Here is a 72,089-nt window from a genome sequence, read left to right on the forward strand (position 1 = left end):
CCCTGCGAGTTGTAAGAATTGACACATCCAAAGCCAATATATAAAACCACAAATATTCATCGATTCAATCAAGTCTATAGATCTTCGACTACCAAATACATAAACAAGATATACTTGTAATATTAAAAATAAAAAAAAAGGAAAGGCTAACCTGATGATTTTTAATAAGAATGTTTAATATATTTGAATAATATAAATAGAAAGGAAAAGTTAACCCAAAAATAAAATAAAGGATAATGAGATTAAATGATAGAAGAACTAACCTGGTTACTTCCAAATCAAGTGCTTAATTAAAATATATGTACAACATATAAATTTAAATAAATTGAATCAATAAGGAGAAAAACAAGAACTTTATAACTTTAATCAATTCCTTCTCCTTCTCTAGATAATAAGCATCTTCGTCATGATTGTTGTTGTTGTTTATTTTCATATCTTGATTAAGGGTGTTAAATGAGCGAATTGGGTTGAAATTCAGAATATTAAAATGAATTAAAATAGAAGTTGGGTTGGTCTTGACCAGCCCAAATTCACTTTGGGCTCATATGGGTTAAAAAATTGTTGAATCTTTGACCCGCCCAATTTGACCCGATTAATCTCAATAATTTAAAATATTGCACTTTTATAATCACAATTTGGATTTTAGCTCAATTTTTTTTTAAAAAAACAAAGTAACAAATGGATAGATAAATCCTAAAAGATGTTAAATAAATAATAATTCATACCTTATATATAGGAACAAATCTTAATAAAAAGTTTTAAAATGGGTTGAAGATTCAATTGGGCTCAATTGAAAATTCTCTTGAAATGAATTGTACTTGAATCAGTTGAGTTTGAACCCAATTTAAATTATCTTGAGCCCAATTCTTAAAATTCTGGATGGGTTGAACGGGTTACCTATGTTTGGGTTCATTTTTAACACCCATAGTCTTGACTCTAATGGAAGGAATGTGTTATTTGTCTATGTTAAAAATCCACCTTCCCATGCTTAGTTTTGAACACACTATGTGATGATAGAGTTGGTTTGTAACTCTCCAGAGTGTCTCCATTAATGTGAAATTGTTATAAAATAATATATTGTGGATGTCCACTACATAAAATGGTTATTACATTACTTCCCTCTATTATGAAGATAATCCTCTACACCAAGAAGTTACTACATTACTTCCCTCTATTAAGAAGATAATCTCCATCTTTATGATAATTATTCTTGTAACCTTTCACCTCCATAACCTCCTTCTTTATATTCATATTTAATGTCATATTTATGATTAACCTTTTGTATGCCTCTATGTTACACTATAAATAGAGGCATAATGGTTCATATTGTATACACTTGAATATTGGATGAATACATTGAAGAATAAGAAATGCTCACATCTTTTATCTCCCTATTTTTATTGCTTTATATTTTATATTCCTTGTCTTATTTTACTTTATTTTTACAACACGTTATCAGCACGAATGTTCTACCACTGAAAGATTGAAGCAAATTAAACAAAAGAAGGTAAAACAATTGTCTTTATTTTCTCTCCGGAACAAGGTAAGTTATTGTGAATTCTATTTCATATTTTACTTGTTAACAAGGTGAATGATCCATATTATTGTTAATGTGCATTATTTTTTCACCTATGACTCTATATACTTTCTTTTGTATGTGAAACTTGTTTTATATTTTATTTATGATTATACTCACTGTTTTGGATATTACATAAGCTTTTAAATTATTTTATTTTGCGTGTGAAATATTGAATTCACATGGAAATTGGAAAACAAATGGTGGTAGTGAGCAGTTTTAATTTAGTGTAATTGGAATTATTATTTTCTTAGTATGTAATTGATTTTTTGATTTATAATGGTAATTCACTACCTTAATATTTATGCACCATAATATAATATAATGCTATATGTAACTCTCTGTTTTGACAAGTTTAAGATATTGATACATACTTTGTTGAGAATATTTTTATTGTGTTTCTTTTGTTCTATATTTATTTGTGTATGTTAACCACAAGTGACAATATCTTTTTTAAGGTTCAATTGTAAATCCTATTATATTTGGCTTATCATGTCATTGATTGAGGGTAAGACAAAGGATTCAAATTCTATCGCACCAAGAGGGTAATACATTGGGTGAGAGTCCCGGACTCCCGGTGCATCATGATAATAAAATTTTGGATTGGGTCCAACAAATAATGACGTAAAATGCCTTCTTATGAGTAAGACGTTAGGTTCAAGTCTCAAAATTATATAAAGACGATGTAACAATGATTGAACAAATTGATATGCTCTTGATAAAAGTCATGAAATTTGTCCAATTGTTTGCTCCATTCTTTTATGTGAATGTGGTAGCAGGACATAATATTTTTAAATTGACAAGTAGTTAAATGTATGAATATGAGTGTGATAAAATGTTAATGATCAATTATGGTAATTAAAAGGAAGAACATTTTGGGTTCTTAAGATGGTCCTTCAAGTGTGAAGGTAAATTTTTGTTATTTAAGTGGTATGAAAAGTTATTGGGCATATTTAGTTGGTACAATCCTATTTGAAAGTTTTTTAAATCCTCCATCAAAGTGAAAGAATACAAAGTGATAGTACATTTGGTACATTTGATCTCTTAAAGTGATATTGAGGTGAGCCACATAAATTTGATAAATGTGAAAACATGGCAATGAGTTACTAATAAAACTTATGGAACATGTATAAATGGTTATGGTCCATTTCTTGAAGAAAATGTGACTTGTGTTTGTATGGATAAGAACGTGTTCATGTAGTGTTAGATGAATGTTACATCTCACCTCTATGGGAGGTTTGAGAGATTGAAAGAAAATATTTTGACATAAATGGTCATTTTGGTCATATATATACTTTGAGTACTACACAAATATTGTGGTATGTTTCATATAATGAACTATTAAAGGACAAAAGAAAGAAAAAAATCTTTTCTCTAAAGGTTGTGGATAAATATTGTTGTGCGGCAATATAAATTTGTCATTGGTTATAATAATTTTAACCATGACAATAATAATAATTTTCTCCTTGAAGGAGATGGTCACCATAAGGATGGAGTTGTGAAGATTGTGATAGTATACAAAATTAACTGATAGTTTCGAAAGGGCTAATTTATTACTATCTTGAGGATGAAATTATTTATAATATTGTGGTTGTAGTAAGTCTGAAAGAAACTTTTGAAGTTTCGGAAGAACTGAAAAAAAATATTATATTGAGACTAAATTATGGAAAGATTTAATATCTTCAAATTACTACAATCAAAGTGGGTGATAAATATTTACGCATAAGATTATTCATTTTTTCTGTTGTTTGTGGTATACAAATATGGACATGGTGATGAAATCACATGCAAAAGTAAACTAGATGTTTACTTGAATAAATATTAGTTGACATAATCGGTTGACCATTCCGATTCAAATGTGATGTAAAAGAAATTGAGAATTCACATGATTATATGTTGAAGAAATTATGGCAAAAGTTTTCATTACCCCGCTGAACTTGAAGCTTTTTATTTAGTGCACACCTAAACATTATTACGTTTTAATTACCCCACTGAACTTGCTTATTCATCCAACACATACATCTTTTTTGTCCACCTGGCATAGAAACTGAAATCAAACTCTACAAGGCGCATGAGAGAGCGATTTTTTGCCACATCATAAAGTTACAACGGTAATATCGTAAAGTTTATTTTTTCTTTAATATTTGGCTTATTTTAAGGATTTTTCTCTCTCTATTCTCTAGCTATTTATTTTTATTTATCCCTTCTCCCTTTCAAATTTCAAATTTTCTCACTTTTTTTGTTTTAATTGTTATTGCTAAATTTATGAACTATGATAGGAGACTTGTTTGTTTATATGAGGCTCCTCCAATACTGAAAATTTCATAGACAAATGACAATTTCGGACGTAGATTTCTCGGTTGTAGACACTATGGGGTATGTATTGTTACTCCTTTTTTGTTTTTTATTTGACAAGTTGTATTATGCAATTTTCATTTTTTTAACTTTGATTTTATGAAATGCAGTCCTCATGTCAAAATTCTTCTAAGTTTTTTGATTGGTATAATCCTGAATTTTCGACCCAGACAAATATTGTAATTTTGGGTTTGTTGAAGAAAATCAACATACAAGAAGAACAGCTCAAGTGTAAATGGATATTAAAACTAATTTTGGGTATTAGTTTGATATGTAATGTGATATTGTTCTTTTATTTAGTGTGTCGTTGAATTTTTTTTAATGCAATTGCTATTTAGGCAAAATCATTTGGTTTTAGGGTACTCATTTTGTGTATTAGTTTGATTTGGTGTTCTAGTAATATATGTTATTGCTGATTAAAGCTATATATATATATATATATATATATATATATATATATATATAGAAGGCAATTGACTTATCCTTTTACATCAAACTACAATTACATGTAATAGGTTACATGATACCACGAAATAACAACATGAAGGCAACAAACATAACATAACTAGTGCTTTCTTGATCATAAAAAAGAAGCATCATAGTGTTTCATTGTTTCAACCAACAACCACAATAACTTAACCAGCAAAACATAAAACAACCACTACTTTAATGTTGGTTGAACAACTACACAAGAACCAAAACAATAAACAGTAACTACTTTAAGTTTGGTTGAACAACCATAGAACCATCAAAATATAAAACACTATTTCAAGTTTGGTTGGACAACCACATAAACACAAAAATAAAAACAGTCAGTAACTTAAGTTTAGTTGTTACACCCACACAACCACACAACTAAGAAGTTTTCTTTGAGGGTGATTTTCCTTTGTCTTGTGACCTTGTTTGAATACCATCAACTTTTGATTTGGTTTGAATACAACGCATAACACTTTCGACTTGAAGTTCTCTTTGAGTCATGAACTTTTTGCCTTTCCACTTCAGTCCCTTGGTAGGTTTAAAACCAATATCACTTGTCACATGCGCAGAACTCACCACACTAGTATTAACCCTCCTTCTGCTAGACAATCCTTGCTGCAATATCAACTACATAGTTATTTTGGGACTCACATTTAGAAGACATATATAATTTTGACAGTTTCATAAGACACTTACATTAATACACGTATATCTAGTATCAGCAACAAATACATCTTGTCCAACAGCTTTAGGCCTCTTATTGTAACCACTTCTTGCACCTTTTCTTATACCAGTCTTATTGGTGCTTGCTCTTTCGTAGTGACCTCTACTTTTATTTTTTTTAGTGGTGGACTACTATGAGGAAAAAGTAACAACAAGAGATTAAATTAATAAATAATCTAACATAATTTGTAAAAGTAAATCAATATGAATGTACCTCTTGAGTGGGTGTTGGTGTAGACTTAGGTTTAGAATTTTTTTGGACAATTTCTCTTTTTATGATTTGATCCTTTGCAAATTGAACATGTCATTACTGTCCCCATTCTTGGTAACTTTTCAGCTTTTCTCACTTCACTAATTTCTCTTCTTCTATTCTTTGGTGGCCTACCAGGCATTTGTCTTGCCTCAGGTGGTTCAATCATTGGGTTTTAGCTTTCAGGCCATATTTCCATGTTTGGGACTGGGTGAATGAAATGAGAATATGTCTTCATATATGTGTCTTTTCTATACCAGCTAGATATTGCTTGTGATGCATCCATGTTCAAGTGGTTCATTGCTGCTATACCATGTGCACATCGGATACCTTTTAATTCCCATGATCTGCAACTACATTTTTGTTGACCCAAGTTCACAATATGCTTGTATACCCCTTCTTACACTTTAAATCCAATATCACCATTCCATTCAATGTTGCACTGCATTGATCTTGTTATATTTGTATTGAATACCATCATTGCCATTGGAGATATTCCATCTGTCTATGTTTCAGCAAATGCTCTTGACTTACTCACCCTACTCATCACCTTAACTCTAATTTTTTTCCCACATAGTTACAATGATATTGTTCCTAGGTCCCAAGATCCAAGAATTGAAACCCTCTGCCATGTTGTTATCTATACTATCACACTTTGAAAATGTTTGGATAAAAACTTTGTACCATGTCTCCTTGTTGTATTTGATAAGGGATTCAACAATACCTATTCCCAGCTTGGATAGGGCATTTATATTGTACTTAAATTGTGCCTCAAATGTTGATCCATCACAAGCCCAAAATTTCTTCCTTCTCTCTAAGCCTCTGAAGTTTTATGACCAATTTGATAATATGCGTTTAGCACACATTCTGTGCTCACATCCTTGAAATAGTTCATCCACAACAGTTATTAGTCCCTGTAGTTGCAAAGCAAAATAAGATAGTTAAATTTTAATCAAATTAAATTGACAATTAAATTAAACATAAACAAAAGAAAGATATTCAATTACTTTTTGCATATCACTAATGATAGTTAACTGAGACCAGTTCCTAGATTAAAATCATCTTTCAGAATGGTCATGAACCATTTCCATGTCAACATGCTTTCAGTATAAATTACCGCCCATGCTATTGGATACACTTGGTTGTTTGCATCTTTAACAACAGCTACCAAAAGTTGACCCCTACAAATTCCCATTAGAAAACACCCATCCAACCCTATACATCTTCTGCATCCTTGTTGGAAACCCTTTTCATAGCATCAAAACAAATATAAAAAGAGTGAAACTGTTTCATCCCATTTTCTGGTTCTGAATCCTTGAGCTTCACAACACAAATGCTACCAGGATTTGTTTGGAGTAACATATCCCTGTAGTCTAGGATTCTGTTAAATTCTGCCAAATGATCCCCCGTAATTTTTTTAAAAATAATTTTTCTTGTTTTTAAACAAACTGCCTTGCCTACATGAACATTTAACTCTTTCTTCACCAATTCTTGTATCTCCACCCTTTTATACTAGGTTGAGAAATAATTCTATCTTTCAGATGCTTGCATAAGAACTATGAATTACACACAATATTATTGGTGGTCCTGGTACATTTGTGCCTTGGGTTGTATGTCTTGATAGTAAAGTTCTCACTCCTTCCTTCCTTTCTTGCATACAACAACCATGGACAACCACTTTTACACTTCACTCCCACTCTAGACCTCTCATTCGCATACTTATCTAGCTCAACTCCTTTTTTTGTAGCATGTTTTGTAGCTGCCTCTCTAAATTGCTTTACACTTCCAAATACCAAACCACACTGCCATATTACAATATAATAAGAAAAATCATATACCACCCTATTACTCTTCTTTCTCCCCCTTAAACTCCTTCTTTCAAGTTCATCATCAGAAACATGTTCTTTTTCATCATTTTGAAAACTATCACAGTTAGAACTGTCATAGTATGACTCATCCTCTGTTAGCTTACCCTTGAAATTCCTTTTCCCTTTTTTCAATATCCTCATACCCTTCATCAAATCCAACTTCACGTAAAAAAAACCTTTTGGTTTTTCCTTTTACTTTCTCCTCCTACTTTCTCTAAATTTTCTCACATCTTCCTTTACAATTCTCAACTTCTCATGCACATCACTTATATAGTCAATAGACTGATTAGAACAAACAGAATCACTGTCTATGTTTTCCTCTATATTTTCTTGGGCACTTGGCTCAACTTCTTTTTTAATAGAAGGTTCAGTTCCTTGTTGGACAGTTGGTTCAACTTTTTCTTCAGTATCAGTCCAATCCATTGAAGAAAAATCATCATCACTTTCTTGTTTGACCCTTGCAACCTCATCATTTTCAAGTCTTTCAGTTGCTGGGAAGGAAGAAGAGGAACCTAACCCTAGATCTAATTTTTTTGGTTGTGCCGTTAAAGATTCCCCATGTGCATTAAAAGACTCAACCACTTGACTTAAATATTCTCTAATTTAACCTTCACTCGGACCCACATCATCCAAAATAGTGTTATCACACACATACATATCTATTTTATCCCCATCATGCATAAATAATGTCATGCTACAAGTCCATGTCATTTTTCAATTCCACCAAATCACCCCTTAGAGATGGAGATGCATATGTTTTTCATCCCAAAAGACTTAGCATAATCTGCAAGTACAGGAATTGATAAATGATCTTCATCCACATTCTCTACATATTCAGTCCTACCCCCAACATATACTGAACCTACCTCACTCACCAAGATACCCCCAATTTGAACCTTAAATTAAGGTACTTATTAGCCATAGTGTCAACCTATAACCATAATAACAATCAATATATTGTACAATGCAAGCAACAAAATCGAAGCATAGACAATAACACCAAAATAGAAGCAATAGTTGGTACTTTGTATAGTGGACATATTACTCATCAACATACAATAGGTATCCCACACAATATACTTAAACAAATTATAAAATACCCCACCATTTAACAATATCAGAAACCCTAATAAGAACCTAAATTTTATCAAAAAGCCTTAATTTTTTAAACTGATTATTAGAAACCTTAATGCTCATGCATGAATAAGGTAAAGCTTCATAATTATACATTCATTAAGTGAAAATTCTAATTGAAAACTATTAGACCCCTAATCGTAAACTCAATCGGAAACTGGCGAAATCTTAAACGAGAAATAGGGCAAAATATGAATGAAAAAGTAAAGTAAACAGACAACAATATATCAAGCGTTCACGAAATCGAGTGGATAATCACTTACTTGTTTACAATTTTAGACAAGATCCAATCAAGGTGTCTGAAGCATATAAAAGTTTGAAAGAGACTTTTTCAATAAAGTTTCAAGAATTTTAAATAAATTGAAATAATCAAGGATGAAAAGGGTAAAAAAAAGTTCCTAATTATCTTTTCATTTTTATGAAAAGGTTAGAATCTAAATTTGTTATAATAATTGTATTTGTTGATGACTTGAACATCATTAGCACTCTTAAAGATATTTCAAAAGTTGTTGAGTGTTTGAAAACGTTTTGATAAGACAAAATTTTGTCTTCATCAACAGATTGATAATTTGAGAAATGAAACATTTGTCCATCAGTCAATATACACAGAAAAATTTTGATGCAATTTTACATGGATAAATCACATTCATTGAGTACACCGATAATTATGAGATCTCGTGACATAAATGATGATTCATTATGATCTCAACAGAATAATGAAGAAATTTTTGGTGATGAAACTTCATATCTTAGTGCAATCAGGGAACTAATGCATCTTTCTAACAATACTCGACTAGATATCTTTTTGTAGCAAGTTTACGTGCAAGATTCAGTTCTTCCTCAACAAAAGTTCATTGAAACGGTGTTAAGCACCTACTTGAATATCTTCGAAAGATCATAGACATGTGTTTATTTTATTCCGGAGAATTCAAGCCAGAACTGATTGGTTATGCAGATGCAAAATATTTATCATATCCTCGTAAAACTCAATATTAAAATGCTATTTGTTTTCATATGGAGACACAATAATATCTTGGCGATTAATGAAGAAAAAGTTGGTAATCACTTCTTCAAATCATGTAGAAATAAAAGTCCTCTATGAAGCAAATCGAGAATGCGTCTGGTTAAGATCAACGACACACCATATTAGAAACTATATGATTTTTCTTTAAATTTTTTTTATCAACCACAATGTACAAAGATAATTAACTGCAAATGAAAGTGCCCACAAGATGATTGTTGTAATGAACAAGTTGAATGAACAATTTACTTGCAGTTTTGAGGTCGCGAATAGAGTGATTGTCAAAGAATGTATTTGACTAAGCTCAAAGCCTCATTATATCCATGAAATCAAAAAATGATATATCAGATTTGAGTTAAATCATGCAACATCTTTGTGAATGTATTTGATTATAAAGACACTTTAATATCTGAGGAGTTGGTATATAAGATAGGATGACATCATCATAAGAAATTAAGTGATGTTTTGATCAGGGAAGTATGATATGCGTTGCACTCTTTTTTTCTTAGTCGAAGTTTTGTCTCACTAAATTTTCCTACCAAGGTTTTAAATGAATTTACAAATAATGTGTATCAAAAGATATGTGTATTCTTTTTTCTTCACTATAATTTTTTTTCACATAGTTCTTCTGATAAGGTTTTAACGAGGCAAATTATCATGAACATTCAAGGGAGAATGTTATAAATCCATTGAATAAGTGGATTATCCATTTAGTTTATTCATGAACCAACATTCATGTATGTTTGTTCCCAAGGTGATATGAATTTTTTTAAGATAATAATGTATCTGTTATGACATTCATCAAATTGACTTTTGAAGTGATTTCTTTATTTATAGATAGAGATATATTCTTTCTTGCATCTTTCTTTTCTTGTTTTCTTATCTCTATATTATATAAATGAACTTGATTTTATAATATATTATTATTATTAATGATATGTTTTTTTTTTGGGGGGGGGGGGGGGTTGAAGTGAAAATTTGTAAGCATAGTTTGCGGGATTGACAGTTTAACAGACACCACTTTTCCTTACATGGAGATAAACCAGTGTGGCCTTTAATTTATAGTTATGAAATATAATCATATTCATAATAATAATAATTATAATACTATATAATATAATTAAAAAAAAATCTTCTTAAAATGGCAAGATATGATTTGGCTTTAGGCCTAATCAAGGGAAATGACCCTTCAACCGACAAAACAATTCTTCCCGCAAATTTGTTATCTTTGTTATTATTATTTTTCTTAAATATAAAGCAAAACCCACTTAAATAAAGCTCTCAGATTGACATTTTTCCACAAGTATTTCAAAAAAAAAAAAAAAAGAGAGAAAAAAAATGGGTGTTTTTTCTGGTCATTGGCCTTCTGAATCAGAGGTAAAGTTCTCATTTTTATAGTTCAATTGTTGTTATTTTTATTGCATTATGGATCTTATCTTGATGGGTGTTGTTGATTTGATCTATAATCTTGATTTCAAATGATGTTTAAATTATTATTGATGCCAAATACACAATTTAAGTCCTCAAGATATATGGGCAATGGGGGTAGTACCACATTGTGTTTGTTTTTCCAAAGCTAGGGGTTATGTAATGTAGAATAATAGTGTGATGTATTGCTATAAGTGTGTTTGATTTTGTCCCAACTCCTTATGTCAATGATTTTATGCTTATACTCGAGCGGTGCAGCTAGGATTTTCATGTAAGGGTTTTCAAAATAAGAAGAAGTAAACATACGGAGGGTTATTCATAAAAAGTAATTTTAACAATGTATAGATAGTGTAATTTTTTTTATCGAACGAGGTTTGGATGAACCCCAAGGCCTATATTAGCAACGCCCCTATACTGACTACTCTAGTGATTTGTAACAACCCTTTTTGCCATGTGTCTGACTTCTGATTGAGCAGTTTTGCTCTTTTGGGCTGCTGCATTTTAGAAAGCAAGAAGCTTCTGTACAAGAAGAGTCAGTAGTAAAATGTTATGTATGGTTTAAGGAATGTAAATTATAGGAATATTCTTTTGAGTATAGTATCTTCATGATGCTATATATCTCATAGTAATTAAGTTTGATGTGGCTGTATTTGAGAGAGATCAAAAAGTGGGAAAAGTAAGATCTTAGCTAGTTGACTCAGCTGAAGTTCTGTAGTATTCACCAGAGTTACTCAATTTCCAGATATTCTTTTGCAACGGATTTATTGAACATTTGTAATTTCAGAACCAGTTGATTTAACTTGTTGCACTGTATCTCCTTGTACCAGTCACAGTTGCTAAGCTCGAATAGATAAGCTAAAACTTTCACTGATTTTGTAACTTGTGCAGTTGGATAAAATACGAAATAAAGTTGCTGAATTGTCTGGTAGAGATGCTCAGGAGGTTATGGTGGTTGTATCACCTTACAGGATTTGCCCACTGGGTGCTCACATTGATCATCAGGCAAGTTTATTAGTTATTAGTTAATTATGTGTGCTTACTTAGTTCTTGAAGGATAAAATTTCTACTTGCTGTATTTTACATCTAATGTAAATAAATTATTAGCATATGAATATCACGGTCTGCCTTAATTCAAGCAATAAACTATGCCTCATTTTTGAACTTGTAGACAGTTATTTGAAGCCTCGGCACCTAAGTGTAGTTATTTGCAGTTTTACCTTTACTCAAGATCTATATGGAATTATGTTATCTTCGACATGTCTCAGGGTGGAACTGTTTCAGCTATGACAATCAATAAGGGTATACTACTTGGTTTTGTTCCTTCTGATGACACCCAGGTATGATTGTTTTCATGTCGTATACCCAAATGGTGTAGTGTTTTAAGAATATATGCATGTTATATTGTCGATATGTTGTGAAAGATAAGTTAAATGTTCGTAGTTTTAGCTAAATTTGGTTCTGAATCTACAAGGCTGGATACTGGCTCACACACAATCCTTGTCAAATCCTCTTAGTCTACCAATTTCTATGTTTATGTTGGGATTCTACGTATCTTATTTTTTTTATCAACATAGTTCTACAAACTCCAAGATGTGCTTTTATGAGTACATACAAGTTAATTGATAGGTGTTTGTTCTAGTCCCTGTTATAGATCTGGTTATGGGATGCTGCAATCCAAAATCAGAGTCAATGAGGAGTTTGGGAAGAGTTTTTTTCTGAAGAGAACCTCCAATTTTTCGTGTTACAGTACTAAAAAAGGAATAATTTTCTGCATACTTTTTTTTTTGAATTCAAGTAACTTTAAATACAGCACTTGTGGATTTAACCATCCACCTAAAAAACAAGGAAATAACTTCCTACTATTACTCAAATGAGAAAATACAGAAACAATGTCCCTACTGCAAACAACTGCTACAAAGAAATCGGAAACATAACTAACAGATAAACTGAAGTCAGCTATTTTTCTGACTTTTTTAAATATTCAGTAAACCATTGGTAACCTTAAGGGGGTGCTAACATTATTCATGTCCTTCAAATCACGCTTGTCCTCAAGTGGGAAGTGTGGAAAGCATTGTTGCATAGGATGAACAGTTTCTCAAGATGCCTCAGCTGGAAAAGTATGTTGCCAATGTATTAAGGCTTCAGGTATGTTTACAAAACACCTGAAATTCAAGCACGGCGAAAGGTTTGGGTGAGGAAGCTTCTGGCAAACTTGTAGGAAGAGTTCAGCTGCTGGTGTGTCTAGGTCATGGAAAAGCTTCAAATTAGAGACATGAAAAACCAGATGAAGATTTGTACTCGATACGAACTCCAATTTATAAGCCATGGTCCTAATCTGCTGCTCAACCCTGGAAAGGTCATTATATTCGACAACAATTTCTGATTACGAGAAGTAGCCAGAGAAATCTGTCTATATGGTTGTAACTTCAATAAAACTCTTATCCCCAACCTGAGATTCAACATGTCGATGTTTGGAATCAAAATTAGCCTCATTTTATGTTGAGCATGCAACAAATTTGTTGCAAGGGTTGAAGAATCTGATCCGGAGATTGTGAAGCTGTAGTAAAGATATATCCACTGCATCCAATCTGGAAATGCCAGGATAATAAGACATAAGATGTGGTGGAGGACACTACTTCAAAGGGTTAAGCTTTCAAAGAAGTACGATAACTGATGTTATACGATATTCAGCCCCACCATCAATTTGGTAGGATGTCACTAGTAAAACATCTCAGATACATCTCCATACTGTCAGGCTGATAGGTACTGTTTGGCCATCAGATTGCAGGTGATACACTGAAATAAAACACAAGTTGGTACCACTGAGGCGGAAGAGTTCTCTCCAAAAGGCACTTGTGAAAGTTACATCATGAGCACTAGTAATGGTTACTGGTAAGCCTTGTAATTTGAAATATTGTCAAAGAAGAGCCATGAGCTTACAACAGAGTAGGGATGAGCAATTTGCAACAAATGACAATATTTAGAGAAATGATCCACCACCAAGATTACATTTTTCCCATGTGAGGTAGGCAAGCCTTGTACAAAATCCAAAGGTATGTTTGACCACATTTGCTCCACTGCTTCTCATTTTTAAACAATGGTGGAGACAGGATTTTTCTCAAGGGAATTCAAGCATATTTAAAAACAAACGCTCGACGAGCTAAAAAATTAGAAATTTGGGCTAGTGGGAATTGGATCTATGTTGTCTAAGAGAATTTGAAGCCCCTTTACCGCAGAGGCTATCCTTTGGTTTGTGTCAAGGGGATTCAATGTCAAATATATATACACAATAAAAATTTAACCTTATATGCATAGAGTTTTTTTCCCCTGTTTTCCAACTTTGGTCCACCTAGATCCGCCCATGTTTGTAAAGAATGACATCCACCTGTCTCTGAAGTCCCATAAATGGGGCACAAAGTCTTAATCCAATCGACAACTAGAACACATCAAAGCCACTTCAGTTGAGAACATATATATTAATAAGAAAAGCATGATTAGCAAACCATATTCGAACATTGTCCCAGATTTCTGACCTGTTCTCCATTTCTCACCACTATCCTTAATCCATCTCACCTGTTGACTTGAAAATTGCGACTCAAGTTTAGAGTCCACAAAGCTATGGTTACTTCTAGAATCAACCAATGATACCCCTGAATTCCCTTTCAATTGCCTTGAAACTGCATATTTTGTGGGGCCTGTGATACATATGATGGATTGCAAAGAAATTTGAGGGTGTCTGTACTAGGATTTGACTCTTATTTGACAGATTTTCCCTCTTCATCTATGAGTCCATTAAGACTAATTTCTTGCACTGATGGCCTTGAGTGAATGGTTCGTCACAATTGAAACAGAGTCCCTTGAGTCATCTTTCCTCCATCTCAGTTCTGGTTAATTTCACAAATCTGGTGCATTATTGAGGTGAGAGATCTTTTTTATTATTATTTATGGGAATCTGACAATTGCAAATGAAGGGGTTGTCCCTTGCTTACATAAATCTGAGATATACTCATAACAATATCTAAATATGGAGGATCATGCAACTCTACCTCAATGGTCTAATAGTCAGCAAGACCACTTATATAAAGTTCAATTTCTGCGACGGTGTGATGGTACTGGCCTGTGAACCAGTTGCTCAAATTTTCCATGATAATCTGCTGCTCCACAAATCTTATGCTCGAATAATCCACAATTATTTGGTACATTTAGAGCAACAAATCTTTGGGGAATACTTAGAAGATAAACAGACCCCCCTTTCTTATCGATCAGGTAGACAAATCAAGTCATGCCTCTATAATCTCAAAATCAAGAAAAATATTCGTGATAATCTGCATTAGACCCGATGTGGCATAACCTAGCCAATTCTCCAACTTCTGACTCATGATTGGTGATCCAAAATGGAAGTTACATTAACATCTGAATTCATCCCAGGAGGATTGAGGCATATTTTCTTAAGTTGAAGGAACCAGAGTTGTATTCCCTTCCACATGAAAAGAAATAAGTCCAACCTTTCTTCTTCTGGAGTTTGTTGGTGTCTAAAGCTTTGCTTGTACCTGTTCAACCATCCCAAAGTGCCCTCCTGGCCAGTAATCATGGAAAATTCAACTTCAATATCAAGCATATGAAGGAGTTTTCCCCGGTTTCCGATCCCGACCCTCATGCCACTCAGTTTATCCTTCCAACTTCAATTTTGACAGATATTTTTTGTTATGTCAGATTCGAGCCTTTGAATTAGCTAAATTCTTTGTGATTACATCCAAGTGAGCCTTTATGGCTTCCTATCTGGCTAAACTGGTTGCACAGGAAGAACAAGTTCACCAACTGTGCCAATTGTTGCTGGACTTGGACTCTCATAACTCCAAGCTCTCATACCAATTTGTTATGGTCCCTTATTATGGATTTGGTTATGGGGTATTGCAAAACAAAATCAGAGTCAATGTGGAATAAATGAAGGAGTCTGGGAAGAGGATCTCTTTATGCGACCTACGGTGTTGGTTCGTGAAGAGAGAACCAACAATCACTTGAGTTGAATACTCACAATCTGGAGCAGTTTCCTGCATGCATTTCATCAAATTCAAATAACTTTAGATACAACATTGGTAGATTAACCACCCACCTAAGAACAAGAAAGCAACTTAATAATATTACTGGAACGAGAAAGTGGAGAGATAACCACCCTACTGTAAACAACTGCTACAAAGAAATAAGAAACATAACTGACAGATATGCTGAAGTCATCTATTTCTCATTTTAAAAATTTCCATGTGTAACGGTAAACCGCTGGCAGATTAAGGGGGTGCTAACAGGGTTGCTATGAATTGAATCTTTTATCTGGAATGCTGCAACTGAGACACAAGTTAGTAGATGTAGTTATAGGATAGAAGTCATTACTCATGTCCACATTGATGTTCATATCTTTCTTTTACAACACTTGAATTATGTTGACTGTTTTTGGTTTTACTTTGTAAACCTGGAGAAATCTGGCTTAACACTGGAAGTTGAAGCAGCACTGTTCTTCTCTGGTCCACTATGTCCACTTCTCTGTTCCACTATGTTCACTTCTCTGCTTAATAGCTTGATTTTATGGAATATGTACTAAATTCTATAGTTATTTTCTTTTTATTCTACTTCCTACTCATTTTCTACTAAAACTTCAAATTTGTAGGTTACATTGCAATCTGGGCAATTTGAAGGAGAAGTTCGGCTCAGGTAAATAATGCTGCTTTTAGGCATGTTCATACTAGTGTATAACTACTTAAATATCTATAATGGCATTAAAAAAACTCTATTTGGATCCATGTAAATAAGGTTTTGCTGCTGCTGGATCATGAATCTATGATCTCATGTTCATTGATTTGCAGCAGTCTTTTACAATGTGGAGAATTCCATCACTGTTTTACGCACTTAACCTTTTGATGCTCTACTTTTACCTGTATGAATTAGTTTTTTGCCCTTTCAAAAACAATAGGTGATGATAGTTTCATGGAATCAACAGTATAAATCCTGCAAAAAGCATTGAACTCCTTCCTACTGTTATCAATTCCAAATTTTATCAAACTCAAAATTTGATTCAGATATGAATTTATGCCTCACATTTTCTAATTTCACAGAATAGACGAAGTTCAGCTTCCTAAGCATATGTATGGGACAAATGGTTTAACTGAACAAATGGACTCATCCCCACCTCAGGAAGAATGGAAATGGGGTAACTATGCTAGAGGAGCAATCTATGCCCTGCAGAGCAAAGGAAATCATCTGAAAACGGTTAGTAAGATTTCTTAGGCTGCTGGTTGATAGACATGCGTGATATGCTTAGTTTTCCAAACCAGTTGATTCCATTTATGTTATCGAGATTTACAAAAAGGTTCTTTCACATTAAAGAGAAGAATGAGTGGAAGCTTGTTTACAATTGCTATTTAAGCAATGCACCTAATCTGAGTATTTTCCATTTATTACTTATTAAAGTGAGTCAATTATATTCAATCAACTTGCAGATCCTTTTTCTGTGAATTGCAGCTGCCTGGTTCTAGATGTTGAACTCTAAAATCTTACATTCCGTTATTCATTCCATAGGTGGACTTCTAGCTCGTTAATATAGATTTAGTCCTTCTATGCACCATCCAACTTTCACTTCTTATATCTCGTATGTACTGAAATGATTGTTTCTACAATTTTGTTCTGGTGGAATGATCTATTATGACCACTTACAAATTGAATAGAAGAAAATGACCTTTCCTGATCTCTTATGTGTAAAAAGGAAGTTCTCTTGTAAAAAAGACTTAAAACTAAAAACAAGTTTGTATATTCTTGCTTTGTTCTGCTTAATGCTGTCCGACAGGGAACCCATTCATTATTATTTGAAAATATATATTAGTCACCATGCATCTGCAAATTGTTTGAGTACTGGTTACTGGAAGATGATGCTTCTGCTTGTTCCCATTTGGTTTTCACAAAGATAAGCTAAAGATTTTCAGTAAGAAAATGATAAAGCTATGAGATGTGCTACATATGAAGTTTCGATGATAAGAAAACATAAGAAACGTGATCAATGAACTAGACACTAAACATGTCTCAGATAGGGACTAGTAGTGTTTATGACATGACTACTGCAAGAGCTGATTACAGGAGCACACTACAAGAATCGAACGAATCAGGTCCTTCACAGTATACTGGAGAAGAGTGTTGATCAGCCGCAAAGCAAATTCCAAGTACATGAAGGATTCTTTGAGGAATTTGGATTACGGCTAATCACATGGATCAAGGAACAAGAAATCAAAATGGAAATATTACCATATTTGCACGCACTGAAAGAGTTTTGGAAATAGGAGAAAACAAGTGGAAGTCGAAGTGTAAATGGAAACGAAGTTTGAAAGAAGGATGCACATCCAGCAAAAAAAATATGATAATAACAAGGACATAAAACAGTCACATAGCTTCTAAGTGGTTAAGAAGAGGACCCCACCTATTTTGGAAAGGACTTTTAAGACTTAAACATGGACAATTCTCAACTTATGAGCTAACTTTTTTAGGCTGAGTTAGGACCAAAAATTTATTGTGACCAATTCTTTATTCTTAGTGTACCTAATGTTAGGCCCATCCCTTTGTGATGTTGTTCACATTTGAGATGTCTAGTCCTTAGTGTGGCACGGGATAGGGTGTTAAGTATCCCATATTGATTGAGTGAATGGGTTGTTTTCTCATTTGATCTTGGAAAATCCTCACTTCCTGAGTAAGTTTTGCAATTGAGTTAGGCCTAAGTAAGTTTTCTTTACCTTGTACTAGAGATAAAACTAGCCCTATTCTTGGTTTAATGTTGGGCCCATTTTATGTTCTCCACACTCCGGATGTTTAGTCCAGTGTTATGTCTGTCACATTGGTTGAGGGAATTGGTTATTGTCTCCTTATTTGGGCTTGTGCAATCCTCACCTCATGAGCTAAGTTTTTAAGATTGAGTTGGACCCAAAGATTCATTTTCTTAACATGGATGACTTCTTTCATCCTTCTTTTCTTGGGCCAAATCCAGTAGTGTTTATTGTTATTTTCCACTGAATACAAAATGTGTGGTTTCTAAGTTCAATTTTGTGGTTCTAATCTCGGATACATTCTTCTGTCAAAAGTACTGTTTCATTATATGCACTATTTTATTAGCAGTCACCTTGATCTGTATTATTTAGCACAGTACTTCTATTTAACAATTTTAACCTTTGTGTGCATCATATCTTTCATTTATACAATTCTTGCTGGAAACTTTTTCTCGCAGGGTATCACTGGGTTTATCTGTGGTTCTGAGGGTCTTGACAGTTCAGGTCTCAGCTCTTCTGCCGCGGTAAGTTGTTTTTTCCATCACTGCCTTTGAATTTGCATTAGTTAGACTATCAAGAAATGTAGTTCCTATTTTTTAATTTTAGAGAAGTTCGTGTGATCTGGTGAAGTTAGTTTTCCCAACCCTGTAAGGCCTTATAGTGGACTTTTTTCTATTTGCTGTTGCATCCTTGAGAAAATAAATATATCGCTGTTCACTTTTTCCTTTTAGGAGATTTGGTTTGCATCTTTGTTCTTCTCTTATAGAAGTATCTGTTCCTTACAGTGACTGAGATATCCTATTCAGTATAACTTTTCTTTTGTCTTCTGGACTTTCATTTAACAATGTCATGTTTAACAGGTTGGTGTTGCATATTTGTTGGCTTTTGAGAGTGCAAATGGTCTTGTAGTGAGCCCAACAGAAAATATTGAATATGATAGGTATGCTACTTGTACAGTGGTCTCGTCTTTGTTGCTAGCAAACTCATTTAAGATACCTAGTGCCTCCTTTGCTATTTAATTTGTGACATTATTTTGGTATGAATCTCTTGTTACTTTTGTTGCATGCAGGCTGATTGAGAATGAATATTTAGGTCTGAAAAATGGGATACTGGATCAGTCTGCAATACTGTTATCCAGCTATGGCTGTTTGACCTTCATGAACTGCAAGGTGATGCGTTTTAATCCACACAATAAATGGTTGACTTAGCAAATAATCTTTTATGTTAATTGAGTTTTGAGAAGTTGTGAGAAAGCTCTTCCTGCCCTTGAATTTTTTTTGTTCTCCCTTAGCATCAGCTAAAAAAGTGATACCGTCTCTTCTCATTTAACTAGCGATGCTCTTGAGATGTATGAAGAGAGTTTAGATGTCAATCCTGAAATAATTGAACATAGGAACTTTAAGCAAGCATGACTATGTGCAAGAAAGGAAGGAGTAAAATAGAAGTAGAAATAATTTTTAGTATTCAAAACTGCATGATGAGTTGGTTTGCCTTTTCATTTATGTCATTTGCTCCAACTTTTCTCTTGTTACAGTTTCAGTTTTAAATTATGGCATCTTTTGTTGTTTTCTTCTGATACAGATTTTGTGTTCTCTGGAAAACTCTGACAATTATAGACCACATGTGCAGACCATAAAACACAAACTGATACACCCGCCAACAGTGGAAAATAATCATGAAGGAGAGTTCGGTAATGCATACAAGATATTGCTGGCCTTTTCAGGTCTTAAGCAGGCATTGACAACAAATCCCGGATATAATCGGCGAGTTGCGGAGTGTCAAGAGGCTGCGAAGATTCTGTTGCAGTAAGATATTTTCCTACTCTATTGAAGCTTGCATCCTGGAATGACAATCATTTCTTCTTTTTTCAAGTTATGGTCATGAAATGCATGGCCGTTTATTGATTGAATACTAAGACTTGGAACAGTAAATCCTAGATGTAGGCCACTACTCTCCATTAAGACAAATACATTATATTTTAATCCTGAAGGAAATGTACCAAAAGAATGAACATTCTTTAATGATTGAATTTCAAGAATTCTTCTGGCCTTTTCTGAAAGTGTGAAGCATTCTATAGACTAATAAAATCTTGTTGATTTTTTTGGAATGCAATATAAGTATGATGAAGTTTTGATGAGATCTAATTGATTTATATTACAGCTCTCATTTCCGGGACTTACGGGTATTTTTTTTCTTCTTCTGACTCTAACTTTGACCTTCTAGAGCTTCGGGGGATGAAGAGATGGAACCTATTCTATCAAATGGTAGGGTTCTCGGCCTGCGTTTGTCATTGAAATAGTGATGCAGCTTTAATGATGATGTTGATAACAAATCTATTGTTTATGCAGTTAAACCAGAAGTTTTTGAAGCCCACAAGGTAAAAATCCACAAGTATATATTGGATGTTTAATTACTCAACCATCATTATACAAAGGTCGTTTGCGACATCTATATGTGAAAATCTTCTTCGCATTTATATGTATTGATTGTATTTATACCATATTTCTGGAATTTTCTTTTCAGAGCATATTAGAACCCAACCTAGCTAAACGAGCAGAGCATTATTTCTCCGAAAATGAGAGAGTTATGAAAGGTATCATTCTTTACAGACCTTTACTCCTTTTAATTTTTATGATTAGCTTTAGGGACAGTCCATTCATAACTCATGTGTGGTCTGTTTTAGGAATTGAGGCTTGGGCTTCAGGAAACCTTAGAGAATTCGGAGAGCTTATTACAGCATCTGGTCTAAGTTCTATTCAAAACTATGAGTGTGGTAAGTGTTAATTTTCTTGCTTGATATCTTAATTTCATTGTTTTCGATACACAACCTTCTCGATAATGTATGTCTGTCTGAGACACAAAGAATAACCAAATCTTGAACTGAACTTCAATTATTTTAGGTTGTGAACCACTTATACAGCTATATCAGGTTCTTCTGAAGGCTCCTGGTGTACTTGGGACACGGTTCAGTGGTGCAGGATTTCGAGGCTGCTGTATTGCATTTGTAGAAGCAGATAAAGCAGAAGAAGCTGCAACTTTTGTCGTGGACGAGTACAGTAAGCTCCAGCCCGAGTTGGCTAGTCATCTTAACCAAGGACCGGCTGTATTAATATGTGATGCAAGTGACTCTGCACGCGTGATAAGCAACACTTTCAGTTAGCTAAACTAGTAAACGTTCATAGTTATAGCTCCATAATATCTTTTTCTTTTTTTTTTTCATTTATTCTTTTCAGATTATTTGCATTTCTGTACCCTTTGAGCGTTTCCTATTATTTCATTTTCCACATTTACTTTGTGTATATTAAATTGGACGCTGGAGTGGCATTACATCAATAAATTGTATTGATTAAGGATTATAAGAACTTTCTTTAGTGATTGTCACGATAATTGTTCTTTCTTTTTGAGATGTTGTACTTTTCTCTTTTATCTAATGAAGGATATAGTCGTTAGGCTGAAACTTAAAGGAATTGACAGAAGGGCACCACTAGGATGGAGGCTGCGTCTTAATTAGACTCAACACGGGCATAGTAAGGATTGAGAGCTCTTTCTTGATTCTATAGGTCGTGGTGCATGACTGTTAATTCCACTTAATTCCGTTAACAAACGAGACCCCTAAGTACATAGCAAGTACAATCCTAATATATTATAAAAATTATTAATTTATGAAAAATTTATTTGGTGAAGGACAGTTACTTTTTTGTGCAACCTGCTGTAATTACAACAAAAGACTGGCATATTGGGAAATGACTTAAAAGAATTTCCTCACAAATGGTCATTTTGAGCAGTAGCTAATAAAATTCCACTTGCATGATTTTCTTTTATCTTTACATGCACAAATGTTGTATATCCAAAAGATCTTAACAATGTCATCTTGCAGGAATCAAAATCTTAATGTAAAATTTTCACTTAATCAAGCATATAGATTCGCGATGCAACGTCTTGTACCAGCCAATCAAATCCCTCAAGTAGCCCGTCTCCTGTGTATGCACTACATCCCACGATTCGCCAGTGCCTGCTGTTGTCCATAGCCTCCAGATTAAGCACCTTAATCAGAAGAAAAAAGTTAATGTCCCCTCTCTCTGTGAATGTCAAGTTTTTATGAATAATTGACCATACATAAAAGAAGCAGATCTATGTAGAAATAGGGTACTAGTCAATTGAAGTAACTTGGAAACTACTACATAATACTTTGGCATAATACATGAGCATGTCCATTAACTTGCCCTTACTTGACAACTATGCCCTCCAACTTTGGATGTGCACAAGTAGATATTTCAACTTGTATAAAGTTGAACAAATAGACAATGCATCCTACAACATGACAATTGTGTCCTACGTGGTATCCTAACGTATATTATGTGATTTAAGACGCGTGTGTCGATTTGTTCAATTGTATACAAATTTAAGTGTTTACTTGTGCATACCCAAAGTTGGAGGGCGTACATGCCAGCTAAAGCTAAGTTAAAGGGCGAATTGATGTATTATGCCTAGTACTTTCTCAACCACCACTAGAAAGAAGCTTCTCTCCTGATCTCTCAGTTTTTTGGTTTACATAATTGGATCTTCAGATTTTTGAACTAAACAACAGTTCATGCTAAACCTTCGACATAATTGTTAAGGGTATCATAGATTGCAACCTTACTAGTTCCAAGTGTAAGAACCTCACTTCAATATTCATTCGACACAGTTTAAGGTATAACAAGAAGCATCCTTACTTTGGCTATTTCATCCGGAGAAAGAGCACCTTGTATGTCCTGCTTATTTGCAAAAATCAATAATGATGCTCCTGATAGCCTCTGCACGGAACATATAGCACTAAGTGAAAATCATTTTCAATGATTGACATTGTAGATTCCCTCTTTGTTGCTCTACATTGTTACCGGTCATACCAAGCCTCACCAGAAATGAACTGTTACCTTTATGAAGAATAATCAGAGAGAATATTTTCTGCAATAATCAAGTTGCAGAGTACTCCTGGTATTGAATGAATAAAAATGAAAAAAAAGAGAGTACTCCTGGCATCACTTACTGAAGTGCTTGAAGAGATTGAATAACATGTAAAGAACAAAAAGAAAACGGAAATAATGTGATAAACTAACTAAAATGACAACAACAATGGATTCATTCAATAACGAAATTCGACATTTGTGCCTGCTAATTAAAGAAAGGAGGAGGTCAATCAAAAAGAGATGTTATTAATGAGAGGGCCCTGATGCACATGTGGAAGTTCTTTCATGACTAAGCCAACCAACACTTACTTATAATGGAGTATGAGCTTACTAATGTATAGGATATGTTACTCTCTACCTTGAGTGCAGTGAAGGAGTCACGCCTCACCCGCCGATTTTACTTATGGCATCATACACTTTCTTTTCAATCAAATGGATTTTATAACAATAAAGAAAGACCTCTATTTTGGGATGAGTCATGTCCCTAGATGATATAGACAATCCATAGGACATTCAAAGAAGCTATGCACCTTCAATAAATTTTAATGACAGAAAGATCTGTCATCCTATTCTCATCTAATGAAAAGGGATTTGCACGTTCTTTTTTGGGACACGTAGGCTGTTACAGATACACAAAAGAAGACTTTTTGAAGTGCCTAATGAACACATTCAGCAAATCCAACAAAGATCAACAGCAAGGTTATGCCTCTATTGTGCACTTATTAACATGATGATGTAAGGATGGACGGTTAGGCAACTATCTTGTAAAATTCTTTTGGCACAACATTATGAAACATGTAACAAGATGGAATAGAGCTAGTAAATGTGCATAGGCAGTTCTGTTAGAAAATCACTGAATAGGTTCTGTGAACAATTTATTATTTTCATAGCCACACAAATAAGTTTCCAGAAAAAAATCCTTAATTGAGATTATCAATAGTATGATGATTTTGGCTGAGAGTGGAAGGAAGCTATAACATGTGGTGCAACTTGCATCAAACAAAATTATAGCATTCGTTACTTAAAGCCTCCACTGTAGAGGAAAATGCAGCAAAGAAGCAAAAGAAATGTCGCCAGAAAATGACATGTAAATGATTGCAAACACTAATTAACTTAAACATAACAAAATATTCAAACAAGTGTCATAATAAGCAGAAGCTGGCAGCATTTCCACGACGAAGTCTGAGATTGGATGCGCTTTGACATGTGAATTTACTGAAAACTCATCCCCTTGCTTCTGACTCACTATTTTGCATTTAGATCACTGGAAATACTCCCTCCGTTCCAATTTACATGGCAATATTTCCTTGAAAACTTTCTCAATTTGGAAACAATTCAACTTAAACTTCCCAACCCTTAATGACAAGCTTTTATAGCCACACATGTTTCAAAAGTCTTATAAACACAGAAATGCCATGACAGGATTAGACCATATGTTTCAAAAGTTTTTCTCTCTTTTTTGACCTCCTTGACCAGTCAAACTATGCCACACAAACTAAAATGGAGGGAGAAGCATAGGTATACAGTAGAAAAAGTATGCACGCATCTGTGCCATAACTGAAACTTATTCCCTAGTTTCTTGACCGTTATCTTGCACTTAAAATAGTATAGAGCAGGTAACACCAAACCAAAGCATGCAAGGTGTAGATTGTACACGGCTCAATTGTCGGTTGTTAGAGTCAGTGATGCATTTGGGAGAGACCTTTTAAGACAATGCTAAATAGGAACAAGTAGTTCCAACAACTCCATCCCCTATGTATTACAGTATCAGATATGAAATAAATTCAACATCTTGTTTTAGGGAACACATGCTCTGGCTTCTTCATGTATTAGGGGATGTAGTTGTTTTTTTAATAAGGTGGGGACACACGTCTTCCTGAATGATACTTATCACGTCAGCATCGCCCTTATAAAAAAGAACTCCATCCACTAATACATAAAGAAGCAAGAGCATCTGTCTCCTAAAACAAGATGCAATGTAAAACAAATCGGGAATCAAAATATCTCACTAGGTTAAAAAACCAACGGAGAAGTGCAAATTCAATAGTTTGCTGCCTATAAACATCGTAAGAACCAAAATCATAAATCTACATGTCTTAAAAATGAAAATGCAACTATATAGAAGCAAGAAAAGTTCAAACAAGTTGTACCCTTAACTTGGCACAACTTATGAAGGACTCCAACCACTGGATACACTCGTACGACAGTAGTTAGTAGAAGAGAAAAAGGGGGAGTTGGATCAGTATACCACCCTAAAAATCCATATGTTTTTGGAGTTTTTGCACAAGGGAATAGATGAGGTTCAACAACAGAAAAGAGAACCAATATGACTTATACCTCCTCCTTCAGAAGATTATGTAGCTCATATCTGCAGTCATCTAGCCTTCTCAGATCAGAACTATCCACAACCCACACCAAGCCATCAGTTTGCTCAAAGTAGTTTCTCCAATAAGACCGTATTGTTTTCTGCCCCCCAACATCCCATATATTGAGGGTATACCTGCAGCATGTCAGGTTAACTTGAAATCAGCTATTTTGAAATTTCAGCAAAAGAATCTCATTTCTAACAAGAATCAGTTAGAAGGAATTAAAACTACTAAAATGATTTAAACACACCAGATAGTAATTTCAAAAGACATAAAAAAAAATTATGACAAGGGAAACCCGTGGCCGCTACCCTTTGGGTGCGCACAGGGTAAAAACTCCGCTCCTATGCAATAGCTTGCAAACCACATAGGAGAGGTAACCCGCACCAGGCAAGCCTGGTGCGACCAGCTCGTTTGTCCCTTGCTTTCGCTGGCAAGGGTTTCGAACTTGAGACCTCCAACATGGAAGTCCCAAGCCCAAACAACTGGGCCACCCCGAAGGGTATTCCAAAGACATACATATTGACATAACTTTGTTTCTGTTGTGTTTTAAAAGGATGGAGCAGCAAAAAAAATATTAGAACTGATTGAAATTGTCTCTGAAGTTTTATTAAGTATAGAGAGTTAAGTAGTCGATTAGAAAACAGAAAATGTGCAAAATTCTGCAGACACAGTTGCATTGTCTTATATAAATTATAATGGCTCTTCTTTGCTTTTGTGCTTGAAGAACACTTATTAATTCTTTAACAAAATCAGTAGTTCAACAGAGAGAATAGATTGATTTTTAGACTCTTCTAGATGGGAGATTTAAATTCGAATATCTCTGAAACTATCACCAGAAATTTTTCAACTATTCTGTCATCTTTGAAATCCTTGCCAAGCAACCTGATTCTATTAACGATTAAGAAAAAAATCTTGTTATTACACTAAGTAATAGTCTCATTCTCTTTCTCTTTCATCCTAAGAGATTCAAAATCTCTTTTCAAATTATAAATCTGTATTTGTCTTACTCAATCACTTTCCCTTAGTAGTCTTTTTTAAGCTTTTCCCAAGTTCTTTTGTTGTCTCACATGCAATGATTTTAGAGAAATGAATTTTGAATTACAGTTTTGGCGTTGTATCTTTTGATTCTCTGCAGAATGAGCTTTAAATTGGACTCTGGACTTAAATGAAGTCCCAAAAAGTTTATGTCTCTGGCAGCATAAAACCGAACTCTACCTGCTATGCAAAATATAGTCATGTCCGAGCTTGAATAAAAAGAGAGGGTGTGGTAGGTTGATGTAATGTAAACAAAATAGGCTATCAATGAGTACACAGAGGATTCATATAGCTGATCCCAACTGTTTCAGGATAAAAATATAGTTGATTAATTAACAGCAAACCAAGGCCCTCAAAAAAAATTCAAAAGGTAAGAATCAAGAGTATGTTTAAACGAAACAATTCTAGTTTTAGGGAATAAAATAATCTAAATGATTCAACTAATCACATAAATATTGCCTGACAAAGTACATCTTGGACATGTAGGTTACAGTTAAATGAGTAACAACTATAAATAGGAATCAAAACATTATTGAAGCAGGATAACTGAATGCAGATCAGAGGAAAAAAAAACAGAAAGAAAGCAGAGAAGCCATACTTCTGATACGTAATGGTTTTGATGTTGAAGCCAAGAGTTGGACTGATGACGCTTGTGTCTTCACCATTTATTTTTAACACTATTGTTGTCTTACCAGAGTTGTCAAGACCCCTATATAATAAACAGAATTAAATAACTACTAAATAAATACACTATGTATTAAAAAAACTCCCCCATGCCACATGTTACAGGTTAGCTTGTAGACTTACACCATAAGGATGCGCATCTCCTTTTCTTTTCGCTTGATCTTCCGGATAATGCTGAGAAGTCCCATCGTGATCACTCCTAGTTTCCTGGATATATTTCAACATTCATTAATAGAAGTTGACATGCAGCATGCAAAACCTGATACCAAGCAATCTGTCACAGAGTGATGTCCAACAGTATGTTCTGGCTAATGATGAAATATTTAATGAAAACAAATGACTATGCAAAACTAAAGTCTCTCCTCTTTTTGTTCCTTTCTTTTCCATTCTTTCAGACATATTAAATGTGGTAGATTTGTTTCCTTCTCAGAATCAATCCAAATGTACAATACTTACTATCAATGACCCGAAGTATCAACTAGGTGATCATCCAGCTTGCCGTTGGAATTATTGTTATCAAAACTACAACAAACAACATACCCAGTGTAATCCCACAAGTGAGTTTAGGAGAGGGTAGAGAACGCAGACTTAACCCCTACCTCGTAGAGGTAGAGAAGTTGTTTTTGATAGATCCCCAACTCAAGTAAAACACCTCAATGCAGTTTGAGAAAGAGAAAATGAAAATGAAAGAAGTAGTAACAACAAAAAAATGGATCGCTACGGAAAGAAATGCATAGCATACAGAACAGAAGAGCATTAACAACAACAAACTAGTGCGATAAGCAAAGCATAGGAAACACAGATGGTAACTACAATCGACAAACAAGAAACTACGTGAATAGTGTTAATACAATTGGTAAGAGAGTATGTAATACAACAACCTATTCTGCTCTGCAGGAAAGTGAGAGAACGCTCAACTACCAACTAACCTTCTACTCTAATTGGTGACCTTTGAATCCTTATGTTTTAGTTCATGTCCTCACTAAGCTAAAAATGCCGTGTGTCTTGTCTAATCACCCTCCCTTGGTACTTCTTTGGCCTACCTCTCTTTACGCCCACCATTGACAACTTCTCACACCTCCTTATAGAAACACCTATGTTTCTCCTCTTTACATGTTCAACACGAGATGGACACAAATTGATCTTGCAAGAAAATCAATTTTGTCATCAATAGGATCAACTAGTGTTGGAGACTTATGTTTAACATACACGTTATTTCGAAATTAAAGCTTAATATCAACACTAGATGAGCACAAATTGATCTTGCAAGAAAATCAATTTTGTCATCAATAGGATCAACTATCAACTAATGTTGGTACTTATGCTTAACAAACACATTATTAAGAAATTAAAGCTTAGTATCAATACTAGATGGACACAAATCGATCTTGCAAGAAAACCAATTTTGTCATCAATAGGATCAACTAGTGTTGGCACTTATGCTTAACAAATATATTATTTCTAAATTTAAAGCTTAGAATCAGCACTAAATGGACACAAATTGATCTTGCAAGAAAATCAATTTTGTCATCAATAGGATCAACAAGTGTTGGTACTTATGTTAAACAAATACATTATCACCTAATTTAACGCTAAGCCAACCCTCGATGAACACAAACAAATAAGTACAAAATTAAAGCTAAGTATCAATACTAGATGGACACAAACACATTATAGAAAATAATTGTACTTGAACTTTAGAAATTTAAACACATTATAGATAACTAACACTGTCTTATTGATCAAAGGTCTCCTTTTCATGGGAGCATGCTGAAATTAGTTACTGAAATGTTGTGTGCTTGAGCAGGTCAGAAGTTGAGGCCTTATCTATGTGCGCATGTTAGCGGTTTCCATACTTCAAAGGTAAAAAGGTTTGACTTGATGTTACTACTTCATGCAGCCTTTCTATTTTCACATGTGCATACATAACATTGGCAGGAGTGACTGAATGTTTTTGCTTCTTCCTTGTTGACTTGAATGGTCTCCAATAGGACATGGCTATTTATACCTAAGCTCCACTTGTTAATTCTGAGGCTTCTTGTTTGTTTTATCCAGTGTTGTGTTTGTATAACTGATGAATGTCGCAAATTACTTGGGAATCAGTATGTCTTCTTGTTTCCATACAAAGATTGTTGGAATGAACTCTATTGTTTCAGAGTGTCCGTTTCATATTGAGATAAAGGCTAAAGTGAGTCAAGAGTTAATTTTTCTCTAGAGAGTCTAGACTCCTAATAAATCTAAATTCAGGGACATTGTTTCTCCTTCCATCCCAAGTTTGATTATCTAGTTTTGTCAGTCTCATATAACTAGAGCTTAAATAAATTTGAATAGTTTTAGAATTCCAATATTAGAATACAATTTATCTTTATTATAAGTACTGTTATGTATGTATGTATGATGATTAATCAAATACCTGAATTACTAGAACTTCGCCGAAGAGGAGAGGAATGGAGATGCGAGGATCTCTCTGTTGTTGTTGTCGGCTTCAATGAGGTTCGCCGGTGATTACCTTTCCTTCGCCGGAGTTGTCTGCTTGCCGCTCGCTGCTCGCTGGTCAGAGCAGCTGGAGCTGCTGTTTGTTGTTGTCGTCCTCACTGGAGCGGAGGAGAAGAGAGAAAGAGGCTCGCCTGTCAGATCTGGTCCTCGCCCGTTTTCCGGCTGGTTTTCGCGGCTGCTCGCTGGCCTGCGCCGTTCGCTGCCAGGAGAATAGAGGAGAGGGAGAGGTAGGGGAGGAGGAGATGAGAGGAAGATGAAGATTTGATCTCAGCCGTTGGTTTGAATGATATAGACGATCAAGATTTGATCTTGTAGATTTGGATGAACCAATGACTGAGATTAAAGGATGGAGCTTTTAAAATTGAATTGAATCAGATAGGCTATAAATGAAAATTATTGAAAGGCTATAATTAAAATAAGCAATGGCTATAATTGACATGAAATTGAGTATGAAAGGCTAAAGTTGAAATAGAACGGAATAGGAAATAGAATTAATTAAACAAATTGAGATAAAGGAAATATTCAATTAATAAAATACTATATATATTAAAGTATTTTCATATAAATTAAATAAACCTAAATTTAAAAATATAAATAAAATAGTTATTTCGAGTTTAACTATTGATAAAATACAATAATTTAATAATAATAATAATAGATAATTTTAAATTAACGATACTATAATATATAATTTTAGATAAAATCGATTAAGATTTTCAAACACATATTATATTTTATAAATACATATTCAATCGAATACGTCAATCAAAATTAGGAGGTAATAATATATATATATATATATATATATATATATATATATATATTATATACACACACACCTCCTAATTATATAAATTTAATTTTAGTGATATATAGAAGTTTATTAATACCAAATTCAATATATAAATCTACTCAAATTGATTAACGGTATTTCTTTAATTGATAATATATTTCATATCTCAAACATGAATATATAAGACTTGATTTGTTAAACTACTATATATTTCATTCTCCAATGATTATTTTTACATGTCAGTGCCTACGGTATGATTACTACACTTGACATTCACTCAAGATCGAATGTAAAAATCTTGATAGAACTTGTTTTGTAAAGTACTTTACGATGTTCTATTGACTGTTTCATAAAACGAGATAAGATATTGAAGGTTATATGCACAAATAACCAAACAACTAATTATAAATATAAAATTTAATTAATTGTTATCATGACATGATTTCTATCATCTCGCATTTCACACTCGGATGGTTATCTGTTAGTTTTCACCTCTACAGCATTACATGAGATATTAAGTTCTTTGACGACGGACTAATGAAGTACATTACACTAGAAATATAAGTATAATTATCGTCTAATTCATATCACGTAGTTTCATACTCTAAATATAAATTATTGATGTTCTTTTTTTGTTTTATTCCATGAACTCTAACTTTTTATTTATAAAAGTATACAAAATTATTGTGCTTTTTAAAACAATTAATTGTAGGTGTAAAATGAAAATTTAGTATTATGCACAATAGCAAAATTATGATTAATAGTAATATATTAAATAAATTGACCTCCGGATGTCCTCATGAGGTCGGTATCACATTAGATTTTAAGATAAATAAAAAATTAATCATGTTAATTATATGATACTGACATCGGAAAGACGATATTTTATATTAATTTATTTTTAAACTTATATAAAGCCTTCATCCGAAGGAGATTTATTAAAAGTTAATTGAAAATATTTTATTTATTAATTTTCTGGAAGTCACTATATAAATATTTTAATTACATACTATTTAATGTTACTGATTTTATAGTTTTTTTATTTTACATAAAATTGTCATCCGGAAGACGATTTAAATGAAGTTGATTCAAAATATTTCTCAATTTTGTTTTTTTTTTCTAATTTAATTGAGAAAAAATAAATATTGTTACTTGTTGATTTATTTAATATCGGCATCAAGAGGCCAGTTTTTGTTGTAATTTATTTTTACGGGTAGAAATTTGACCTCCACGGGTCGGTATTTGGTTTTCCGCTTTATTTTGCATAAAACCCACTCCTTGTAGTTGGTTTTCTATTTCTTTTTTTTTTTAAAAAAAATATTCTCTTAACAATATCGACCTCCGGAGGTCAGAAATTACCGACTTCTCTTTAGATCGATATTCACTTTTTTATTAGTGTATGACATGCTTCGAGTTTATATAAATACGATAATTTTATTTATCATATCTTTGTCATTTTTACACCTTAATCTCAACTTCTACTCTCGAATTTCTGAAAAAATCTCTATTTTTTTCTTAATGATCTTTGTGACAACTTTTTCTAATGGAGTATTAATGGCCAAAGCCTGAAGATGGTATGACTAGTAGGTAATTTTTGAAAAGTTTTATAAATTTATTATTTGTTTATCTTTTCGAAATCGATCCCGAGTCTTTTATGTTTGAGTTTGAAAAATTACTTTTAAACTTTGAGTTAAAAGTTGAGAATTTAGTAAGTTTTGAGTTTGGAAGGCTATGTTATTAAGAAAGTGATTTTTGGTGCCTTTTGGAATTTTTCGGAATGTAAAATTTTGCCCTTTAAAGTTGTTTGTTTCAGATTCTGAGTCTTTTTTTAAGGATTTGAGGTCCTAAATTGTTAAATGGTGAAAATTTAGCCTTTGAATTGACTTTAGTCACTATTCAGGGTTCGAATACTCAGATCGAAATTATGAGAATTCCATTAGATTCGGGGGATAATTTTAGGCCTTGATTGATTTTTTAGAAGTCTCGAGCTTGTTTTAGCCTTTTAGGCGTGAGCTAGTTTCTTATGATTTTCACATATGTCCGACCAAGGAGACCTTAGATTTTCATTTTGACGTTTCTATTGAGTTCGGAACGTTGAGCATAATTGATCTGTGTATGGGGTTCCGAATGAATTTTGAAGGTGCTCTCGAGTTTTAGAGTATTAGCTGATCTTTTGATGTCTCTGTTCTGGTTCACTCCGCTTTAGCTAGAGATGGCTCGCTCTCTTTAGCGAGGTTTGAACCGCTTTTGTGAAGAGTCAACCCCTGTAGACCTTTGATTTTGCGAAGAACCTCTGTTTAAGCTACCTCTGCATTAATGAAGGTCAAATTGATTAAGTGAGATCTGAGCTTTTAGCTAAGCGAACCCCTGGTCACTTAAGCGACATCTGGGAGGATGTTTGTTTGCCATTTTTTAGGTTTATGCCCCATTTTTCATTTATGAGCTTGGGGAATTCTTGGAGGTCTTGTGCTAAATCGTCTGAGTAGGCTTTTATAATCATAAAACTGTATAATCTAACATCATAATTTGGGATTTGAAAAATGACAAGGTTTGTAAGAACTTGAGTTTTGATTTAAAATAGTGATTGTGAAGTGGTTTTGATCTCCTTTTCGAAATGATTTTCACTAATGAGTTCCTATACCCTTAAAAACATTATTTTCAAGTACTGTTTTCTGAATTTTAACCTCCATTTTGAAATTGAGTTTTGAGTTGATTGACCCATTTCCTTATATAATTGGTGTGTGAATTGGTTGTCTTTGATGAGTGATTGTGAATACTTGATTGTTATTGATTGTGTGACTTTGGAATTGATTCGAAAGCAAAAAACTCAAGTCTTGGGTTGATATTTGGTTGATTTGAGGCAAATGATGTTAAGTTTTGTAATCTAGTAGAATGATCTATTTCTCTTCATTGTATGTGTGTTAGGGAGTAATCTGGGTTCAAGTGAAGGTTCTTATTGCTCAGCTTGATTAATGTTAATAAATAATGAAGGGATAAATGAAAAAGCTTCCTGATGATAACAACAATATGTAATTGCTAATTGTTATGATCCTGTTTGATTGATGTGATAAAATGTCTTGATGGCTTGAATGTGGATGACTTGTTGTTTCTTCGGATAGTATGATATAGCTTGAATGCGTTAATTGTTGAACATTGTGATGAAACATGAGATTGTTATGATGTCGAGGTCTTTACCGACGATTTATATTAAGTCAACGGAAAATTATTATGACTAGTGATTACTATAAAATCAATGAGAAATAGTTCCAGCTAGTGATTTGATATTAATCCAATGGAAAATGATTTCGGCTAGTGATTTGATATAAAGTCGATGGGAACTAGTTTTGGATAGTGATAGTATGCGGATGGGAAATAATTTTGGCACGAGATTGATTCTTGTGATTTGATGCATTTATATGTTTGTGTGTGACTTACTTGTTACTTGTGATTGATGTACTAGTTTCCTGTGATCGACCTACTTCACATTGAGCTTGATTTACGTGATACATGTTGGCTGTTGACTTGTGACTTTGGATTATGTATATTGAGCCGGTTTTTTATAGAACTGTTAGGTTGGGCTATTTTCTGTGCAGATAGTAGTTTGAGGAGATTTAGTTAAGATATATGGAGTAGTCGAATTGTACCTAGGTTTCCTTGTTTATTAGGTTGCTTACTAGATATCGTGTTTTTGGTACTAAAACCTAACTTCTACCACTTGTGTAGATACTGAGCCCAATATAGCGTGATCACTTTTTTTGGACTTGTTAAAAGACTTGAGAGGTAGCTGCTTGTCCTTCTCGGGGCCCTTTTTTATTTTTCTTTTAAGTTTTTTCTCTAATCAAGAAACAAAAATTGAGACTTTTACTTACTTTTTAATTTCGTACTTTATGTATTTAATGTCTTATACACGTGACCATCCAATTTTTGGGGTATTGTTTAGAATGAATAAGTTTTTCACCTTTGTCTTGTTCATGCTCTATTATTTTTCGCATTCTTTTCGTTTATCGTTGTGTTTGAGGCTGACTTATCTTGGTGGAAACATACAAGTGTCACCACGCCCATTTTGGGTTGTGAAAGAATAAATTCTTTCAACTAATGCCACTCAAGATCTTCGATGTCGCCATCTTATACTTCACCCTAAACCAACTAGTTTCCTCATCAAATTTTAGTAATTTTTCATTGTAATACCTGTCTAATATAACTTGTGAACTTTTTTACTTCGAACCATCGACCAAAATCAATATTTTTATGTGATTGTGCTTTGGTAACTATGAGACAGGGCAAAAAGATGTCAGCATTTGAAAACATGGTTAACAACTCATTAATAACTATAGTTGGCTCTCCAGGTATCTCTAACACTCCACGTTTTAAAGACTTGTCCACATTTAATTCTTTACATGAAAAATTCATTTCCACTAGACCTTCTAATCAACCCTATTAATAGATGACCAAATTTTTGTTATATAATGGAGCCCTGTTGGAGACTAGCGTAAAAAAAAGCAGAATCATGTTGGCATTAGGAGTATACATTACATTAGGAGTGTAAGTGTTGTTATGTATTACTAGTAAGAGTAGTAGAATTCAAGTATAACTCCCATATATTGTAACTTGCCAACAACATATATAAGGAGGTATTGTGCAGTAATTTTATATACAAAATATATCAATAATATTTAGCTCTTCTTTTCCTTTATGTACTGTGCTTTCTACATGGTATTAGGGCAGTAAAAAAAAACCACAAAAATCTTGTAACAATAGCCTCAAACACAACTTTCATGTCCTTGTCAACTTCGTCTACGCATCCATCTTATTGTTGCTTGTCCAGTCAAGATTAAGCCTACTAAGTACTTGATTTGGAGAATTCAGCTTATGCAGGTCATGAAAGTAACCAACTTGATAAAAGGAGATAGACGATCAAGTACCACAAGAAGGGAAAAATTATTGAACGCAAGGAGAAGAAGATTTGAAGACTCTTTGGGAAGAGAAAAATATGTTGTTGAGGAAATATGACTGAGCAGAGCATGTATCTCACTGTCGATTGTGTTAGGACCGAAATTAAGCAGGTGTAAACGCGGAAAGATAGTAAAGCAAACCTCGAAAGACAACGACAACGAGAAATATACCAAAAGACACAAAGATTTAACGTGGTTCGGTCAATCGACCTACGTCCACAAAGGAGATGAGCAATCCACTATAAATATGAGAGTACAAAATATAGAGGGAAACAACCTCAACCAATTCACTCGGAATACATGGGAGGTTCGCACAAGCGATAACGTATCAAGCTTGTGACCCATAAATTCTCCCCCTAACCAAAACTCTCAAAGCCCTTAAGATTACATTGTGAATGTTAATTAAGTTAGAAGGAACATGCCTCTATTTATAGAGTCCTAAACCTATTCCTACAAGAAAAGGATTAGTCAATCCAAAACCTTTTCCTACAAGGAAAACCTATTTATGATAAGAAATTTAGGGCAAATAAAACCCAACAGATTGTTCGATAGATCAAGAGATGCGGGAATGCCTAGAAGAAATATATCTTCAAGCAAATATAAACAAGGATTCAACTCAAACAACAACTCCAAAACATCAAGTTGGGAGCCAAAAACTTGATGAGTATTTAAAAGAGTTCAAAGGAATATGCGATGTCCTTGTAGCCATTCAGAAACCTGTCGATAAGGGTAGCAAAATAATCAACTTTGCTCGAGGTCTAGGCCTAAAATATAGGACCTTCAGGATAGTTAAGCTTGGAAAGGCACCATATCCCACACTCAACTAGTTTGTCAATGCTCTTGGAGACTTTGACATGAGAGAAGATGATGAGAAAGTGCCATAGGAGAATCATAACATGACTCTCTCTACACAAGAGGTAAGAGGTAGATAGCTATAATTACAATCAGAATAGAGCCTTAGCAATAGTCAATTTTCAAGATACACATGTTGAGGACAATGCTATTTATGTTGACTATGGAGCAACCAACCACCTGACTAAAAACAAAGGTAACTTATCTGATCTTAAGACTTACAATCAAGCTGATAAGATAATTGTTGATAATAGATGTCGTTTAAACATTACACGTGTTGGGAATACAATTAGGTCAGGTCTGAAGATTAACGAGATACTAGTAGAACCTGATATTAATTAAAAAAATTATATCTGTTATCAAGCTAGCAAAAGATAATTGTTGCACCCTTGAGTTTGATGAATTTGATTGAGAAGGAACCATTATTAAAAATTCATTGTGATCTTTGGGTTACAACCTCTATTGAATCTTCTTAACACATGAAGTACTATGTATTGTTTATCGATGGACGATGATAACACTAGATACACCTGGTTGTATCCAATAAAAAAGTCTGAGATTTTTGATATTTTTGTATAAGTTTCAGAAAATACTTTTGAAGATAATTTAAAACCTTTCAATGTAATGGAGGTGGTGAGTTCATCAACAATGAATTCATTAAGCACTTGGAAAACTATGGAATTACAAGACAATTGTCATGTCCAAAACTCCAAATACTCCAGAAAATAATGGAATTTATGAAAGAAAACATAGACATATAGTAGAAAATAATGGAATCTCTGAAAGAAAACTATAGATTTTTGATATTTTCTGTAAGTCCGAAATTTTTAATATTTTCTGTAAGTAAATTTTTATTCAATGAATGCGATTGCATACTTTATTACCTCAATTATCATGAGCGGCTAAATCCCACAATCAAGGGTTGTGAAATCTGTGACGACTTAACCTAAATATAAAGTGTTTACATAATAAAACTTGTATTATGATTGTATACTTTATTAATTCATTTGTATTAATCAAATCTAATAGTTGCAAATATTATAACTTGTCCTAGGAAAAGAGATAATAACGAGAATACATGATTTAAATTCGTCTAATGATTGATGTCGTAACATGATTAACCAACTCCAAGTAAATATCATCTCTTCTACGTTGAAATGAGACGATAAAAAAAGGGAAAATGCACAAGTAGCCCCTCAATCTATGTCCGAAATCCCAAAAACACACAAGATAGTGCCACGTAGGCTAAAAAGGGGTAAAAAATTATTAATAAAATAAATTCAGGGGTAACAGGACCTTAATATAGTATAACTGTGTCTCTGAGATTTCGGGCATAGGTTGAGGGATACTTGGGCATTATCTCATAAAAACATGTAAAATTATATGCATTGATGATTAAAATACTTTTTGTATGTATAACTTAATTACTTGGAATAAATTTACTACTTTGGAAGAAAATTTATGAGTCAAAATTTTTCTTTAATATTAGAAGATTTAACATGATTATAGATAAAATTCATGTGATATATGATCAATAATGCAATTTCTTTTTCGATAAATTCATTAAACCCATTATATTAAGAATTAGAGTCAAGAAATATTTCTTTGACTCTACTGAGTGGAACCCTAATGAATCTATCGCATCTGGTTTTATTTTTGGAAATGAATTTTATGTTTGTTTTAGATTAAAACAAGTCATCAAAAAGGTGTAGAATTATATGTATTCATGATGTACTTTTGAAAGTTACATAACTTATTTTTATATGTATAAATTCATAAAGGTGTAGAACTATATGTATTCATAAATCCAACTTGAAGTTGTATTTTAATTTTAAAAAATAACTAATAATCTATTTTTCAACCCATTAATCACTTTTAAAGTTGTATTTAATTACATTCTAATGTTACAAATGTTTTTTTTTTGAAAGAAAGTAATACCAAACACAACTCTATCTTTAATTCCAACGATAATTTTTTTTAGAAAATGAAAAGAATTTATGGCCAAGTAAATATTAAGAGTTCATATGGATAACTTATTTTTTATTCTTACCAGAAAAAAAAAAGTCTTTTAAGGTTAAAAAGTTATTTCAAATACTTATTTCAAGCTATAATAACAACAAAAAAGAGAAGCTAAAACTGAAAAAGTTAAGATTTTCAACTTAATAATATATGCTTAAAAGCAACTTAAAAGTAAGTCTATACAAGCAATTATTTTTACACAACTAATTAGAATAAGAACTTTATATTAAACTGATAGGTAAAACAATATTCTTATATGATTCTGCATCGGTAATTATTGGGCATGAAAAATATATTATTTATACATGGTTAAAATAAAGTTTATATGTATGTGTAGTAGTGTCGAACCCCCTTTGGTTATCTATTTCTACACATTTTGAACCCCCTTATTGAAAACCCTGACTCCTCCTCTGGACCTTGCGAGTTAATTAATTGATTAGAAAAGAATTTCTTGTGTGTTGTTTTTATATAAAAACTAAGATTATGCATAGATTTGGAATCTGTTACATATTTGTGTGAAAAATATAAAAAATAAAACTAATGATAGTAGTTTCTTCTTAATCAAGAAAAAGAAAAGAGATTAAAGCTGAAAATACATTTCTAATTCTATTCTCTTTATCATTTTTATTTACTTGCAAATTTGAGAGAACTCTGAAATACCAAAGCCACATAGTAAATGAAAAGAAAATTCATAATTTTACCTCATCACATTGTATCATTACCAAAAGAAGAGAAAATTTATGGAGAAACAATACTATTATAGTCACAAGATAAATAACACTGCAGTTATTCACATGCAAGAAAGCAAAATTCATTGACAATTATCAATATTATAAATTTTTACTAACAAGTTCACTTTGTACTAGGTTGGATATGAATAGTGTAGGTGTAAGCATACTTTGCCCTAACCCATGGAGGTAGGGTTGCGTATCGGTCGGTTTGATTCGGTTTGGTTTTAAAGTTTATCGGGTTGTTTTATTGGTTATCGATTTGTGGAGATGCTAAACCGTTATAGAATCATTAAGATATTGACTTATCGGTTATTGGTTTATCGATTTTTCATCGTTATCGGTTTAACCGTTAAGATTTGACACAAAAGAAAAAACATTGAAAATCACTTAGAAACAAGGTGACAAACCAAATAATAGACAACCAAAAATAAAGGTAGGAAATCAAACTCTAAGTCGAGGACTTTCTATACAAAATGGTATAAATATAATTATTTAATTTAGTATCGGGTTATCGGTTAACCCGTTAAGAAAAAACTTCAAACCGTTAAGAAAAAACTTCAAACCGTTAAGAACCGATAACCCGATAACAAAAAAAATCAAAACCGTTATTTAAATCACTAAACTAATAACCCAATACTATAAACCAATAACTTTTTTATCTGTTCGACTTATCGGTTTCGATTCGGTTTTGAACAGCCCTACATGGAGGTAGAGCGGTTGTTTCTAAAAGATCATTGGCTCTCGTAACTCATAACAAAAACAACATAAAGATGCAAGGAAATCATAACAGATGATAACGAAATCATCAATCAACATTTTTAAACAAGAAATAGTTGCAACTTTCAAATAATGTGATAACAAAAGCAAAACAAACAAACAAACAATGTATCATCAGAAAATAAACTAGGAGATTAGTGCTTTTTCTTGATGAACTTTTTCACTACTTTTTCCAATGGAATATTAATGTCCAAAGGCTGAAGAATTTCTTCCAGCTCACGCCATTCAAGATCTTCGTTGTCACCATCTTCATACTTCACACTAAACCAACCAGTTTCCTCATCAAACTTAATTACTTTCCCATTGTAATAATTATCTCCAAATAACTTGCGAACTTTTCTTCCCTCAAACAATTTGCCAAAAACAGCATTCTTATGTGATTCTGTATCAGTAACTACTGGGCATGGTAAAAATGTGTCATCAACATTTGGAGGCAATCCGTTAATAACAACAGCTGGCTCTCCAGGTATCTCAAACACTCCGGCTGGTAAACACTCTTCCACGTCGTTTTCTTTGCCTGAAAATTCCATTACAGCAGTTCTTCTAATCAACCCTATGAATAGATGACCATAAATTTTTGTTATTTCAATTGAGCTTCGCGCTAACAAACAATCAAAATATTAATTACTTTGAAAATAACAGTCTCAACACTGGATAATTGTTGTAATTCAGATGCTTTTCAAATTATAGGGAAAAAAAAAAGAACTAGTCTCAACATTTTAAAGCACTATCATCAATATGCTAGTTACTGAGCAACAAGTGAACAAGTGACCTCATTACATATAATTATTACACTCTCCAATGACCTTGCAGATTAAATCAGTTGATATTTGTGAAAAATATCAAAAAATAAAAAATTAATGATAATGATTTCTTCTTAATCAAGAAAAAAATTGATTTAAAGGTAAAAATACATTTATATTCATAACTTAACCTCATTTTACACGTTGTATCATTACCAAAACAAGAAAATATATGGAGAACAATACTATAATAGTCGCAAGATACATAAACATTGTAGATATTGACGAGAAAGCTAAACTCATTGACAAAATTATAGTATTAAATATTATATTTTTTTTACTATAAGCATAGTGGAGGTTGTTTCTAAAAAGATCATTGGCTCAAACACTTCAAGAAAACTGTGAATTACGTGGAAATTTTTCTAGAAATGGATATGAAAATTCGTAAGAAACTTATTTTCCTGCAAATTTCCTTACTAATTTCCAGAAAAATCTCATGTAATTTACAGTTTTCTGATAGTGAAATAACCCATAACAAAGACATGATAAAAAAAAATGGCATAAAGATGCAAAGCAATCATAACAAAATCATCATAAAGGAGAAGACAAGAAATAGAAAAACATACCCAAAAAAGTTGAGATCCAATAGTGATAGCTTATAATATGAATTTATGTGGAAATTGAGGAATTTATGTAACCCAACGCCAACAATCAAAGATTGATTTTAAGGAAATCCATTAATGGAGTTCATAGGTTCCTTTAGGGTTGTTTAGATTGGAGGAAATAGAATTATGTAGTATGAAATGAAGAGAAAATTGGGATTTACAACACGTATAGACTTCTTAGTCTAGGATTTATGTAGGCCGTTGGATGAGATTGATTGACGGTCATGATTTCATCCATAAAGTAAATGATGAAAGATAATATATACATATATATATCAAATACTTTTCTTTTTAGGTTAATTAAAAAATGATTATATTTATGCAAAAAATTTATTTATGTAAATTATAACAAAACAAAATTTGCCAAATATATAAATAGATTCAACAACAAAGAAATAAATTGTCATTAATAAAGGTGAGAAATACTATAGAAAATTATCACTATAATTAAAGTTGTTATATTATAATGTCACGGTCTAAAAATGGATGTGAGCATATTCGTCTAATCTCGTCAAGACAATTCAGCCTCATACCTAACAATATGAATAAATGTCAAAAATAAATCAAGAATAGCACAAGTGCGGAAAATTTAGCCAATTTCAAATGCCACTAAAATTTTATTGTCGCATGTACAAACCTCAATGAATAAAATAATAAATTGAAAGATAAATACAAATCTCATGTCTTTGTTCCACATATAGAACAAAACATAAAATAAGAAACAAAAGGACCAGCCGAAATGACAAGTAGTTACCTCTCAAAATCCTACAAAAGCCTCATATAAAGGTGAAGGAGAAAGATCACACAAGTCACTTGATACTTCAAAAACTAAATTCATAAAAAACCCTCAATTTATCATTTCTAAACCTTGATTAAACATTTATAACCATAAACAATAATGAGTAAATGAATATTTAAGATTAGAAATCGTTACCCAAATATTTCTTTTGAAAAACCTTTGTTTAAATCGCCACACGAAAGCTCCTAAAACTCAATAATAGAGAAATGGTGCTGAAACCCTAAAATTTGGAAAACATTCTTTCCAGGGGTCCTTCACAAATGCGGACTTTAATGAGGCCCCGACCCTCCATGAATGTGGGAGCCTCTCCGTAAATGCGGGGACCCACTCACAGGTCCCTATGCGTATGACGTCAAGCTTCACGAACACGGGGAACACAAGATACAACAACAAAAAACCAACCAAACTCACATTCTCTGAAAGGACTAACAGGATTCGCCTACATATATAACTCAAACAAGATGATAAATTTAACCCTTAGAAATTGTTTTCCTAGCCTTTAGGTGAAGTATAAACTGACCATTAAAAACATACTTTTGCCCCTTTCAGTGACATGATAGGTTCGTGAGAAACCTTGAAAGTGACCAATCAGATTCTATAATATTTGGAAGCATAACATGCATGAAGTCAATTATCTCCAGAATAACATCAAAATCTAATATATCAAGCTTTACAAGATCTCCATGAGAAACGGAAATAGAATTTTTTTTGTAGACTCTCTTAGCCACAATAGCATCACTAACAAGAGTAGCGACATGAAAATGGATTATAAAGGTTTTTCAGATCAACATCAAGTCTCATAATTTATAAGAAGTAACAAACGATAAGATAATATCGGGATCAAGTAAAGAATAAACATAAAAATGAAAAAGTTTCATTATACCGGTCAGCATATTCGGAGAACCTTCACGATCTTGTTGAGTCTGAAGGGCATAAAATCTATTTTGCTTTGGAGCATTCGAACTGGGACCACTAGGTTGAATTGGCCTACCATTCCTTCCCTTAGTAACGAGCAATGAGAAATCTCTTATCTTGTGACCACTCTTTCCATACTAAATAAACCATCCATACATGTCATATACTTGTTATAGTGTTTCTTACCACATCTAGTGCAAAACAATTTGAGATAATTCTATTAGGAGAGATACGTTTATCATGATCTTTTCCTTCCTTGACCAAGGAAATTTCCACATAAAAATGATTGTGTTGATTTACTTTTTCACACTTTTCCTTCTATCATAGATGGTTGTGAACAACCTAAATCCATATTTGTAGTTGTTTATCTTAACATGAAAAAATTTTCACAAAATAATTGCGTTTAAGGTAGAAGGTTAGTGTATAATTGAGTGTTGTCTCATTTTTAGCGGGATAGGCATGATACTAGTCTAGAGTACAGTGTCTATGGTAGTATTATCGCTATTCATGTAGTTTTATTGGCTATCATAGCTAATTAGCTATTGTCTTTTGATATGTGTTATCCTCTATTGTTTAATTTATTTAATTATCGAATTATTTTGTGATTGTTATTGTTCTTTTTCTGAATGTTATGTAATGTTTTCCTTAAAAATTATTAACTGTTATGTTTCTTCACTTTTGTATTTTCTCTTTTATAGCTATTTTGGTTTACTACACTTGGACCGAGAGTTCTCGAAAATAGCTTTCTCTCCTTCCATGAGATAGGGACATGGGCGGCTCAAGAAAGTTCATGGTCTAAAGCCAAAAATTAATTTGACTCCTTAAAATAAAATTCAATATATTGTTTATTTTTATTTTTTTAAAACTTTTTGTGTGACTATTCATTTTTCAATTGATAATATAATCAATCATGGATATATAAATTCTAACAAAAAAGTACACCTATAAAATAAAAATATTTAAAATAACAATTTTGTGATAAAAAAATATGATAATTTTAGATTTAAAGAAGTTGAAAATCTAATATCAAAATATAATATTTCGCCATTTCAATATAATTGTAGTTATACTTAAAAAATGATTTTTTTTTTTAAAGAATAGCCATTTCTTAATTTATTCACATTCAACTCTTATATCTTACATTTTTATTTTAAATCTTAATTTAATCACATTCTTTTGCTCTTACATTTTACTAATGAATAAATATTTACCTTCAGCTTTTTTCCAATTTATAGTTCAAACTGACACATCAATCAATATCAAGAAAATGATCTTACTATTTTATGAGAAAAACTAGTACACTATTTCTTTTATTTTAAAAATAAAAAATAAACTAACTACACTGTTAAGTCTATTACCTAAAATTGAGGCACCAAATTTTTGGGCCTAAAGGTGTTGCTGAGTCTTGACCTGCTTTATTGTCGGGTCGGTCCGAATAATCTTATATTTGTTTTTAATCATATCTATGAAATTAAATTAAATATTTTCTACGTTTGATATTGTTTGTCATAATTTTTTATTTTTAGAGTCAAACTATAAAAACTTTGACTAACATTTTAAGATGAATTTTTTCATCATATTAATATGCAAAAAATTATAATTTATAGTACTTTTCATATAGCTTTAGAATATTTAATTTTTTTTGTTTAAAATATCGACTTAATGTGATCTAATTTACCCTTGAAAATAAGTCAAATTGACTTTTAATAACACAACATGATGAACAATTTCGAACGAAGGAAGCATTATTTAAAAGTTTATTCTTTGTGAGGTTTGATTTCTAGAATATCAAAGAATCATTTTAAAATTGAAAAAAAATAGTTATAACACTAAATCATTTTCCACAAGGCCAAGTCCTCATTTTTTTCAAATAAAATATATATTTTTTTTGACTTGGTCCATAACTTTGCTTGGATAAGGACATAGTTAAGAGGAGGACCAATATACACATAGTTGTGGGAAAAAATTGAGAAGGGAACATAAGAAAGAGAGAAAACGTTTTAAATATTATATAATTTCAAAGTAAATGGTGTTTACAACGTGAATAACGTATCATCAATATGTGTAGATATATGATGTATATAATAAAAATATAGATTAGGTTTGGAAAATAAAAAGAGAATCAAGCTCTTAGTCTTCTTTACTATATTTTTATTTATTAGAAAGAAGTATACAAAGTCGTTTGCGTGGTCCTCTCAAACTCTATTTTTATTCCAAGTACTAAATTAATCTCTATTTCAGCACGTTGGCTTTGAAATTTCTATACCTTAAATAGTTTTTTTTTTTTGTATTAATTTCGTTTGAGTCAGAATTGAGTTTGGGGTTTTAAATTTCAGTAGAGTTCAAAACACTACCGTGAAAAGTATTTTTCACCACCCATACAAACATATTTATCATTGAGTTGTCAATTAATTTTGTACATATATATTTATTTTATTTTGTAAGACAAATACATAGTCAACTGACCACGAATGGTGACTTATCCACTACACTTTTAAATAGTTAGTAAGTGCCTCTTTCATTCACAGCTCAATCATTCTTCTTTGCTTCAAAGAAATGGAAACCCACTACTCTTCCTACTTGTTCTACTTAGCTATCTTTTCGTTTTTTACTCCAATTTTATTCAGATACTTTTTCCATAGAAAAAGAAATCTCCCACCAAGTCCATTTTCATTTCCAATAATTGGTCATCTTTACCTTGTCAAAAATGCTCTTCATCTTACTCTAACCTCTTTATCAGCTAAATATGGCCCTGTTTTATACCTCAAATTAGGGTATAATATGCCTGTGATTGTTGTGTCTTCTCCATCTGCTGTCGAAGAATGTTTAACAAGAAACGATGTTATATTTGCAAACAGACCTAAAACATTAGCTGGTGACAAATTCACTTATAATTATATTGTTTATGTTTGGGCACCTTATGGACAGCTTTGGAGGATTCTTCGTCGTTTAACTGTGGTTGAGTTATTTTCATCGCAGAGCCTTTCAAAGAGTTGTACTCTTCGAGATGAAGAAATTACAACTTTTATCCGTTGTTTGTACAGATTTTCAACGATAAATAGTAGTAAGAAAGTAGATTTGACGAATTGGGCTTTTACTTTAGTTTTCAATCTGATGACTAAAATTATTGCTGGAAAACATATTGTGAAGGAAGAAGATGCTGGTATGGAGAAAGGGATCGAAATAATTGAAAAACTTAGAGGGACTTTCTTAGTTACTATATCATTTTTGAATATGATTGATTTCTTGCCAATTTTGAGATGGTTTGGTTATAAAGGACTTGAGAAGAAGATGGATGTTATTCATAGTAAAAGAAATGAATTCCTCAATACCTTGCTTGATGAATTTCGACGCAATAAAATCAGTGGTCTAAAGTCAAATAGCAGCAATACGCTGATTGAAACTCTGCTGTCTTTCCAGGAATCAGAACCTGAATTCTACACAGACGATATCATCAAAAGTATTATGCTGGTTCGTATTCCCATTAATTTTATAACTTAGATGTGATTGCTCAAAAGGTTTGTTTCATAGGGTTCCAAATTGCATGGTTTATATCTTTTCTGTGATGTCTGTCACTTGGATTCATGTTGCATTTTTATCTGAGCTGATTGTTAGATCAATAAACAACGGATGTGTACCTTAATATAACGGAAGAATCGTTGGTCTTGCTATACAACTTTGAATCGAATCACTAGGAAACAAAGTTTTGAATCCACAAACTAAATGTATTGTGTATGTGTTATTATAGAATTAGAAAGGACGAAGGTGTAGATGTGGTAATTTGCGACTTGAACTCTTCTTATCTGTTTCTCCTAACTGGATCAAATTAGTCCACATGAGCGATCCATCCAAAATAAGTATCCAACATAGATTATCATTTAGTTCTCGTTCTGTATGATACACATTTTCTGATGAAAATGTTTTGTGGATGAACTTGGTGTTATCTCTAGTTTTCTCAGGCTTACAATATAGGATAGATATTTGGCATAATCAGAGTAGGATAAATGTTGAACTTTGTCTATGATTTTTAGATGTACAAACATGAGCACTTGCTTTTGGATATCCAACAGAAGGTAGATATGTTGATAGTTGCATTTATTGGGAATGCAGGTTGTTTTTGTTGCAGGAACAGAAACCTCGTCATCGACAATCCAATGGGTAATGAGGCTTCTATTAGCTCATCCTGAGGTATTGCATAAGCTAAGAGCTGATATTGACAACAAAGTTGGGAACAAACGTTTAGTACGCGAATCTGATCTCACCAAGCTTCCATATTTACGTTGTGTTGTCAATGAGACAATGAGATTATATCCTCCAGTACCACTTCTATTGCCTCATTATTCAACGGAAGATTGTACTGTGGGAGGATATGATGTACCAAAACATACAATGCTTCTTATCAACGCTTGGGCGGTCCACCGTGATCCCAAAGTATGGGATGATCCTGAAAAGTTCAAGCCAGAGAGATTTGAGGCTACACAAGGGGAAACAGAAAGGTTTAATTACAAACTTATACCATTTGGAATGGGGAGAAGAGCATGTCCTGGTACTGATATGGGATTACGAGCCGTTTCGTTGGCGTTAGGTGCTCTTATTCAATGCTTTGAGTGGCAAATTGAGGAAGAGGAAAGTTTGGAAGCAAGTTATCATGCTAGAATGAGTATGCAGAACAAGCCTTTGAAGGCTATATGCACGCCGCGCAAAGATCTTGTTGACCTTCTGTCCCAACTTTGAGACACTTTTATGTATACTAAGATCACTCTGCTGCAAATGTTGTAAAGTTGAATCATGATTATGTGACAAATAAGAAAATAGATGCAAGGTTATGTAATGCTCAAGAGAAGATTGATTTGTTATAAGGTGTTTTGGCTCTCTTAGTAGTATTTTGGGAAATAAAACTGCAGAATGTGTAATGCATATGGCATCCTATGTGTCAATTTGCATCCTACATACATACACAGTGGATTATCTGAAATATGTTATGCAAGACGTGTGTGTCTGTTTGTTCATTTTATATAAATTTAAGTGTTTATTTGTGTATACTCAAAGTTGAAGGTTTAAAGTCAAGTTAAACCTTAATATAATATTCCCTCCATCCTACTATACTTATTCACTATTGTTTTTCGTACAAGTTTTATGAATCTATAAATCAAAGAATAAGTTTATTACCTTACATTTTGGATATAACAAAATATAATGTTTTAAAAATTATAATTAAAAGACGGTTATAATTAATAACAAGAATAAATTAGAAAATAAGTATAAAATTATTTATTAATTTTACAAAATAGATAAATATATTAAATATCGTAAAATAATATATTTTCTTTGTTTTACAAAGAATGACCTGATTTGACTTGACATGAAATTTAAGAATAAAAAGAAGACTTTTGAATCTTGTGGTCTTAAATTAAAGTTAGGTTAAATGTACAAAATTGTCCTTTGATTTTGTGGCCTTAAACATATCACGTGAAAAGTTGAATTAAAATATAAAAAAAAATGAGATCATTTTTTCTAAACAGACTAAAAAAATAGAAGGTCATTTTTTAAAAACTAATGAAATAAGTTAATCACATCTTAAAAAATGAGAACTGGGATCTTTCCAATTTATCAAAATTTGTAATCCTACTGTTAAAGCATCTAAAATGCACTTATATAAAACTATTTGATTCCTTTAAATGAGACTCCCTAGGTTCTTTATGACAAAATCAGTCCACATGCTTAATTTTAAAATCATTGATAGCATGTATTATATTAGAAAAATGCTTTCTTCAAAACTTTATAAAATAAAATAAAGTTTTTCATGTGGCTACAACAAACTCCCGAGGAAAAATAATTTAAAATAATAGAAATAAATGGAAAAATAATGATACTAAAATTTTTATGTGGAAATCTTTTTAAATAAGGAAAAAATTATGGGTCAAGAAAAACAACTGATATCACCATAGTAAGGAATTTTATACTGTGTAGTCACGAATATAATTTCAAAATGACTACTGCACACTCAAAAGAAATAGCACTCTTTTGATTTCACCTTACTAAAATATCGCTCACACTCTATTTTTCTTTCAGAGATTATTTTTCTTGTATAGTTTATGGAATACCTCATTTTGCTCTCAAAGTGGTTTTTCTCTCTAGCTTGGTATACATTCATTTTGCATGATAAATCGTTCAAATACATCACTATACACGATGTATCGAAACGTAATACATTACTTTACGCGATGTATTGATCGAATACATCATTATACATGATGCATTGGAACATTGAGTGACTTATTTGAAATAAAAAAAATAATGTACCGAGACATTGAATAATGTATTTAAAATTAAAACATAATATATCAGAATGTCGAGTAATGTATCCGAAATCTCCTTTCTAGTGTAATTGTAAGATAGCCCGATGACATTTGTAGTGCGAGCCAACTTAAATCTGAAGTTCTGAAATTAATTAGTTTATTTCCCTTTAATTAACCTCTTGTTGAAAAAGTACTAATTCTTACCTTTCTTTTGCACAAGGATGAGTCCATTGGACTACATCTCTTTTTAATTTCCAAATGGGCCATATAGGCCCAACCATGATAATCTTTTAAAAATAGCAAATATTAGGCATTCTATAGCTAAAGTTTATTTAATTATGAATAATAACAAAATGTCAGGAGAGAGGAGACAGAGATTTGGGAGAAAGAGAGAGGAGAAAGTGTATTTTTCACGGATTTTGGAGAAAAACATACAAGTATAAACTAATTTGTATCAAAATGAATACATATTAAAAAGAGAGAGACGAATGAGATCGAGAGAGGCGAGTAAGATCGAGAGAGGGAGGAGAGAAGCGAGCAAGATCGAGAGAGGGAGGAGAGAGGATTGTAATTTTTATACATTTTACATTGTATTTAGTATTTGTTTTGTATTAATTATACTAGAAATACACTGAATTATATTTTGCATTGCATTTTTTATTTATTTTGTATCAATTGTATTCGAAATACAACGATATTCATCTTTTTTTTAATTGGATACAAATACATTTGACAGAGAGAATGAATATATATTATATTCGTACGAATACAAATACACAAATAATAAATATAGTTTTTCGAATAAAATTGAATTTATGTATAGTTATCAATTTTTTTTTAAAATACAATTAATATTCATTATAGAATATATTTCTTAATTTTTTGTCAATCAGCCTATGTTGCCTACGTAGTGCTCGTGTATTTGCACTTATACTACTTTTGTGGTATCATATTTTAAGATGGTTTGCACTATTGTTATATTTCTTTTTTGTTTCTTTAGATTTTTTGTGTTGGACGGAGGGGTAATCTTATCTATCTGGGTATTAGGATAGGTGTTATTATGATTCTGAGATTAATTATTTACTTTCTTTAGATTTTTTGCCTGAATTTAAATTGATTTTTTTACGTCCCTCGTCATTTTCATCTATACTATGTCTTATAGTGTGAATTAGCAATTTGATATTCCTATAGTTAATTACAATTTCAAATATTACCTTCAGTGGCGACCTTCAGTGGCGGACTTACCTTGATTCAATGGATATCAAACGATACCCTTTGTTGAAAAATTACGTTGTATATATTGATTAAATTTTAATTTTATAAATAGAAACCTCTTAAAACAAGTTAAAGGCTTAAGAGTCTGTTTGACTCAACTTAAAAGCTGGTCAAATTGACTTAAAAACTGATTTTTGACTTATTTATCTGTTTGGCAATACTCTAAATAATTTATTTTAAGTTATTTTAAGCCAAAAGTTAAAAGCTGGGGTAGGGGTGCTTTTTTTTTTCCAGCTTATAAGCTGTTTTAAGTTGTCCACATTTTTACCTTTTTGCCCTTGATATTTTTATACAATCTCCAAATTACCCACATAACCCTAACATCTCTTTCTTCTATTTTTCCCTTTTCACGTGTGGATGATAGACAATTACTATTATTAATGAATGAAAATAAAATAAATCTTAAATCTTTCAAGTAATATATTCAAATTATATATTATTAAAATGAAAATAAGTTGCACATATAACTTAAATAAAAACTTATATTTCTCTTATAAATAATTTGTGATAATAAAGAAATATGTGAATGATAGACAATTATTATTACCTATGGATGAAACTAAAATAAAATTTTAAATCATTCTTTAATTTATTCAAATTATATATCTTTAAAATCTATAATAAGTTTATATTCCTCTTATAAATAATCTGTGATGAGAAAGAAATATGTGAATGATAGCAAAATATAATTATTTTATGACTGTAAAATATAAATTAATTAACTTTTATTATGTTAACAACTTTTAAAGGTATTTCAGACATTTTGATTAAAAAAGCTGTTTATCAGCACTTATTTGCCAAACACATCAACAACTTCTTTTTTTTAACTTCAGCCCTTTTATCCAAACTCATAACTGCTTATTTTAAAAATAAATTTCAGCACTTTCAAAAATATTTTTTTAAAATTGCTTTTGTTAAACCCATACAAACTGGCCCTAAGTCTCGAAAATGACATCGAACAACTTGGTCATTCTATATATATCTACCCTGTAATTTATTTTTTCGTGATTTTACCTTTACGCACCCTATGAATAACACTATTAAATTATAATAATTATAGTGCTTTTTTTTTTTTTTAATTTTATAAAGTACCGTTTATAGTGCAGATTGTTTTTGGCTTTTTTATTAAGTGGATGGATATGCCAAATTCTAGAGATAATATAATTAACCGACATACTACAATTCCATAAAACTATATTTTATATATATATATTGTAAACGTAACTTCTACACTTTTCTTCAATAGTATATTAGCATATATTAAATTATAATGGAAGTGTACTGAAGTTAGTGGTACAAATCATTTAAATGAAAGGACTAGATTCTGTGACATTGTCATTGAATTTACTTAATTTATTTCTCTTAAATTTCTTTAATATTTTTAAATAATGTTTTCGTTCAAACTTTACGCAACATGTTTTAGGACCGTGGGATTAAAATATATTTCGTTATATTTTATATTTAATTTTAATTTAGGATTATAAAATTTATTTTTTTTAAAAAAAAGTTCTTTTATATCAAGTTAAATCAGATAAATACATTAAAACAAATAGAATATATTCTTTTCGTTTTAATTTACGTGACTCCTTTTAAATTTTGAAATTTCAAACAAGTTTATTTTTTTACTTTAAATCTTTATGTATATCTTTTAAACTTATATTTTTGAATCTGAAAATATGTAAAATATCCTATAAATTGAAACAAATAAAAGTAAGATAGTGGAAAATGCAATTTAGGATGTGGATTTCCTTTACAAAATCCTTCAACTTACTTTTTTTTGACATTAATAGGTCGTTATTGGTGATAGAATTATATTATTTTTGAAGACATCTTTAGTTTGTGATTTGGGACCCTTTACATTTTTTCTTGCATGTCTTTGTCCTAGTAGTGCAATTTAAATAGATAAATCATAAACTATATATGCACTATAAATAAATAAAAAAATGTAAAAAAGAATGAACGAGTCTGGCCTTATATATGTACATTTGTAATCGAAAAGCATAATAAAACTCAAAATAATTCAAGAGATATTCATTAAAAATATACAATTCATACACATATTTTTTAAGGCTGATAAAATTTTCGCTTAGTTGATATTAAATCAATATTATACATTGTATTGATATTAGTAAGATCAATAATTTCTCTTAATTGATGTTAAATCAACACACACATATATATATATATATATAGATATCAATGATCATTGTATATGTCACTTGCCATTGTAAAGGGTGGGGTGGGGTGGGGGTAGATATGAAATGTTATAGTTCAGGTGTTAACAACAATAGTTTAAATATCACGTTGATAAGCATAAATAGCTTAGGAAGGTTTTGCGAGATTAATTCTAAAAAAGTTTTTGGAAAAAGAGTTTGAAACATATTTTTATTTTGGTTGAAATTGATGTTACAATATTAAATTTGAGTAGAGATTTTTTTTATCTTTATGACTATTTAATAGTATATTTTAAAAGTATATATATGTTCATGTGAACATATTATTATTTATAATGATGTAATATTAATATTTGTACAACACGATTCATAAAGTAATTTTGTCTTTTAGTTGAAATAATGTAGAGCTTTTTGAGATCTATTTCATTCATTGGCTAATTTAATTATTCGATTACTTGGCTAGTAGGTGATTATATTTAACTGTGACAATTTGCTTGGGGTTTTGGAGTCCACGTCACCTCATCTTGTATTCTTAAATCATATTAATTGATAAAAAAGAATATATAAAATGAAATAGATGCACAATCTAAGGGTGCTCATGGTTTGATTAAGAATCAATTACATAAATTGATTATAATTTTGTTTTGGTTTGATTATTTTGATTACTTTTATATTTTTGTAGCTTATTTTTTCTGATTTCATTTTCGATAAGGCACAATAATCGCACTACCCTTCATTGTCTATAATAGAGGGATTTCTTCTCATTTTACTACAATGAAAATTCTGAACTTCTTCTTCTGCACAATTAAATATTTGTGTACTTTGGCTTGTTGAGTGGCTCACTGACACCATTGCTTATGTTACAGATACTGATATATATTTTTATAGTTAATTAATTTATACTTATGTAATTAATCTAAATGATAAGATGTTATAATTTCCACTTCTCTTTACTATATTTTTTTTTTGTTATGTAAGATAATATTTTTTTTTCATTTTAATGAATGATTTTGTAACGATCCATTTGGTTGTTTTAGTTTTAGAACTTTTTGTTTTATAAAATATTTTTCAATAATATATTGAAATTACACGAGAGAGACAGAGAAAATCATCACACTTTCGATAATTCTTAAGCGAGTTTCAATTTGTATCTGTTTATAATATTGTTGCATATAGGAACTAGTATTATAATATTATTTGGATCGGAAAATTAAGAGTTGAATTGCTGCAAATTGAATTAACTGGTCGTGTTTCTATTACTGAGGGTAAGAACAAAAGTGAGTGATCCAATCATTGCCAATAATAAGGCAATGATTGGCAGTGAGATAAGATTAATTTGATTTACATTGGCGGTGATAGTTGAATGGAATTAATATGGATTTTTATATTATCTTGTTATTAGAGGTTAATGATTTCTATTAATTTTGGAGTAGTAAAGCTCTTTTTGGTCATCACATTGATATATATCCATATTCCAGCGTATTGTTACTTAAATTTTAGGGATACTATATTATATGAAAGTTATTAGGGTTGTATTGTTTGGAGAGATTATGACTTAATCCTAGGTTTGTTTGAGAAATATGAGAGTTGGAATATTAAGTAGCATCAAAACCATGAATTGATTAGAGAATTAGGTGAGTTTTGGGTCTAGGTTAGACATAAAATAATTGAGCGTTTATAGACTCGTTAACTTGCAAAAATTGTGCATATACTTGATAGATTGAAAAGGTTCGGAGGCATCGAGGAAAGAAAAAACATCGAAAAAGTAGCTTGCATGACTTCGATTTTTCGGTGGAGGTAGGTTATGGTTTATGCTATTTGATAATAAACTCTTAATAGTGATTGATATGTATTGAATGATATTGTGAAGTTCTCTATGTACTTGACTGTGTGATTGTGGGATTGTGTGATTTGGTTGTGTGGTTTGTGATTGGTCTGAAATCCTGAGACTGTGAAATTTATAATCTTGAACCTCTTATCGAAATGATGCCTTGAATAAAGAGGGCTTGATGAAATATTATCAATGAATTGAAAGTGGTGATAATAAATGATAAATTAATGATATTATTGGATCGGAGTGTCACGTTCCGACACAGTATGATTGGATCAGAGTGTCACGTTCCGACATGATATAATTGGATTGGAGTGTCATGTTCCGACACGGTATAATTGGATCGGAGTGTCACGTTCTGACACGATAATATTAAAGGAAAAATATATTGCATTAACGGAGTTACTCAACCTCAAAGAACTCAATCTCCCCAAATGGTTTAGTTGGAGGCATGAGTCCTCATGGATGATCTTGATATTGTTGACACTTGTTCATGTTGTGTGTTTCTTATCACTTTTTAAGTGCTATAGTTAAGTTCATACTATTATTCATTGTATATTAGTTTCTATTTTGGTTTGGCTGATGATACCTACTCAGTTCATGTTGTCCCATATTGAGCCCTACTTGTGTTTCTTTTTGTTTCCTTTTATGAAATGCAGCGAGTGTACCAATGACTTCAAATTGCCCTCAGCTCTAGCCAGTCTCCCACATATCAGGTTCCAGGGTGAGCTATTCATTCAAGCTCGTGTTGGATTCTCTCAGTCATGACATGATGTCCTATACTTTCAGACACATACCATTTTATTCTTCTATTTTGATGTATTTGATATTTTTAGACTTAGTAGTGGAGATTAGATGTCCTTGATGTGATGACTTTCAAGTTTTGAGAAATTATATTTAGTAAGATTTTGAGTTTCCGCGTTATCTTTATATTTTGTAAGTTAGGTTAAATTGGTTGGTTCACCCACTTAGGAGGTTAAGTGTGGGTGCCACTCACGATTCGTTTTGGGCCGTGACAGATTTGATAGATTTAAGTATTATTTTATAAATTTCTTGATATTAAATTTCCGCACAAGGGGCACATAATTTTAATAATTATTAAATATTTGTTAAAATAAAAAAAAAACTAAAAAAAAAATTATATCACATGTAACATCGTTCCCTCTTTTAAGCCTTCTCTAATAGCTTTAGAGAATGTCTTTAGTCAACCAATTAGAAGATTTTGGATAATGTTATCAATTGAAAATGCAATTTTATTCCACTTTGGTACTAAAAAGATCACTCAGAATATATTAATCGATAAGAAAAGAATATTAAAAAAATTGAAACATATGCACGAACACGTATATGAAATGGTCACCAATTCCATCTACTTTTTCTAGTGATTATGCTTAAGTTTGGTTGGTATGAAATTAAACACAATTAAAACTTCCACTTCCACCCTTACGTTGTTGGAAAATAATAATTTCATCTAGTAGCGTTGTAAACGCAAGGGAAAAATCCATTCTTCGGAGATTATGAGATTAATATCATAAATAATAATATTCGAAATATCTAACGTAAAGGACGTGGTAGTTGAATAGAATTGAGCATGTCCTTGACTTGTCAAAATTGTGCGGTAATCCTTAATAATAATCGGTATATCTTTTTTTAATCGGAATAAAAATTCAAGAACGAACGATGAATAAAAAATGCTATCACATCGAGGGAGTAGAGGCTGAGAAATAATATTGTTTTCCCTATTTAATTTAAAACTAGTGCAAATTAAAATTATGGAATCCATCTTCACTTCAAATATGACATCTTAATGGGGTCTCATACATAGTTTTTTTTTTTAAAAAAAAAGAGAGGTGGTTTAATTAACTATCACACAAATATATATTTTCACAGACAGTACTGCACCACTAGCGTATTATTAGAAAATGATGTTTAATACATTAGAATATTATATATATCTTGAAAAAGAATAAATAAATTGATTACGTTATCAACAGAAAAGTATTATTCGAAAAAATTGATGATAAAGGAGTTATTAGTACCTTCGCATTTTCATGTATGGAAAGAATAATATTTGTTTAGAAAAAATTAAAGTCTTAATTTGATTTTAATTTTAGACCACTATTAATTGTGTGGCCCTCAACGTGACCATGTCACTTTCCATTGTAAAGGAGGGGGAATATGAAATATTATAATTGTAAAGTGGAGGACTAATCTTATAAAGTAGATTATATATATCTATAATATATGTGATAAACATATAAAAATTGTTGTAAACATATAATCAAACGACTTAATAATGAAATACGAGAGAATATAATGTAATATTCATAATGTTAGATCTAATGAATATAAGTATATACCATTAATCTCTTTGTAATAATGTTCAAAATTCTAAACTAAAAGACATAAATTATGATCTAATTAAATTATGTACCCTCACAATTGTCCTTTAAAAGAAAATAGGAAAGTATTGAACTTTTAATTTTTAAAATGTTATAATTAATAGTAGAAAAGACATATTCTAATATCCATTGGTGCTGATAGTTTGATTAAAAATCATTCATACGTCAATGTGATTGGTTTATAATTGCAAAATATATATAAACAAAATGTTGATAATATTGTTGACACCCAATTTTTGACCCGCGTCGATATAAATTAATTATCGAGCATCTTAAATTTTCCAAACAATTTAAAATAATTAGTTTTATAAAATTTGCGAAAATAATATAATAATATAATTTTGTGCTATTTTTGAATAGTTTTGTCATTTCTTATAACCTTTAGATAATATATATGTTTACGTAGTTATGTATATAATTGGTATATTTTACGTTTATTCGAAATCATCCCCCAACCCAATTATCCCTCAACTCGGCCCAATTCTTTTTTTAAAAAAACCCGCCCAACCCCCTTTTAACCCGACCCAAATCCCCTTTCCCCCTTCCCCCCCACGCGATATCCCCTAACATTTCCAGAAAAACGCCAAAAAAAACCCAGAAAAAGCAAACTCCCAAAAAACGGAAATCCCTTCCCTTCACACGCGATCCCTACGCAATTCCCCCCCACGCAACTCTCAGCAAAACAGAGCCCCCCACGCAAAGTTAACTCCTTTTCGTCTCCCTCACGCGCGATGATTTTCGGAAAGGATGCCCAGCCAACTCGCAGCAACGGAAACCTGCACTGCAGCTGTCGCGCGACTCTGCAGTGCACAAGGCGAGGCAAAATCGTCCTTGTAGCACGAGATCACCCCACGTCGTCTCGCAAGGACGCCCAATTCATCTCGACCCTTCGCTTCCCCTTTTTCGTGCGATTCTTCAGCTTTTGAAAGAGGATTTCGAATTTCAAATTCGGATATGGGCCGAATAATCATCTTCCCGCCCTCCTCCACAGAAACCCTAGTTTTTCTTTATAAAACCCCCTTTTTCTTCTTCAAGGAGGGGGTTAGAATTTGTTGGGAAGAAAATTCGGAAGGAATTTTTTTTTCTTTTGGCTCTACTGTTCATTACGGAAAACTAATACATCAGGTTGAAAAAATTTTGTTGAGAGCGAAAACCTTTCGTCCGTTTCTGTCTGCTTCAGAAGACGGGAATAGAGTATAGGTGGGAGTATAAAGTAGACTTGCGTTTCAATTTCGATCGTGATATCGTCTTCCCGTTCCGGCGGCACCAGTCTCTTTGAGCAGGTTCGCGGTGGAAGCACTCTTTCGAGCTTGTCGTCCCTGTTTTACTGCCATCAAAGAGGTAAATCTTGTCATCTTCATGCGTTTTTCCTCATTCATGTGTGTTTCTTGATCGATATGGGGGTAGTCTGTTTGTTGTTGTGTGGGGATTCTGGTTGCTTTCCGTCTAGTTGTTAAATGTTGTAAAGTTTGACTTTCGTCGTTCAATTTGGGATTCATTGTCTATCTGTTGAGCTTCCGAATAGAATCCTTCCCTTGCCCACCTTGTTGAGACTGTTTCTAGCTGTTTTTTTTTCTTTTCTTTGATTAAAAAAAGAAGAAGAAGAGATGTGTAAGGTTTGTTCCTACTTGCCTCTCCTCTGTATTGCATAGCAACTCTCTTGCTTATTTTCTCCTTTATGTTAAGTGAGTTGGTTAGTTTGTTCGAAATTGTGTATAGAGTCACGTTTGGTCCTGTTGTTGTTTAGGTTTACTGTCTTCTCCAAGTTGAGGCTGAGATGTTCTTTGTTGTTCTTGTAGCTATTTCCTTAAGGAACACCAACTAGACTTATTCGATGTCTTGTTTGGTTTCCTTCGAGTTTTCTCTTGTGTTTATCGCTTTGAGTTGCGAGCAAATTCGGGTTGTCTTTGGTTCAGGTTAGAACCTCGTGTCTATTTGGTTCTGATCTAAACGTTGGAAATAGCACTGAATTATATTTTGCATTGCATTTTTTATTTATTTTGTATCAATTGTATTCGAAATACAACGATATTCATCTTTTTTTTAATTGGATACAAATACATTTGACAGAGAGAATGAATATATATTATATTCGTACGAATACAAATACACAAATAATAAATATAGTTTTTCGAATAAAATTGAATTTATGTATAGTTATCAATTTTTTTTTAAAATACAATTAATATTCATTATAGAATATATTTCTTAATTTTTTGTCAATCAGCCTATGTTGCCTACGTAGTGCTCGTGTATTTGCACTTATACTACTTTTGTGGTATCATATTTTAAGATGGTTTGCACTATTGTTATATTTCTTTTTTGTTTCTTTAGATTTTTTGTGTTGGACGGAGGGGTAATCTTATCTATCTGGGTATTAGGATAGGTGTTATTATGATTCTGAGATTAATTATTTACTTTCTTTAGATTTTTTGCCTGAATTTAAATTGATTTTTTTACGTCCCTCGTCATTTTCATCTATACTATGTCTTATAGTGTGAATTAGCAATTTGATATTCCTATAGTTAATTACAATTTCAAATATTACCTTCAGTGGCGACCTTCAGTGGCGGACTTACCTTGATTCAATGGATATCAAACGATACCCTTTGTTGAAAAATTACGTTGTATATATTGATTAAATTTTAATTTTATAAATAGAAACCTCTTAAAACAAGTTAAAGGCTTAAGAGTCTGTTTGACTCAACTTAAAAGCTGGTCAAATTGACTTAAAAACTGATTTTTGACTTATTTATCTGTTTGGCAATACTCTAAATAACTTATTTTAAGTTATTTTAAGCCAAAAGTTAAAAGCTGGGGTAGGGGTGCTTTTTTTTTTCCAGCTTATAAGCTGTTTTAAGTTGTCCACATTTTTACCTTTTTGCCCTTGATATTTTTATACAATCTCCAAATTACCCACATAACCCTAACATCTCTTTCTTCTATTTTTCCCTTTTCACGTGTGGATGATAGACAATTACTATTATTAATGAATGAAAATAAAATAAATCTTAAATCTTTCAAGTAATATATTCAAATTATATATTATTAAAATGAAAATAAGTTGCACATATAACTTAAATAAAAATTTATATTTCTCTTATAAATAATTTGTGATAATAAAGAAATATGTGAATGATAGACAATTATTATTACCTATGGATGAAACTAAAATAAAATTTTAAATCATTCTTTAATTTATTCAAATTATATATCTTTAAAATCTATAATAAGTTTATATTCCTCTTATAAATAATCTGTGATGAGAAAGAAATATGTGAATGATAGCAAAATATAATTATTTTATGGCTGTAAAATATAAATTAATTAACTTTTATTATGTTAACAACTTTTAAAGGTATTTCAGACATTTTGATTAAAAAAGCTGTTTATCAGCACTTATTTGCCAAACACATCAACAACTTCTTTTTTTTAACTTCAGCCCTTTTATCCAAACTCATAACTGCTTATTTTAAAAATAAATTTCAGCACTTTCAAAAATATTTTTTTAAAATTGCTTTTGTTAAACCCATACAAACTGGCCCTAAGTCTCGAAAATGACATCGAACAACTTGGTCATTCTATATATATCTACCCTGTAATTTATTTTTTCGTGATTTTACCTTTACGCACCCTATGAATAACACTATTAAATTATAATAATTATAGTGCTTTTTTTTTTTTTTAATTTTATAAAGTACCGTTTATAGTGCAGATTGTTTTTGGCTTTTTTATTAAGTGGATGGATATGCCAAATTCTAGAGATAATATAATTAACCGACATACTACAATTCCATAAAACTATATTTTATATATATATATTGTAAACGTAACTTCTACACTTTTCTTCAATAGTATATTAGCATATATTAAATTATAATGGAAGTGTACTGAAGTTAGTGGTACAAATCATTTAAATGAAAGGACTAGATTCTGTGACATTGTCATTGAATTTACTTAATTTATTTCTCTTAAATTTCTTTAATATTTTTAAATAATGTTTTCGTTCAAACTTTACGCAACATGTTTTAGGACCGTGGGATTAAAATATATTTCGTTATATTTTATATTTAATTTTAATTTAGGATTATAAAATTTATTTTTTTTTAAAAAAAGTTCTTTTATATCAAGTTAAATCAGATAAATACATTAAAACATAGGCGAATCCTCAACAAGTACGTAGGGGCTTTGACCAAGCTGATCAACATGGATGGTTGGCCAGAGTTAATCGAGGTGCTTACGGGGTACTGGGACAGTCAGAGGATGGTCTTCCATTTTGGAATGACCGAAATTATCCCTACGCTAGAAGAGATAAGGGATTGCGTAGACACCGTGGGCACTGATATAGAAAGAAGAGCCCGAAAACAAGAGGACGTCTTCATCCCCAACAAGCCTTCCGTAGAGAACATCGCAGATTGGTTGGTACTAAGAAAAGACTTCACATGTTGGTGTCAAGATTCCCATGTGGTGTTCAGAGACCTCTATGTTAGATTCGGACACGCGAGTTTCTACGCCGCGTACAATCGGGAGTTTAAGATTTCTTACAGGGAGTGGAACGAGGTCCGCCCCTTGGCGTTTGCCGTGGCCTTGTTGGGAACAATAGTCTTCTCGCGCGGTTCGAGTCTGAGCATCAACACCAGAGTCATAACGCTCGTCCATACGTTGTTCAAAGGATAGGAAAATCAAGAAACAACAAAGTACTACTCCGTAGCTCCGGTCATATTATCTGACATATATCGAGCCTTGGGTAAGTGCGAAGAAGGACATCGATATTTCTAGGGGTGTAATCTGCTCCTCCAGTGGTGGATTCTCAGCCACTTGGCGAAGGGTGCTGGAACTCGAGAATCGCACACTCTCGACAACAAGAACACTCTCAAGGACCTAAATGACTTACTATTCTAGGCAAACATGAACAATCGGAGAACAAGAGGGAGATGGGCCCAAATTTTCTTCGAAGTAAGAGAAGAGGACATCCAATGGATGCTTGACCGTTTCATATCCAAGGAAGTTGTCGTGGAGAGTCGTAGATGTGTCGTGCTCCCTCTACCTGGCATTCGGGGAATTCTCCCTTACGCTTCATTCCGAGTCTTGCGACAGTTTGGAAGAAAATAGACCGTGCCCAGAGAAGCATATTATGGCGCTTATGTGTACGACATCGGGGACGACAGAGTGGACGACGCTTCAGAAATGCTTAGAGAATGGAAAAATGCCAAGCGCATGGGTAAAGACACTATCGCCCCTGACCGATTCAACGCTGGATATGACGAAGGTTACAAAGCATGGTTGAAGAGGGATATACAAATATCTCCTTTCAGATTCCGCGTAGCTTTTGCAGTGTGACAGACAAACAAGCCAAAATAGTGGCCGAATTGCGAGAGTTAAAGGAAGAGGCCAATGAAGTCTATGCCAAGTTCGTAGAGAATCAACACGCTCTTGAGAGGGAAACTCGAGAGACTGAGGCAGGGGTATGATGAGTTTGACAGCTGGATCAAGCAGAAAATCGAGAGGATGCGATATGAGAGTCTGTAAGACAAAGGGCGTCTGGGTGAAGGTTTTCTACTGATGCTGAGGTACATGTTTCAGCAATACAAAATCCAGAAAGACAACGATGGAACAGGACCATCCGGATATCACCCCTGGTGGGTTTTTACTTGTATTTACGTTACTTTAGCCCCTGCGTGGGCCTGATTTTATTGCACTTTCTAACGGCCCCTGCGTGGGTCTGTCTTTATGTCTATTTCCCTCTTTCGAACACTTTACTCATTATTAAATATTATTTTGGGGGGAATCATTTATTTGGTTTAAATTCACATGTACATCATTCGAATGCGCTAGGCCCATCCTTGGCACAAAAGGGTCCCCATGCATGATTAGGACGCGATATGTATGTATATTTAAATGCTTATGTGTTACGTTGCTTTGAATGAGGATATGTAAACCCACTCCTAGGCAAAATTCAAAAGAGTATACAGAAGCCACTATTACAAATGTCCGATCAAAATTCCCAAGTCTCAAGTTTCTCACGCAAAAATCCATCTCCCATACCACAGATCCTGAATACCTCTCTATCGTCTCAGGAAAGGAGAATCACCGCTATGGACAAAGGCAAGAACGTCCAGACAGAGCTCACTAAGGAGGAATTGCGAAGAAAGATCGAGTGAGTCATTCGAGAAATTCAGAAGATTAAGGAGAAAGGACTCAAAGTAGACATGACCACGACAATCTACAAAGCTGCGGCCGCGACTGGCGTCGCAGATAAAAAGAAAGAAGGAGGTTGAGATGGAAACTGAAAGCCTAAGAAAAAGGTTAAACATTCTTCGTTCGACGAAAGGCGAGAGAAGCGAAAATAGATATTGAGACTACCGTGTTGTTGGCCAGAAGTGCGTCACTCGATGAGGAATTGACGATCTGTAGCAACTCAAAGGGCGAAAAATACCCCGTCTGTGGCCAGGAAGCAGACGACAGTAAGTGTGGCAGTGGTACCGGAATCGGCAAAACCGGACCGGTAATTACCAGAACCGGTACGGAATCGGTACTGCGTGTACCGGTTCAGTTTCGGAACCGGAACCTGACCGGTCCGGGAAACCGGTAAAATAACTATTGTTCCGTCCCGGTCCGGTAGTAAACCGGTACTAGACCGGACCGGACCGGTATCCGGGACGAACCGAATTTAAAAAAAAAGAAAATTTAATCGAATCTAATTTTTATTATAATTTAAATTTCAAACTTTAAAGTTATAAATTTAAATTTTCAAACTTTAAATTCAAACTAGTTTGAAAATTTTAAATTCAAATTTTTAAGTTAAATTTAAATTTCAAACTTTAAAGTTATAACTTTAAAGTTATAAACTTTAAAGTTTTAATTTAAAATTTTCAAAATTTTAAAGTTTCAAATTTAAATTTTCAAACTTTAAATTCAAACTTTTAAAGTTTGAAAATTTAAAATTCAAAATTTAAAGTTATAAAAATTTTAATTTCAAACTCTTAATTTTTGAAATTTTTGAATTTAAACATGAAAGTTATAAAATTTAAAATTGACTATATCAAAAATTAAATTTAATACAACAATATTAAAAAATAAACTAAGGCGAATAGCCTATATTTTTATTAATATATATTTGATATTACAATTACATTTAAAAAAATATTAGTTTGAATTAATAGTTGGTGCCACCATATAAATCCCTTCGTAAATCATTCAACATTTCTTTAGTAACATGTTCGGGAATAGGTTGAATGGAAAGATCTTCCATTGCTTCAATCCCATCGTCACTATAATCCTGCATTACTTCATCAACGTCATCTTGAAATTTGGTCGGTAGTGGTTCACGACCCAAATTTCTTCTCTCGACATTAATCTAATCTCGAAATAATACCGATATGTCCAAGCTGTCGGCTGCTAGTGAATGCCTATGTTCTCCAAGTTGAAACCTTGTTGTACTAAAGACGCCTTCCGAAGCTACCGACGACGCTTGCATTGCTAATATATCTCGAACCATCGGTACTAGTTTTGGAAATCCTTTGGTGCGCTCTCTCCACCATTTGAGAACATCTTCAGTATGTTCTGTCATTTGATTAATATATGCATCAAAATCATTTCTATTATCGTGAGAAAGTTCAAGATAATCCTCTAAATAATTATCAATATTATTTTCATCAAATCTAACCCTAGAGCTTTCAGGTTCATTTTCACTTGATAAATTTTTATTAGCATTATATAAATCATATAATTTTCTTGCTTCAATTTTTGTGCTATCTTTAACTTGTTGACAGCTAGGAATTTCTTCTAATTCATCATTAATATCTAAGTTAAAATATATTTTTTCAACCATTCTTGATGAACCGAAATCTTTATACTTAGGGTGTAACAAACACGCAGTTAAATAAATTTGAGGAATAGGAATATAATATTTTTTAAATTTTATAATCATTTTTTCAACGGTTTGTTGAAATCTTGGTTTATTTTTAAATTTATATAATTTAGAAGAAATCATACAAATATCAGGCAAAACAGTACAAATTGATGGACTATAAAGTACAGAAATTCTTTTTGTAGTTAAGTAAAAAACTTTAAGGAAATCTATAAGTTTATTTATATCACGCCAATCATTATCATCTAGTCTATATGTCATATCAGAATTATGAGCATTCCAAACCATTTGTAAGGGTATTCGATATTCATAAGCGACTACAAGCATTTCATATAAAGTATTCCATCTAGTAGACACTGTTTTTGGAATTTCTCTAGGTGGAAGATTATTTTCAAAACAGCGATTTTGAAAATCTTTACGCCGAGACTTAACTTGACATTTAAATATAAAATGACATGCATTTTCAACTTTCGTACATCCGTTATCATACATATTTACACCATCTCTAACCATCAAATTATATATATGTGCAGTACACCTAATATGATAATTATCACCATAAAAAGGACAAAGTGTAGTTTTTAAATATTGAACAGCAGAATTATTACTTGAAGCATTATCTAATGTTATACAACTTATTTTATCACATATTCCATAATTTTGTAAAATATCTAAAATAGTTTGAGCAATATAACTACCGGTTTTTTGCATTTGACAACATTTGTAACCTAAAATTCTTTTTTGCATATAAAATTTTTCATCAATCCAATGTGCAGTAACAGTCAAATAATCGTTACCATTTACACTAAGACCCATATCAGAAGTAATAGCTATTTTACAAGTATTATAATAAAATAAACAATGAAGATATTGAAAATGTTGTGCATGATAATCAAATACAGCCTTTTTATTGTATTTCTAGCAAAACCTTTAAAATTTGGATTATATACAATTTGAATATGATGTATAAAACCGGGATTTTCAGCAAAACTAAATGGCAAACCCATAACACATATCATTTTACCTAGTTCTTCAAGATCTTTTTCTCTACTATATGAAGGTAGTAAACTAGATCCAGAAACATTAGACGGATTTAATTGTGTTTGTACCATTTTAGAGCCGCCTACTCCTACATTTTCAGGAAGGGGGGTACCGTTTTTTTTAGCTTCCGCTACCGCTTTAGCATGCAAAAATTCATTTTTACAACAAGACATTAAATGACTACTCAAATGTCCCGTCCCGCCAAATTTGCCCACAGTTTTATGATTTAATATATGTGTACATTTATTACAAATAGCTTGTGTTTTATCTTCATTTTGTATCATAAATTGCCAAACAACCGATTTTTTAACACGTTCTACCTTAGGCCTAGGATGTACTGGGGGAACTGGGGCAGGACAACGAAAGGGAGCGGGACTAGGAGTAGTAGCTGTAGGTGGCTGAGTTTCATCATCATCATCATAAAAAATAGGCGTATCAGTATAATTATCAATATCATAATCATTATCATTATCACTAGGCAAATCCTCATCAAAATTACCAAAGCGACGTTGTAAATGTTCATGATAAGGATCTAATCCTGAATTACTATCAATATTAAATACCGTATTATCAACATGTGTATAATCATCCGTATTTATTCTTAGTATAGTAGATTTTTTAGTTTTTGATTTAGAAGAACTACCGATTTTTGCATTATCGGAGGATGTAAAGTTACAAACATTTCTTACACGCTCTAATGCACTTTTTTTCCCCTTTCCTTTTTGAACAATATTTTTTCTGAAACCATATTAAAAAATTAAACGTGAGAATAAATATAATAAGAAAAATGTTATGCAATTATGCAAACAATAAATCACAAATAAATAAATAATTATTTAAATATAAATGAAACATAAAATAAAAGTTAGAACGAATGTACCGAACGTCTACTTAAAAAAAGTAGACGTTTATGACCACCGATAGCCGAACGTGGAAAGTTGAAAATTGAATTTTGAAGCTCCAAATCTAATTTCCAAAGATCAAGTAAGGCAACACCGAAATTTAAGATATTATATATTATAGATTAGAGATTAGAGATAGAGTGTAGAGAGTTGAGACTTGAGAGAGTAGAAGATGAATAGATGATATTGTGAATTGTGATTTAAAAGAATGAAATTTAGGGGTATTTATAAGTAAAAAAATGGGTTAAAGTGTAATTTTTAAAACTTTAGGGTATTAAAAAAGTTAGGGGTGGGGTAAGGGCTTTATTGGATGTATTTTTCTTCAACTAGCCGTTGGGGGGCCCACTAGCCGTTACCCAACGGCTAGTAACGACTCTATTTAAAAAAAATAAATTAAACCGGACCAGACCGGACCGATAATTACCGGAACTGGTAAAAACTGGATATTCGGTAATTTCATCCCGGTTCCTGTCCCGAAATCGGAAAACCCAAACCCTAACAGGTACTAACTGGTACCGAACCGGATCGGGATGGACTGGACCGGGAACTGGTAGGTACCGATTCCGCTGCCACTCTTAGACGACAGTGGCCCCAACAATGAAGTAACTGAGGAGGACGATGAGGAGGAAATCGTCTACAAGCCTCCATTTCCGACTGTCTGAAAGGAATGACGTAGCCCCAGGACAAGAAATGACCAAAATGTTTTCGTCGCCTGGGAATTTCAATGTTGTCTTTAATTTCCTTGTAATCACAATAAAAGAATGAATGAAAAGATTTCGTCCTAAAACCCGAACTACGCCTGAATTCTCCTTGTGAGATACGTAGGCAGCCTTTCCCGGCCTGGCCCCTACCGCTGAAAATTTTCATTCTCCTCCGTGTTACGAAGATATGAAGATAAGATCAACGGTCATCGAAAGGCAGCTAGCAAGAAGACCATAACTCAACGTGATTCAGCCTTTCCGAGATAGCCCTAAACAAACAAATTCCTGTTTGTTCAAAATATATTTCTGTCCTCATTCGTGGGTTAAGATATCCTCAAACAAAGCGACTTGTGTGTTTATCTGTTTTCTGTGCGATATTATGCATTTTGTACTCCGAATATGCACTAACAAATCTGCCTTTGAGTTGTTTCATCACTCAGGTACCTTTGACTGGTCTGTGTCGATAAAAGCTGACAGATCACCCCTACTTCACCAGATCAAAAGGTCCTGCAGATTCCTTCCCGGACCGAACTGAGATAGAAGAAATACCGCCATGGGAGACAACAATGATGAAGTTAGTCTCACGGATGTTGTGGTGGCTCAGCCCACCGTGGCAGAACAGAATGAGCTAATTGCGCAGCTGATACAGCAGATAGCAGATATGAGGGTCGAGATGCAACGAAGGCAGGACACGCCTCCACCCGAATTCGACCCCAATTTCATCGATGAAAGACCTCCGATGTACTTCCCCTCATCCAACTTGGATCCTACTCAGAACCATCTGTCGACACCCGTGCATAACCCGTCCGGGATAGATATGACAACCCAAAACCCCCAGTACGCTTCAGTCTCCTATCAAACTCCCTCGCCGCTTCCAAACAACCCTCCACAAATACCACCACATCCCCAGAACGCTCAAACAACCCCACCACCCCAAAATCAGAACCAAAATCCGACCGCCTTCAACCCCCAGACACCACAACCCCACTTGACCCAAAATACCAATCCCCAAAATTATCCACAAAACTATCAAACTGCACAGAACGTCCCGAGCCCTTCCATAGCCCCACCCTTCCCAAAAAGAACCACATTCCAAGTCCCCGTCCCGACCGAGCATGAGGTGCACGGTTCCGAGTTGGACCATTACGAGGAGCAGGAGAGAGAGTGGAGGGCGAGGGAAGAAGCGAAGATAGACATAAAGAAGGAGATAAAAAGGGCAATGAAAGAATTGCAATGCATTCAAGACGTCGCCGGATTCAGTTATGCGGAACTGTGCATCCACCCAGACTTGAACCTCCCTGAAGGGTTCAAAATCCCGAAGTTTGATACGTTTAGAGGGGTGGGCAACCCCATGGCGCATTTAAGAGCGTATGCGACGAATTCGTGGGAGTTGGCAAAGATGAAGCTTTGTTGATGAGGTTGTTCAGCCGGAGTCTGTGCGATGAGGCCCTGGAATGGTTCACGTCGAACGAAACTCGACAATGGACCAGTTGGAGTGCACTGGCTACGGATTTCATTGACAAATTCGCGTACAATGTCGAGATAGTCCCTGATCGATACTCCTTAGAGAAAATGAAGCAGAAATCGACAGAAAAATATCAGGAATTCGCCTACAGATGGAGGAAAGAGGCAGCGAGGGTGAGGCCTCCGATGACAAAAAAGAAGATTGTAGAGGTGTTCGTACGGGTGCAAGAGCCTGAATACTATGACAGAATCATCTTGTTAATCGGTGCCAAGTTCGCCGAGATAGTCAAAGTGGGTGAGACTATCGAAGATGGCCTGAAGTTGGGGAAGATAGCCCGAGTGTCCGCGTCGCCTGGATCTTCCGAACTTGTGAGGAAGAAGAGAGAGGAGGTTGCCTCTATTTCATACGGGGGAAAAAAGTTCCCAGAAACTCCTCGCGTCCTCAAGACCGCTCCAAGCCTCTACCAAAGTCTCATAAAGCCTATCGCCCACAATCCAATCATTCTGGCAACTACCATGCTGCCCTCGCTTATCCAGATGCTCAAATTTTGTCATATAAAAATCCACCCCCAAATCCCAAAAATTTTCCCTCCGTATACCCAAATTACCCCCAATCTTATCAAATTCCTCCCCCTTACCAGAATGTCGCTCCCAGCTGCGCTAATGTACAACCAAGCTATCGAGCACCTTCCCCCCATATAAAATCCAAACTCCAGCATATCAAAGCCCCCTCCCAAATTACCAAGCTCTAGTGCCAAACTACAAGACAAATCCCTACCCTAGAACCCAAACTCCTCGCCCAAATGCTCGCAACTATCAACAAGTTCCTCCCCCTCAACAGAGCGGGTATGATCCTTCTCGTCCCAGGTTTGAGAAGAAGCCCTCCAGAAACTTTACGGCGCTGGCTGAAAGTAGAACCAAGTTGTTCGAAAGATTATCCGCGGCCGGATACATCCACCCTGTGGGGCCCAAGCCCGTGGATGTCAACTCCAGATTCTACAAACCGGAACAGAGATGTGCTTATCATTCCAACAGCGTTGTACATGACACTGAAGACTGTATCAATCTTAAGCACAAGATCCAGAATCTGATTGACCAGGAAGTGGTCTCCCTTTAGCCTGCGGCGCCGAACGTCAACACGAATCCGTTGCCGAATCATGGGGGTGGAAATATCAACATGATAGAAACAGACGAAGATGAGCGTGAGACTAAGAGGATTACTCTTGTTGAGCAGGAAGACTTGGAAAAGGCTGTCGCTTCTCTAAGCGTCAGGGAAAAAGGAGAGTTCATTATTCTGACACCTGCGAAGGATGTTGCCTTGGTGCCCTTGAAGACTCCCGCCAAACCCAAGTTTGTCATAGAAAACGTCGTGGCCCAAGGCATGACTAGATCTGGTAGATGCTACACTCGTGATGAGCTTGCTCTCGGAGGACAAAAGAAAGATCATACCAAGAGACCCATAAGTGAAGCAGAAGCCGAGGAGTTCTGGAGGAGAATGCAGCCTAAAGATTACTCCATTGTCAACACTTGGAGAAGACTCCAGCCCAGATTTCTGTGTGGGCCCTACTGATGAGCTCCTGGTCCCACAGACAGGCTTTGATGAAAGCTCTGGATGACACGTATGTGCCCTCAGGTACGAGCAGCGATAATGTAGCTGCCATGATTCACCAAGTCATTCGGGAATACCGCATCAGCTTCTGCGATGATGAATTGCCAGCCGAAGGGAGATCCCATAACAAAGCTCTACACATCACCGTGATATGCCGCAGAAAGGTCATCAATCGTGTTTTGGTAGACGTAAGTTGCCAAAGTACGATTAACCTCTGGATTTGAAATCATTGCTTATATACCCGGTATTGGCCATAATTCACAAGAATATTCAGTAGTTTTAGTAAGAGGGGGAAGGGTTAAGGATTTACCCGGTGTGAGATATCACATTGTTCGAGAAACCCTAGATGCTATCGGAGTAAAGGATCGTCAACAAGGGCGTTCTAGTGCGTTGTAGATTCTTATCCAAATCTGATTTGAACATATGCCCCTTGTCCACATTGAAGCAGCTGAGGTTTGACCTCGGAAAGTTGGAGCAAAATCAGGTTAACATAAGAGCGTTTGATGTGTGCAAAGAGACACATCGGGGGCGGTGAATTTGACCCTTCAAATGGGCCCCACTAAGTTCGAGGCGAAGTTCCAAGTGTTGGATATCGACACCAACTATAACCTTCTTTTGGGAAGTCCATTCATTCACATGGCTGGGGCTGTCCCCTCCACTCTCCACCAAATGATAAAACTGGTATGAAAAAATGAAGAGCTAGTTATTCACGGTTAAAGGAGCCACTCAGGCAAGCAAGTGCCAGTCTTTGACGAGACGCCGCAAGGTTCGGATTTTTACACGGTAAAGTTGGTAAATGCCACTGATGAAGGCTTGGCCCCGCAGACTCCCATGTCGGTCGTGTACTGATTGATCGCAACGGTAATGCTGCAGAATGGGTTCGAACCAGGTTTCAAATTGGGAAGAAATTCCCAAGGGATTATCGAGCCAGTTTTGGTCCTTGATAAAGAATCTAAATATGGTTTGGGGTACATCCCCACAGATGACGATATGAAGACAAAGAAGAAAAAGGATCAAGAGTTGGCTAAAACGATCCCGCATCTGTATCAATCCTTTCCATTCCGAGAATATTCTGAGCCTGAAGACAGTGGGGAAGGACTGTGTGGCCTTT

General features: G+C 33.2%; 4 protein-coding genes and 1 long non-coding RNA gene across 6 annotated transcripts; 3 read left to right on the top strand and 2 right to left on the bottom strand.

The window, feature by feature from the left end:
• Nucleotides 1–10,542: 10,542 nt before the first annotated feature.
• LOC101250610 (galacturonokinase) lies at nucleotides 10,543–22,012 on the top strand. 2 transcript variants are annotated; one of them, XM_004242824.5, is made up of 14 exons: nucleotides 10,543–10,781; nucleotides 11,721–11,834; nucleotides 12,098–12,169; nucleotides 16,495–16,538; nucleotides 16,940–17,093; nucleotides 19,090–19,155; nucleotides 19,492–19,571; nucleotides 19,701–19,800; nucleotides 20,261–20,436; nucleotides 20,855–20,895; nucleotides 20,980–21,008; nucleotides 21,155–21,224; nucleotides 21,315–21,404; nucleotides 21,532–22,012. In XM_004242824.5, the coding sequence occupies exons 1-14, from the start codon at nucleotides 10,743–10,745 to the stop codon at nucleotides 21,789–21,791; spliced, it is 1,335 nt and encodes a 444-aa protein (XP_004242872.1). In that variant the 5' UTR covers nucleotides 10,543–10,742; the 3' UTR covers nucleotides 21,792–22,012. The 2 variants fall into 2 exon arrangements, with proteins under 2 accessions (XP_004242872.1, XP_004242871.1); XM_004242823.5 differs by having other exon boundaries at nucleotides 10,573–10,781; nucleotides 20,213–20,436.
• Nucleotides 22,013–22,406: 394 nt separating this feature from the next.
• Nucleotides 22,407–30,673, bottom strand: LOC101251104 (ADP-ribosylation factor-like protein 2). Its single transcript, XM_004242825.4, has 6 exons — nucleotides 30,082–30,673; nucleotides 27,792–27,875; nucleotides 27,583–27,693; nucleotides 25,918–26,080; nucleotides 23,347–23,427; nucleotides 22,407–22,675 (listed from the first exon to the last, which is right to left on the bottom strand). The coding sequence occupies exons 2-6, from the start codon at nucleotides 27,854–27,856 to the stop codon at nucleotides 22,538–22,540; spliced, it is 558 nt and encodes a 185-aa protein (XP_004242873.1). The 5' UTR covers nucleotides 27,857–27,875; nucleotides 30,082–30,673; the 3' UTR covers nucleotides 22,407–22,537.
• A 1,649-nt stretch (nucleotides 30,674–32,322) lies between these two features.
• On the top strand, nucleotides 32,323–37,650 carry LOC112941804 (uncharacterized). The gene is made up of 2 exons (XR_003247400.2): nucleotides 32,323–32,544; nucleotides 35,237–37,650. It is a non-coding gene; the product is annotated as an uncharacterized lncRNA (long non-coding RNA).
• Nucleotides 37,651–40,292: 2,642 nt separating this feature from the next.
• Nucleotides 40,293–41,855, bottom strand: LOC101244596 (dirigent protein 17-like). Its single transcript, XM_004243004.5, has 2 exons — nucleotides 41,658–41,855; nucleotides 40,293–40,841 (listed from the first exon to the last, which is right to left on the bottom strand). Exon 2 carries the CDS (start codon nucleotides 40,816–40,818, stop codon nucleotides 40,423–40,425), a length of 396 nt encoding a protein of 131 aa, XP_004243052.1. The 5' UTR covers nucleotides 40,819–40,841; nucleotides 41,658–41,855; the 3' UTR covers nucleotides 40,293–40,422.
• Nucleotides 41,856–45,578: 3,723 nt separating this feature from the next.
• On the top strand, nucleotides 45,579–48,450 carry LOC101251394 (cytochrome P450 81C13). Its single transcript, XM_004242826.5, has 2 exons — nucleotides 45,579–46,881; nucleotides 47,521–48,450. Exons 1-2 carry the CDS (start codon nucleotides 45,967–45,969, stop codon nucleotides 48,142–48,144), a joined length of 1,539 nt encoding a protein of 512 aa, XP_004242874.1. The 5' UTR covers nucleotides 45,579–45,966; the 3' UTR covers nucleotides 48,145–48,450.
• Nucleotides 48,451–72,089: the final 23,639 nt, after the last annotated feature.

This window comes from Solanum lycopersicum, chromosome 7, assembly GCF_036512215.1.
Source record: "Solanum lycopersicum chromosome 7, SLM_r2.1".
Lineage (NCBI taxonomy): Eukaryota > Viridiplantae > Streptophyta > Magnoliopsida > Solanales > Solanaceae > Solanum > Solanum lycopersicum.

Excerpts from the sequence above, each read along its gene's own strand:
- LOC101244596 (XM_004243004.5), bottom strand. The coding sequence starts at position 40,818 with ATGGAATTTTCAGGCAAAGAAAACGACGTGGAAGAGTGTTTACCAGCC.
- LOC101251394 (XM_004242826.5), top strand. The coding sequence starts at position 45,967 with ATGGAAACCCACTACTCTTCCTACTTGTTCTACTTAGCTATCTTTTCG. Across the intron at positions 46,882-47,520 it reads TCATCAAAAGTATTATGCTG|GTTGTTTTTGTTGCAGGAAC; the intron begins GTTCGTATTCCC and ends TTGGGAATGCAG.
- LOC101250610 (XM_004242823.5), top strand. The coding sequence starts at position 10,743 with ATGGGTGTTTTTTCTGGTCATTGGCCTTCTGAATCAGAG. Across the intron at positions 10,782-11,720 it reads ATTGGCCTTCTGAATCAGAG|TTGGATAAAATACGAAATAA; the intron begins GTAAAGTTCTCA and ends TAACTTGTGCAG. Across the intron at positions 16,539-16,939 it reads GAAGGAGAAGTTCGGCTCAG|AATAGACGAAGTTCAGCTTC; the intron begins GTAAATAATGCT and ends CTAATTTCACAG.
- LOC101251104 (XM_004242825.4), bottom strand. The coding sequence starts at position 27,856 with ATGGGACTTCTCAGCATTATCCGGAAGATCAAGCGAAAAGAAAAGGAG. Across the intron at positions 27,694-27,791 it reads GAGATGCGCATCCTTATGGT|GGGTCTTGACAACTCTGGTA; the intron begins GTAAGTCTACAA and ends TTTATTATATAG. Across the intron at positions 26,081-27,582 it reads AAAACCATTACGTATCAGAA|GTATACCCTCAATATATGGG; the intron begins GTATGGCTTCTC and ends GACATGCTGCAG.